At 46.1% G+C, this 71313-nt stretch overlaps 4 protein-coding genes across 5 annotated transcripts; all 4 read right to left on the bottom strand.

Moving 5' to 3' along the window:
* Nucleotides 1–18931: 18931 nt before the first annotated feature.
* LOC123151566 (very-long-chain 3-oxoacyl-CoA reductase 1) lies at nt 18932–26045 on the bottom strand. The gene is made up of 4 exons (XM_044571251.1): nt 25607–26045; nt 25194–25482; nt 19557–19626; nt 18932–19433 (listed from the first exon to the last, which is right to left on the bottom strand). Exons 1-4 carry the CDS (start codon nt 25956–25958, stop codon nt 19128–19130), a joined length of 1017 nt encoding a protein of 338 aa, XP_044427186.1. The 5' UTR covers nt 25959–26045; the 3' UTR covers nt 18932–19127.
* Nucleotides 26046–29101: 3056 nt separating this feature from the next.
* Nucleotides 29102–33400, bottom strand: LOC123150452 (uncharacterized). Its single transcript, XM_044570302.1, has 4 exons — nt 32919–33400; nt 32505–32772; nt 29749–29853; nt 29102–29498 (listed from the first exon to the last, which is right to left on the bottom strand). Exons 1-4 carry the CDS (start codon nt 33386–33388, stop codon nt 29388–29390), a joined length of 954 nt encoding a protein of 317 aa, XP_044426237.1. The 5' UTR covers nt 33389–33400; the 3' UTR covers nt 29102–29387.
* Nucleotides 33401–48772: 15372 nt separating this feature from the next.
* On the bottom strand, nt 48773–53858 carry LOC123150441 (uncharacterized membrane protein At3g27390). Its single transcript, XM_044570293.1, has 10 exons — nt 53546–53858; nt 53302–53410; nt 51529–51721; nt 51097–51233; nt 50693–50981; nt 50495–50601; nt 50163–50337; nt 49870–50065; nt 49541–49781; nt 48773–49441 (listed from the first exon to the last, which is right to left on the bottom strand). Exons 1-10 carry the CDS (start codon nt 53637–53639, stop codon nt 49210–49212), a joined length of 1773 nt encoding a protein of 590 aa, XP_044426228.1. The 5' UTR covers nt 53640–53858; the 3' UTR covers nt 48773–49209.
* Nucleotides 53859–54146: 288 nt separating this feature from the next.
* LOC123150442 (39S ribosomal protein L46, mitochondrial) lies at nt 54147–60183 on the bottom strand. 2 transcript variants are annotated; one of them, XM_044570294.1, is made up of 6 exons: nt 59893–60183; nt 59722–59787; nt 58727–58801; nt 55005–55134; nt 54723–54845; nt 54147–54572 (listed from the first exon to the last, which is right to left on the bottom strand). In XM_044570294.1, exons 1-6 carry the CDS (start codon nt 60084–60086, stop codon nt 54420–54422), a joined length of 741 nt encoding a protein of 246 aa, XP_044426229.1. In that variant the 5' UTR covers nt 60087–60183; the 3' UTR covers nt 54147–54419. The 2 variants fall into 2 exon arrangements, with proteins under 2 accessions (XP_044426229.1, XP_044426230.1); XM_044570295.1 differs by having other exon boundaries at nt 54147–54569; nt 59893–60182.
* Between the last annotated feature and the right edge of the window lie 11130 nt (nt 60184–71313).

Raw genomic sequence — 71313 nt, 5'->3', positions numbered from 1 at the left:
ATAATGGGACAAAAGTTATCTTGTGGGGAACCAAGAACAAGAAAATAAGCAAGATATTTAACTTTCCCACACAAGACTTCAACATCTCCAACAATCCCAACTGGTGAAATAGTGTCTCTATTGGCAAGTTTAATAGTAACATCAATTTCCTCTATCTCAGCAGGTGCAATATCATGAATAATTTCTTTGTATAAGGAATGAGGTATTGCACTTGCACTAGCACCCATATCACATAATCCATGATAGCAATGATCTCCTATTTTAACAGAAATAACAGGCATGCCTACAAGGGGTCTATGTTTATTTTAGTATCGGGTCTAGCAATTCTAGCAGCTTCATCACAGAAGTAAATAACATGCCCATCAATATTATCAGCCAAGAGATCTTTAACCATATCAACACTAGGTTCAACTTTAATTTGCTCAGAGGGAGTAGGTGTTCTAGTATTACTCTGAAGCTTTAGCATGATCCTTTATTCTAACAGGGAAAGGTGGTTTCTCAATATAAGCAGTGGGAACAACAGGATCATTATAAGTGATAGTCTTTTCTTCAACTTTAATAGGTGCAACTACTTTTACTTCAATGGGAGGATTATATTTAAACCACTTCTCCTTAGGAAGATCAACATGAGTAGCAAAGGATTCATAGAAAGAAGCTACTATCTCAGAGTTGAGTCCATAGTTAGTGCTAAATTCACGGAAAGCATCGGTATCCATAAAAGATTTAACACAATCAAACTTAGGTGTTATACCTGACTCCTTACCTTCATCGAGGTCCCAATCTTCAGAGTTGCGTTTAATTCCTTCCAATAAATCCCATTTGAATTCAATAGTCTTCATCATAAAAGATCTGGTACAAGAAGTATCGAGCATGGAGCGATTACTGAGAGAAAGCCGAGCATAAATTTTTTGAATAATAATTTCTTTTGAGAGCTCATGATTGGGGCATGAATATAACATTGACTTAATCCTCCCCCAAGCTTGAGCGATGCTTTCTCCTTCACGAGGCCAAAAATTGTATATATAATTACGATCACGATGAACAAGATGCATAGGATAAAACTTCTGATGAAATTCCAATTTCAATCGGTTGTAGTGCCATGATCCCATATCATCACATAGACTAAACCATGTCAATGCCTCTCCCTTCAAAGATAAAGGGAAGACCTTCTTCTTGATAACATCATCGGGCATACCTCCAGGCTTAAATAATCCACAAACTTCATCCACATAGATTAGGTGCAAATCGGGATGTAATGTTCCATCACCTGTGAAAGGATTAGCTAGCAGTTTCTCTATCATACCCGAAGGAATTTCAAAGTAAACATTTTCAGTAGGTTCAGTAGGTTAAGGAGCAACTCTTTGCTCTACTGGTCGGGGTGAAGATACCCCGAACAAGCCCCTCAAAGGATTATGTTCCATAGTAACAAGTGACAGTAAATTTCGGCACACCATATAAATTTTTCCTTACCAAATTCCACCTACCAAAGGCGCTTCACTCCCCGGCAACGGTGCCAGAAAAGAGTCTTGATGACCCACAAGGGTAGGGGGTCTATCGTAGCCTTTTCGATAAGTAAGAGTGTCGAACCCAACGAGGAGCAGAAGGAAATCATAAGCGGTTTTCAGCAAGGTATTTTCCGCAAGCACTCAAATTATCGGTAACAGATAGTTTTGTGATAAGGTAATTGGTAATAGGTAACAAGTGATAAAAGTAAATAAGGTGCAGCAAGATGGCCCAATCCTTTTTGTAGCAAAGGACAAGCCTGGACAAACTCTTATATAAAGGAAAGCGCTCCCGAGGACACATGGGAATTATCGTCAAGCTAGTTTTCATCACGTTCATATGATTCACGTTCAGTACTTTGATAATTTGATATGTGGGTGGACCGGTGCTTGGGTACTGTCCTTCCTTGGACAAGCATCCCTCTTATGATTAACCCCTATTGCAAGCATCCGCAACTACAACAAAAGTATTAAGGTAAACCTAACCATAGCATGAAACATATGGATCCAAATCAGCCCCTTACGAAGCAACGCATAAACTAGGGTTTAAGCTTCTGTCACTCTAGCAACCCATCATCTCTTATTACTTCCCAATGCCCTCCTCTAGGCCCAAACAATGGTGAAGTGTCATGTAGTCGACGTTCACATGACACCACTAGAGGAGAGACAACATACATCTCATCAAAATATCGAACGAATACCAAATTCACATGACTACTTATAGCAAGACTTCTCCCATGTCCTCAGGAACAAACGTAACTACTCACAAATCATATTCATGTTCATAATCAGAGAGGTATTAATATGCATAATGGATCTGAACATATGATCTTCTACCAAGTAAACCAACTAGCATCAACTACAAGGAGTAATCAACACTACTAGCAACCCATAGGTACCAATATGAGGCTTTGGGACAAAGATTGGATACAAGAGATGAACTAGGGTTTGAGATGAGATGGTGTTGGTGAAGATGTTGATGGAGATTGACCCCCTCCCGATGGGAGGATCGATGGTGATGACGATGGTGATGATTTCCCCCTCCCCGGAGGGAAGTTTCCCCGGCAGAACAGCTCCGCCGGAGCCCTAGATTGGTTCCGCCAAGGTTCCGCCTCGTGACGGTGGAGTTTCATCATGAAAGCTTGCTTATGATTTTTTTTTCTTCACGAAAGACCTCATATAGCAGAAGATGGGCATCAGAGGGCTGCCAGGGGGCCCACGAGGTAGGGGCGCGCCCAGGGGGGTAGGGCGCGCCCCCCACCCTCGTGGACGGTGGGTGGTCCCCCTCTGGTACTTCTTTCGCGCAATATTTTTTATATATTCTGAAACATGATGCCGTGAAGTTTGAGGACTTTTGGAGTTGTGCAAAATAGGTCTCTAATATTTGCTCCTTTTCCAGCCCAGAATTCCAGCTGCCGGCATTCCACTCTTCATGTAAATCTTGTAAAATAAGAGATAATAGGCATAAGTATTGTGACATAATGTGTAATAACATATAAAAGCATGATGCAAAATGGACGTATCAATTCCTAATTGGGGCATAAGGCGCTAAATAGTACTTAATTGGTACATAACACATACCCTCGGAGTGCTAGTTCCCTGAGTGGACCTTGCCCAAGCAGATTTTTTCACCTTTTGGGAACCTTCTATGAGGTTTTCTCCAATTTTCTGTTTTTTCGTTCCATGCTTTTTTGCCATTTTTTCATTCGGTTTTATTCTTTTTTATTTCTACATTTTTTCGTCTACAGAAAATGATGAGTATTTTTCTAAAATTAATGAATATTGTTTCATTTTTTGAACATTTTTGCAAACTGTTGATATTTATTTTTTCAAGATATTGTTTTCCAAATTTTTTCTTAATTCTCAAATAGTTTTCGAACTCATGAATGTTTTAAAAAGAGCACACTTTTCTAAAATAACCTTTGTGTACTTTTCAAATTCCATTTTTTTGAAATCCTTTTAAAAACTAGTAGAATGCCCGTGTGTTGCTACGGGCTACGATGCATGAAGAAATCAAACAAATGGTTAAGGTCGTCTTGAAGGTCAAAACTCATTTTCCCTCATACGTACATTTCTCGCTCAGGCGTCCGGACGTGTTCGAACGTCCGGACATCAAATGGGTGCGCGTCGTGGTGATTGCCTTCTCGCCGTTGGTGCCGACCGCTCGAGGTCGCCACCACCACTCACCACTCACCACTCGTAGTCTCCGCCAGCTCCCCATCGCCTCTTGCGCAACGTGCGTGCGCTGGTTGGCGACTTCCCCTCCCGCTCACTGTCCTTGGACTGGTCAAATAAGGCGTGCCTGAAGCTAATGGCAAAGTGCAGTTATGCAGGAGATCCTTATACAATAGCTAATTATTCAAAGCTTCAATCAGGCATTTGATCTTTCAACAATTTTTGTGCTCTAATCTCTAGTTATGGATATGCTTTGTTGCTACGATGAAAGCAGGATCCATGTATATCAGTGAGAACTTGTTGTAGTTCCATATGAACGAATGAAATGTTGTGATTTGGAATCATTTTCTTCTATCATTCGGTACAAATCAGCTGGTTAATCTTAGAAAAAGATCAACCGCATGTATAGTCGTCCGATACAGCCGTTCGTGACCCTTTGATTATCTCCATCTTCCCATCCTACTCACGCAACAGGCAACACCCCGTACCCTTCCTCTCACATCACACACTCTTCCACTTGGCCCGCACAAGCAAGCGTCCAGCACGTCTGCCACCATTCTAGCACAAAAATACGCCTTCAAACAAGCCTTCACAGAACAGCGGACGGGCACCTGCCATCGAAGCATGCATCATCAACTGTCGTCGAAGCACACCTTGTTGTCGTGGCCAGTCGAAGCATCACCGTGAAAGCATGCCTCACAGCATCGCGGTTGTTGTCAACGATGTCATTGTCATAACACGTCTCATCGTCGTGTTCGTTGAAGCACATGCCACAGCATTGCAGTGTCCATCAATGCCATCAAAGCACGCCTTGTCATCATGGCCATCAAAGCATCGATGCGGCCGTTGAAGCATGCAACGCAACATTGCCACACACGTCAATGTTGTTGAATCATGTGGAGGTGAGATGAGTACCTGCGCGGCGGAGCGTCCCGTCGATTCTCTAAGACATGGATGCGCACGTCTCCGCTCCCCGTCACAGCCTCGGCTTCGCCGCTGCGGAAGCTTACAGCCGCGAAGATTGTCGCGTCAGGCTGTGCCGCCAGATCTAGGAAGTTGTAGGATTTTTTACTCGCGAGAGAAATGTGTGATGTAACCGAGCGTCTAGGTGAGACCTTTTTGCCAGCAAGGAGGACGGTGGCGCGAGACAAACCAAGCGCCGCACGATCACGACCGATCGGACGGCTCGTGAGGCAGATGACGCAAAAAAATAAACGAAGCATGCTTCCATGAGTGAATCATAATAAACAAGATATATCATGTTCTTTCAAAGGAAACCAATATGAGCATGGGTTCATGGTCAAGTCTCGGATTCCAATAGACCAAACAATAGTAAAGTACAGACTATTTATCTTGGTTACCAAATCATTTTTCCCTGCTAGAATCTCAAACTTTGGAACTCTAAATTCATTTGAAATCACCTCAATTTTAGTGGTGAAACAGCAAGGAAGTAATCTTCAATACTACTATTGTAAAGCAAAAGAAGCCAATTCCAGTTATTGTTACTAATACAGAGTAAGAATTGCTCGAGGGCACACACCTTGTGGTGGGTTGGCTGCCTACAACAAGGGATACATTCATGTGAAACTGATAAAACTGGAAAACTGCTGATCTATTTATTTTGAACTGGTCATTTAGCAGCATCAGTAAATGTTATCTTGTTTTGGACATTTTGAACTCTAACAATAGTGACACAAGAAACAATTGTGGAAGATAAAACAATTGCGGATAGGACATACTTGATATGCATCATGCATACCTTCTTTAGTAGCAAGTTCAGCGTAAGGTTTGAGAGAATGATAGTAAATTTTTGTTCTATTTTCACTGATTTTGAGCATGCTTTCAGATTGCATGGGACAAACACCAGCATCTTCCTCCTGCTTCCCCATCTATATTTGCCACCTTGCACATGATTAGTTTTATTTTTCCCAGGTGCACACTTAACCATGGCAAGCTGAAAAACATATTTAATATCAAACTGGTTTCGCTTTATTTCGAGCAGAAGGGAAATAATGGACACAATGTTCTAAAGTATTGGTGCTGGTCATTACTATACAACATCTATACAAATGTTCCAAAATAATACTTTTGCTTGCAGCAATTGATTTTTCTTCTGCACTTTACAATCACAACTAATAATGGATATATTAACAATGCAAACTTGATAAATAAGTACAATAGGTTTATAGGGAGGGTAACTAACAAAAACAATTGTACTGTACACTACAAAAATATTTGTTCTCGTGCAGAAATATGTCGATTGCGTTAATTATCAAATGAGGAAAATAGTTCATTCATACATCAGAAACAATGCAACTGAAATTGGAGCACAAAGCACTACCAAACACTCATAGGAGGCAATTACTTTGCAAATAACTGTCAGTGCTCCCAGTTCAGTTAAAAGAGCATAAGATCATACTCAAAAAACTTTTTGATTCAGAAGCTCATAGACTATTTGTTGTTCTACATTTACTGTAGAGAATTAATTAGCTAATGATAATGATGCAAATAAAAGAGCTAGCCTATTACCTGGATGCTCCTTGGAGAACATGCCCGCACAGCTCGGACATCCTTAGAGCATGGTTAATAGTATAGCCAGCTGTTGGCTATAAGCCAGTGCCATGTCATTTATAGCTCATTTTATAGTCAACATGTACAATAGTAGATAAAAAAGTGTACTACTGTTTTATTATGTGGCCCACCTTTCATTCTCACAAAGTGCCTAGGAACACGTGCTTGAGCTAGCTCTTCACGAAGAGCCCGCTTACCTTCTCTCACCTCTTCTCTTTCCTCCAACTAAGCAGAAATATACTAGTTTATTCCTTATAGCCTGCTGACTCAGCTCTATTGTACTTGCTCTTATATGCTCCTCACATATGGGTTGGATACGGGGATTTGTGGACTGACTGGACATGCCCAGACAAAGTAAGGATTGTGATTGGGTGGCCTTTTTTCTTCTCTTTTCTGTCCAGGACAATGACCGGACTCTCAAATGGGATGTTTGAGGGGTCCGATTGTAGATGCTCTTAATTTCCAAAATAGAAAACAAATATAAGTTTCAGTGGCAAATGAATATTTTTCTACAGTTGGTATATATATAACTATACTATTGTGTATAAAGAGAACGGCCAGGTAACATGCCATATATTATTAGTCTAATGTGTGATGGCTGCTCAATCTATTTTTTGGTATCCAACATTGCAAATCATTTGGAGATCCAAAGGAGACAGATTCAACATCATATGTATTCAAAGTAACAATCAAAGATTATATGTGGTATTTAGGATATGGGTCAAGAACTTTACGTGCAACCTGAGATCAAAACTTATCAACAGAGATTAAAAAAAACACCAATATAGATTGCCATTTTTGGGAGGTTAGTTCCATCAAGCTTAATGCGACATCATGCAGAATTTTGCAAAAGCTTTCTATTATTATAACAACATGTTTTTTTTTGCGAAGTAAAGGGAGTTTTATTCAAATGTCATAGTGTTACAGTCGAGAGGCCACAAATCCTCAATACAAGGTGGAACCGAAAGCAGCCACACTGCTGTAGTCCGTTCGGAATGACTATACTTGGCCAAATGATCGGCAACTCTATTCTGAGACCGACAAATTTTCAGAGGTACAAACTCCCTATTACTCATCAACTCCTTAATCTCTAGAACCAAATGACCGTAGACGGAGCGAGATAAAGCATCGCTTGAGAGACTCGCCAAGGCTTCATAGGAGTCCGACTGAACGACGACCGGAAGAACCGAGTGTTGGATGGCCAAGGCCATACCCTGCATGAGCGCGTGAAGTTCAGCCTCCATAGCGTCGTTGCAGTGGAACAGGACACGGTACGCTACAAAGATGATCTGTCCTTGATGGTCGCGCAACACCATTCCGGCCGCCGCCGAACTATCTGTTCCTTGGAAAGAACCGTCAACAGTTAGGGCAACATAACCCGGATCCGGCGCCGGCCAAGGTAGTGGTATGTTTTCCTTCTCCTGATGAGCTATAGGAACCGCCAAAGATGGCATTTTTCCTTTCAGAATTTCCTCCACCGAATAACAACCAGCAAGCTTGATGGATCTGTAGTAACTTTCTAGGAAGTCCACCGTAGCTGGGACAGGCGGAGCCTCCTTGCCATGGGTCTGGTCATTCCTTAGCTGCCAAATGCGTCAAACTAGCATGATGATCATGTCCCGTACATCATTAGATACTCTACACAATAGGTGCATAAGCCATTCCCTGCCGTTATCAATAAGAAACTCGTCCGGTGGGAGAGGCCATCTGTCTCGCATCTGTAACCAGATTCCTCTCGCATGAACGCATGCAACCAAGGCATGGAAGGTGCTTTCCTCCTCAAGTCCACACAGCCGACAAGTGGATGTTGTGGGTATGTGCCGTAACACCTTGCACTTCTGCATAGGTAAAGCCTCCGTTATAACTTGCCAAGTAGTGATCTTCATCTTTTGCGGGACCGATGATTGCCATACGCAGTGCCATAGGGAACGGGCTCCACTCACCGACGCACTTGTTCCCCCTTCAGAAAATGTCGTGTTGTGATCACATGTAGCTAATTTATAAGCACTTCTAACTGAGAAAACACCACTCTTCTCTGGATACCATGAGATGAAGTCAGAACGCTGCCTTGGAGAAGTTTGAATTTTGAGAGTATGCTGAACATCCATCTCCCAAAAGTATTCACGGAGTCGCTCTGCCCTCCAAGCCCCATTAGCATCCAGAAACGCTGAAACACGATTGAGACGTCAGGAGCCTTTGGGGGTGATCGGCCGGAAAGAAGAAGGCCGTGGGATCCAAGGATCTCGCCACGTCCGGATATGCTCCCCGTTTCCCACCCGCCATATAACACCTTTTTTGAGCAGTTCCAAACCATGCAAAATACCCTTCCACACTGCTGAACCAGAGATTGGAAAAACTGTGTCTAGCAACTGGCCTTGCGGGTAATACTTTGCCTTCATGAGTCTCGCACATAGGCTGTCAGGGGAGTCGAGGAGCCTCCAAGCTTGCTTAGCCAGCAGCGCTTGGTTGAATGCTCTCATATCCCTGAAGCCCATGCCCCCCATAGCTTTGGGGAGCATCATTTTGTCCCAACTCCTCCATGCCATTTTCTTCTTCCCGTTCTCCACTCCCCACCAATATTGGCGCATCATACGGGTCAGCTCATCACAAACCGAGGCTGGAAGCTTGAACACACTCATGACATAAACAGGAATAGCTTGAGCCACGGATTTAATTAAGATTTCTTTGTTACCTGATGACATGCCCAGACAAAGTAAGGATTGTGATTGGGTGGCCTTTTTTCTTCTCTTTTCTGTCCAGGACAATGACCGGACTCTCAAATGGGATGTTTGAGGGGTCCGATTGTAGATGCTCTTAATTTCCGAAATAGAAAACAAATATAAGTTTCAGTGGCAAATGAATATTTTTCTACAGTTGGTATATATATAACTATACTATTGTGTATAAAGAGAACGGCCAGGTAACATGCCATATATTATTAGTCTAATGTGTGATGGCTGCTCAATCTATTTTTTGGTATCCAACATTGCAAATCATTTGGAGATCCAAAGGAGACAGATTCAACATCATATGTATTCAAAGTAACAATCAAAGATTATATGTGGTATTTAGGATATGGGTCAAGAACTTTACGTGCAACCTGAGATCAAAACTTATCAACAGAGATAAAAAAAACACCAATATAGATTGCCATTTTTGGGAGGTTAGTTCCATCAAGCTTAATACGACATCATGCAGAATTTTGCAAAAGCTTTCTATTATTATAACAACATGTTAATCGAACATAATTTGGCAAAACCAATTCTGTGTATGAACATCAATAATAGACCATACCCGTGCTGAGTATGCATTAACCAAAGCATAGGCATATAAGTTCTATGAGACTGACCTACAATCAAGAAGAGAAAATAGATATGAGACCATCCCCACCACATCGATCAGACTTATGGCCATGTACTGATTGCCCACCACATCGATCAGACTTATGGCCGTGTACTGATTGCCCAGGAGAGCTATGAATCCAGTATCCATGTATCAAAAACGAAAGCAAACAAGCTGCAAAAGCCTCCCTATCACCACCACTTGTATCAGCGATCATTATATCTCCAGGCTCATTGGTCGCTTGTAATTCAGCATACATAAACAAGAGTTGTACAACTAAAGAAAATAGTTTTTTTTATTCCCAATATACATTCATACCGCTCTCAGCTAATGTGTAATTTACCCGATAATATATCATTTCTGTCTGCATCACAGTGGAAACAGGCAACAAAAGTTCAGGATAACAAATCAATTTTTGGCACAAAAAATAGCAATTCTACTTGTGTGCAAGCACTTGAATCAAGTTGTATCACCGTGTGACTGCATTGATACGTAGAACAGCGAGCAGCAAAAATAAATAATTGAGATGCAAGCCGGCAGGAGAGGGAGAGCTTTTTTACTCTTGAGCATCTCCAATAGCTTGTCTATATGAATGTCTATACTCGTTTTCCACGACGTGAGCCCAAAACAGGCATCCAACAGTTTGTCTATATGATCATCCAAATATACACATCCTCTAAATCGGCCTCGACAATGTCCATGCCTGGACAATGTGAAGGCGTTGTCTAAACTCAGCTGCAGTCATGATTTCTTCCTCTCCCCAGCGACGGCCCATCTGTCATGGTCCTTGTATATAGAATTTCTGATGCAAAACTGAATGTGTATATGAGGGAATCTTTTTAGATCATTGTCTATATGAATATATAGACATCCAAATATACACATGCTACTGGAGATGCTCTACTGAGCTCCGTGGAGAGTTCATCAGCTGATTGTACTATGTGCCGACGGCTTCAATGTCTCTCCTGGTCCATCCATCATTGGGGCTGGTACTACCGGCCGATGCCGCTCGCCATCACTGCAGCAATAAGAGCTGTTGAGCTTGTAATCCTTTGCTTGTTAGGATAGTTTGTTTTTCAGTTAGCTCAATAACCGGCTCTGTCTCGTGTGCATGTACACGCAGAAGCTGTCTTTGTTTTCAGTTAGTAGCTAGCTAGATTAGTGCGGCCGTTGTGAGCGCATGGGATGGCATGCAGCGTAGGACTCGTCCCGCACTCACCTCGCGCATGACGGGCGACGTGGGATGGCACGTCCGGTAGGCTCGGCAGCGTGGAGGTTTTTCTGTTCCTTAGTTGATGTACAAATAATCCGGAGATTAATGAGAAAAGCTGCAGACTGTGCGCAGCACAAAAACTCCCGTGTCTTCGTCTACCTCTGGTTCTCCTCGCGATAGTGATCTAGGCCTCGTCGGTGCTCTAGGTTCCAACAAGTGGTATCAGAGCCGCGTTGTTCCTCGATGACCATGGCCGGCTCGACCTCTCCGACGAACTCGGCAGCGGCGCGCACTGCAGCCCACCAGGGCGACGGCAGCGGCAGCGGTGGCGCGCGCTCGCCGACCCCCGACTGCGGTCGTAGCCGCGGTCGCAGTCGCACCCGCCGGTACGGCAAGGAGGTCGTCGTCCACGAGTGCACGGTCCAGGAGCGCCTCGTCCCGAGCGGCACCACGGTGTGGCCGATGCTCACGCCGACAAACTACCTCGAGTGGTCTATGCTGATACAGATCAACATGGAGGCAAACTAGATGTGGGACGGGGTGGAAGGAAACCCGTCGAGCGTCCCCAACGACAAGTTGGCGCTGGCGGCCATCCTGCGATTCATTCCGCCGGAGATGGTGGGCACGATCGTGGTGAAGAAGACCGCGAAGGAGACATGGGATACGATCAAAACCGTGCGGATGGGAGTCGCGCGCGTGCGAGAGGCCACGGCGCAACGGCTGCGCTCCGAGTTCGAGGGGATCACGTTCCGCGACGGCGAGACGCTCGATGCGTTCGGCATGCGGATCACCTCGCTCGTCAACAATCTGCGCTCGCTCGGCGACACCATGGACGAGGTGAGAGTGGTACAGAAGTTCCTACATGTCGTCCCGCCTCGCTACATGCAGATCGCCCTCGCCATCGAGACGATGCTCGACCTCAACACGCTCTCAGTTGAGGAGCTCGTCGGCCGTCTGCGCTCCGTGGAGGAGCGCTATCTCACCAACGATCAAGGTGGAGGCAGCGGGCCCCAGCTCCTGATGACAGAGGCGCAGTGGAACGCGCGCAAGAACCAACGCGTCCAAGGCCAGGGCGGCAGCCAGAGTGGCGGCCATGGTGGCTCCGGCGGGCCAGGCGGGTCCGGTGGACAAGGCGGCGGCTCGAATCGTCGTCGCGGCAAGCCTCGTCGGGGCGGCAGTCAGGACGGCGGCGGAAACGGCAGTCGCGACGGCGCGCCAAACGGGGAACGCGACATGTCTCAGGTGAAGTGCTACAACTGCAACAAACCTGGGCATTTCTCGAAGCACTGCACCGAGCCGCGTCGTGAACGCAAGGATCAGGCGAACCTTGTGGTCGCGGGCAACCAGGACGACGAGGCGGCACTTCTGCTCGCCACGGTCACCGCGCTCACTGTCACCACCGAGCGCCCAGTTGAGCGGGTTCTTCTCAACGAAGAACGCTCCCAGGCACGCACTGCACAGGAAGGCGGCAACTGCGACACCTCCTGGTATTTGGACACCGGGGCAAGCAACCACATATCCGGACGCCGCGATATCTTCTCCGAGCTCGACGTGGGAGCGCGGGGGACTGTGAAGCTCGATGACGGGTCCAGTGTGCAGATCGAGGGGAGAGGAACGATCCTCTTCGAGTGTCGCAGCGGTGAACATCTGACGCTCTCCGAGGTATATTACATACCACGTCTGTGCAGCAATATTTTGAGCATTGGTCAGATGGATGAGCTCGGCTGCGAGACGGTGATCCATGACGGGGTCCTTCGCCTCCAGAATCTGGACGGGCGGCTCCTCGCTCGCGTGGTGCGCAACGCCGAGCGGCTCTACGTCCTCTCGCTGGCACTGACGAAGCCGGTGTGCCTGCTGGCGAGCGGCGACGATACGGCGTGGCTGTGGCACTCGTGCTATGGCCATCTGAACTTCAGGGCGCTGCGCGATCTCGCGCGCCTGGAGATGGTAAACGGCGTCCCCCTCGTCGACCGCGTCGACTAGTACTGCGATGGATGCGCACTGGGGAAGCAGCACCAGCTCATGTTCCCGCAGGCCTCGGCGTACCGCGCGGAGCACGCGCTCGAGCTCGTCCACACGGACCTCTGCGGTCTGATCAAGTCGGCGACGACCGGAGGTAATCGGTATTTCCTGCTGGTTGTTGATGATCACTCACGTTACATGTGGCTGGAGGTGATCAAATCCAAAGACGAGGCATTTCAACGTTTCAAGAAGATCAAGGCCCTTGCAGAGGCTGAATCTGGACGCCGGCTCATGGCTTTCCGCTCTAATCGGGGCGGCGAGTTCAACTCCACTGAATTTCGTCTGTACTGCGAGGATGGAGGGATCAAGCACTGCACCACCGCGCCATACACGCCGCAGCAAAACGGCATGGTCGAGAAGCGCAACCAGACCGTGGTGGAGATGGCGCGGTGTCTGCTCAAGAGCATGGCCGTGCCCGCCATGTTCTGGGGCGACGCGGTCAAGACCGCGGTGTACCTGCTCAATCGATCCCCCACGCGCAGCGTCGACGGGCAGACGCCGTATGAAGCATGGCACAAGAAGAAGTCGGCGCTTCATCACCTGCGCACCTTCGGGTGCACCGCACATGTCAAGCGGATCGGCTCCGGCATCGATAAACTGGTCGATCGCTCGACGCCGATGATTTTCATCGGGTACGCTGAAGGAGCCAAGGCGTATAGGGTGTTTGATCCAGCCACGAACAAGGTGCACGTCACGCGCGATGTCGTTTTTGAAGAACGGAGGAAGTGGGACTGGACGCCGGCCCCAGGTGCTGCAGCGACACCCATGGACGAACACTTTGTGGTCGTCTACAGCGACGAACAGAGCGTCGATGTGCAGTCTGCCTTGTCGAGCTCAGACGGGTCATCCACGGCATCCTCTTCATCGAGATCTTCCGCACCGAGGGGCTGTCCGCCTACACCAACAACGCCAGCGCGTTCTCCAGTCCCAGATGACGACGGCTGGGCTACGCCGCCCAGTGACGACTGAGAACGGCACAACCTCGACCATACGCCAACGCGCTACCGCAAGATGACACATGTACTGGCCGAGGTGGAAGCAGCGAGAGAAGACCAAGTTGGTCTCTGTCTCATTGCTGCTGAAGAGCCAGCTGGGGTGGATGAAGCGTTGGAGGAGGCGTGTTCGATGCGCGCCATGGACGCCGAGCTGGTCGTGATCCACGAGAACAAGACCTGGGAGCTCGCCGCGCTCTCGCCCGGGCACCGTGCGATAGGGCTCAAATGGGTCTTCAAGGTCAAGAGGGATGCCACCGGCAAGATTGTGAAGCACAAGGCGCGCTTGGTGGCAAAGGGCTACTCGCAGCGGCAGGGCGTGGACTACGATGAAGTGTTCGCGCCGGTGCCGCGCATGGAAACAGTACGGCTGCTGCTGGCTTTGGCGGTGTGGCAAGGGTGGCAAGTCCATCACATGGACGTCAAGTCGGCGTTCTTGAACGGTGACCTGATCGAGGAGGTCTACGTGCACCAGCCGCCGGGTTTCGTCATCGCCGGCAAGGAGGGAAAGGTACTGCGTCTTCGGAAGGCCCTGTACGGCCTGAAACAGGCGCCCCGAGCGTGGTACGCCAAGCTTGACGCGTCGCTCGCGTCGCTCGATTTCGAGCGCAGCCCCCTCGAGCATGCGGTGTACAGGAGGAGCACCGGCGCGGGGACACTGCTGGTCGGCGTGTACGTGGACGATCTGATCATCACCGGCGGCAGCATCGACGACATCAAGGCGTTCAAGGAGAAGATGCGCAGTGTGTTCGACATGAGCGATCTCAGACTCCTGAGCTATTATCTTGGAATCGAGGTACGTCAGAAAGACGGAGAGATCACTCTCTGTCAGAGCGCCTACGCCATGAAGATCCTCGAAGCTGCTGGGATGAGGGGGTGCAACGCTAGCGGCACTCCGATGCAGAATCGTCTCCAGCTGTCCAAGACTGGCGCCGGCGACGCCGTGGATGCCACACGGTTCAGAAGCGTGGTCGGCAGCCTTCGATACCTCTGCAACACTCGACCCGACATCACCTACGCCGTCGGCATCGTCAGCAGGTATCTGGAGGCGCCTGCAGAAACGCATTGGAATGCGGTGAAGCAGATTCTCCGTTATGTTAGCGGGACCTTGGAGTACGGTTGCTGCTACAAGCGGGGAAGTAATTCAGCGCCGGAGGTGATCGGCTACAGCGACAGTGATCACGCCGGCAATGTTGATGATCGTCGGAGCATGACTGGTGTGGTATTCTTCCTCGACTCCAGCGCGATCACGTGGATATCTCAGAAGCAAAAGGTCGTCGCCATCTCGTCTTGCGAAGCTGAGTACATGGCGGCGGCATCCGCAGCATGCCAGGGTGTGTGGCTGTGCAGGCTCCTTGGTAAGCTCACCGGCGATGCGCCAACGACGGCGAAGCTGCGCGTCGACAACAAGTCGGCGATCGAGCTCAGCAAGAACCCAGTGCATCACGAAAGAAGTAAGCACATTGACATAGGATATCATTTCATTCGTGAATGCATTGAAGATGGCAAGGTGGATGTCGACCATGTTGGCACTGACGGACAGCTTGCCGATGTTCTCACCAAGGCGCTGGGTAGAATCAAGTTCATTGAGCTGAGACAGAAGCTCGGCGTCGTTAAGGTGGTCTCTGGGCATAAGGATTAGGGGGTGAATTGTTGAGCTTGTAATCCTTTGCTCTTTAGGATAGTTTGTTTTTCAGTTAGCTCAATAACCGGCTATGTCTCTTGTGCATGTACACGCAGAAGCTGTCTTTGTTTTCAGTTAGTAGCTAGCTAGATTAGTGCGGCTGTTGTGAGCGCATGGGATGGCATGCAGCGTAGGACTCGGCCCGCACTCACCTCGCACATGACGAGCGACATGGGATGGCACGTCCGGTAGGCTCGGCAGCGTGGAGGTTTTTCTGTTCCTTAGTTGATGTACAAATAATCTGGAGATTAATGAGAAAAGCTGCAGACTGTGCGCAGCACAAAAACTCCCGTGTCTTCGTCTACCTCTGGTTCTCCTCGCGATAGTGATCTAGGCCTCGTCGGTGCTCTAGGTTCCAACAAGAGCAACTCCAATGGGGCGACCCATTTTGTCCGCCCGCGTCTGTTTGGGTCGGCGCGGACAAGTGGCGGCCCAACGCGTCGACCCAAACTCAAATTGTGTCTGTCCTGCGTCCGCGCCGACCCATTTCCGGCCCAAAATTGCACCTGAAATGCGTCAGCGCGGACGCGCGGCGCGTCTCCTCGCCGTCCGCCGTGTCCCCACCTGGCGGCCACCCAACCGCCACCGTTCGTCTTATTTATGACGACCACCGACAGCGAGCCTATGCGTCAGCCAGTGCGCGCGTCCTTTTTTAACCACGCGTGTGGCGGGGTCGGCCTCATCCACTTCTCCCGTCCACATCTGGCCCCCCACCACTTCCTTTGCTTCCTCGCCGGCGACCGCAAACCCTAGCGCGCTCCATGGGCCTCTTCGGCAAAAGCAATGGCAAGGGGAAGGGCACCCCCGGCGCCTCGTCATCCCGTGCTCCCCCTTCCCCTCCCCCTCCACCGTCGGCGTGTTTCCGCCCTGGACGCCGGCGCCTGCACATCCCGGTGCACCAAGCGTGGTGGCACTGGGAGTACAGGCAGCCCCTCCCCTACCCCGACGTGACGCTGCCGCACCATTGGCATTTGGATCCAAACCGGATCCCGGTGCCGGCGGTTCCGCGGACCCAGCGGGCGCACGATGATGAGGTGCGCTGGTGCCGCGCGCTGCTCACACCGGAGCAACATGGGCTGCCCGAGTACGCCGCCGACTCTCCTAACTGGGAGGTTTGGTTCGCCCTCGAACACGAGGAGCAACGGTGCTCGGGTGTCGACGTCGTCCCACCGCCGTTCCCATGCCGCCCCCGAAGGTAGAGCCGGAGGACATGAAGGCGGAGGCGGAGTACCAAGCCGCCCTCGAGGAGGCCCTGCAGCACGCGCTGGAGGCTAGCCGCATCGAGGAGGACGCGCACTGGGATGGGCTGGAGCAAGCCCTTGCCCTGTCGGCGGCGGGGGACTCCGTCCACACCCCGCTCTTCGTGTCGCCGCCTCCGTCGTCACCGCCCGTACAGCCCAAGCCGGAGCCGGAGCCGGAGCCGTCGCGTAAGCGCTCCCCACCTCCACCCACTTGGCCGGAGGAGGCCTACTCATGGACGGGCCAGTACCACGAGTGGGTGAGCGCGCCTCCCGTCTACTTCGCCGCGACGCCGGAGGAAGAGGCGTCCCACCTCGAGCGATGGAAGGAGCACTGGCTCCGCCAGGAGCAGGGCGACGGCGAGGAGCAGATGCGCTACGAGGCCATGCTCCAACGCGACGCGGAGGCGCTCCGGCTCGAGGAGGAGGAGGAGGAGGAGGAGCGCGCGCGGCTTGCCGCAGTACCGCCGCCCCAGCAGACGCCGGAGGAAGCTATCCTGGCAGCGTACCAGGCGGCGATCGGGTGGGCTGGCCCTGCTTCGGTCTTCATCGACCTCACCGACGACGGCGACGTCGAGGGCAAGGGCAAGGGCAAGGCCGACGACGTCTAGGGCAGCGTGCGGGGCGGCAGCAGGCGGGCACAGACTTTTTTAATGTTTTTATTTAATGTTTATTAGATGTAGGTGGACTTTGGCCGGCGTTTGACCGGCCACTTTTATGTTTAATTATGTTTATTCCGTGCAACTTGTTTTTTTCACGCTGCCACATTTGGGTCGGCCTCCCCGTTGGGCGGTCAAGCCGACCCATTTTAAAATGCGGACGCCGGCGTCCGCCTGGCCGACCCAAACGGACAAAAAGCGGACAAAGCGCGCGTCTGTTTGGGTCGCCCCGTTGGAGTTGCTCTAATATCCTGGTGGAAGAGGCATGCAGTAGCACCAGTCCTCCCGTCGTGGTGGAGACTACAGCCACAACGCGCTGCTCCTACGAGTGGCCCTCGGCCCGGCTCTCCGCAGCACAGCCGCATCACGCGGCGGAGGAGGCCCCTAGCACCTGCCGCTATCGTTGACTTCAACGACGTCGATGCGGCTCGACGCCCGGCCTGCACGCGTAAGCGGCAGCCTCCGCACGCTCACCGTCCACGACGACGGCGACCCGTGACGCCCGCACCCGCACATTGCCTCCGACGAGACGGCGACCTTGGATGGACCGGCCCACTGGAGGCACGGCTAGCGCATAGTGCGCGCGGTGGCCCCCGGCCCCGATACCTTTGCTCCCGGCTGAGACGTGCCCGACGCACGCGGCGGCCAGCGGTATGCGTCGCGAGGTGTCGCTCCCCGGCACACGGGCGCAAGGGAGCGAGGCGGCCAGGTCCGACTGGCAGAGCCCCCTCGTGTGTGGCATGGCGGCGATGGGCAGCGGCGCCATGGTTGTGTGTGAAAGGGGTTGAAGCTGCTGGGAATTTCCTATTCGTGGAACTGGAGCCACGAGAAGCGATGTAGGAGTATTATAGGAAAGTTCTGATTCCATCATGATGCAGGAGTATTAGTAAATTGATTTATTTTTCTTAAAGTCGGTTATTTGTTTTCTTAAAATTTGTTATTTGTTTCCTCTAGAAAATTGCATTGATGATATGGATCACTTGATTTGGATAAGTTAGGAAAGTTAGGACCTGTCTCTTTTTGTACAATAGGAAAGTGTTTGTTTATAAGAAAATAGTGGAGAAAAAGTAAACCGGTCGGATGGTGAGAAGGGAGATGAAAAAAAACCGACGAAAAAAACCAGTCAAAAGTGGAGGGACTATTCAACCAACTCGTCCATTAGGAATAGAGATTAATTTTAGAACTGTATGTATTTTTTAAACCATAAGAAATAATTTTTTTCTGAACCATTAGTTTTTTTAGGGGTATTCTGAACCATTAGTTGTTGGCGAGTGAGTGAGGTGTCAACGGCAGAGGGAGCGAACCAGCTAATGGGCTGCAGCCCGCTTAGAGTCTGTATCAGTTACTGAGCGCTAGCGCGGTGATTTGGCGCCTGAAGCGCCAAATAGGGCCTCCCATATTCGGGCGTTATAGAAGTTGCCACAATTGTTTTCTAACAAATCTATTTGTCATTTTCTTTTCTCATTTTGAGCTTCTTTTTTTTTTGAATGCACTCCGCTCTACGGCATTTTATTCAACTGGCGAAGGCATATCTGACTGCACAATGCATTTTATTTTGAGCTTGTCTTTGACGAAGATATACAGGTAGCACCCGTGGACGCATATGCATCGACGGCAGAGATTTAAACCAAACCGCGGTTCAGAGATACAGTACAGATAATACATAGTACTATATCATATCATAGCTGGTTCTTTCGGCCACGCCGTATGCACGCGCTCAGGGCCAAGCCTAGCTCTGCTTGCCGCCGTTGGCGTGCGACGGCGCCCTCGGCGACCTGAACCGCTGGAAGACGGCCCTCTGCCGCAGGTTCTCGCGCAGGCGGAGCGCGTCGAGGAACCGGTCCGGCGCGACGCGGCAGAGGTACCACTGGAGCCGGTGGCCCAGGTTGGGCATGCACAGCGGGCCGTGCCCGATCCAGCGCGCCGCCGGTCGCGCGTACGCGTCCGACGTCGGCATGACCAGCCGCGACAACGGGCCTTGCTTGCCGCGTTTCCCGGCTCTCCACGTCATCTTCGTCTCCACGAAAAGCGGGGCCTGTTGGTTGTAAAATTAATAAAATGATATGGTATGAAATGTAGGAACAAGAAAGTTGGTCTCCACGCATTTTTCTTTCAGCGTGATGGTCTTGGGCGAAATGCTGGACGTTTGCACACTCACCTGGCATTGCACGTCGATCCCTTTGCTTCTGTACTCAACGTAAAGGCTCCTGGAGAACTGAGCAACATACCTGAAATTTAAATCCTGTGTGATGTACTAGTATATATTTATCTCAGAAAATCGAGAGAGATGTAGGAATTTGTGTCTTGTAATATTTTATATGTCCACTACATTGTTATATTCCCGGAATAAAAAACCTCGGTGTGGAAGTGTTCATGGAAATAACTGGTAATACTTGATGTGGAATTGTACTTAAGAAAATATACTTAAGGAAGCCGGTACGGTTATACTGGAACACAGTGTATATGAATACACAGAAATTATACCCGGGAACAGTATAGAGCGGAATGCCAGGTTGTCCGTAGAATTGGCTCTATGGATTGTTAAAGCCTGTGAGTTTGATTTTGATTTCAAACTCGGCGCATGACTCACACATGCGTGTATGGGACCTTATTGATTAACAGTTTTTGGACTTGGTAACTGGCTGTTAATTATTGTGGTTGGTTTGACAAGTCACGAGTCCTAACTAGAAACAAATCGAAATATCTGGAACTTGGAGTCTATATAAGGTCTCACCCTCTAGCCTCAATATGCATTGTGAGCGGCACCACCGATAAGGCAAAGGAATAGAGGGTAGTCTGTTTAGCTCCAAAAACCTAATTTTTCTAACATTGGCATCCGAGCCGGTTAGGGTTAACGTCATCGTCGGCAACTCGATCGATCCATGATCAATTCCGCTGCGTACTCTGCCGACTCACACCTGTTCACCTTGGGAATTAAGATCGATCTGTTGTGTGCTTCGTGATACAACTCGCTACAAATCGATTCATATGGCCCCACACACAAGTCGCTCCAGATCGATTTGATCTGCACCTTCGCCGCCGGACTAGCTCGCCCTCTCGCTCATCGATCTGGCCGTCCTCGTGGAGAACCGGCGCCTACTACCATGTCCTGGCGATCTCATGGAAACGGACGTCCTCCCGCTGCACCATGTTCTTCCACGACCTCGCTCGCCGCCCCTGCCGCAGCTTCCAGGAATCCTCACTCCGACAGACGAGCTCGCCCATCCCGCTGCATCTGCCGATGCCCCATGTTGCGATGTGTTGAGCCCCATGCGAGCACGCATCAAGTTGCCCAAGGCTTCACCGGATCTGAAAACTGGTTCTGCTAGTTATTAATTCAGTTTTTTGAAGAACATGCATCGGAAGACTAGCAGTATTCGTAGCACTAGTCCTTATTCTGGATCGGTTGTCTCTGTGTCTCTATCTGAGGTGTTCTAGTAGTATACTAATTCATGTTGATCACGGAGGAAGAGTAGTAGATTACTTTTCGCTGGCTAAGTAATTTTGTTGCCAAACATCAAGCACTTGGATCTTGGAAGGACCGGAGAAATTTTCTTGATGTCCTGAATTTGTTACGCGCACGTGATCCACCACTCAAATTGAGGAAGGAGAGTGCAGGAAATCTCTCGCCACTGCGGAACAAGTCGGAAGCGTATCTGTTGCTGTTGCAGGTACAGTACTACTTGGATGTTCAGACGAATTGACTAATTGAGTCAGCTATAGGCGCCTTGCTCCTACTTCTAGTACTACTTGCATGAGGAATTGGGATTTCTTTGCCGATATCTACGGATTGAGAAAACTAACCGGAAAAGACCAAAATTTAAATGCCATTATTGTGGATATAAAATGGCTACTTATGTCATGATCATCGTATGGTTCTTTCGTTCCTGAATATGAGAGGACACAGACTATGTGGAAAATTACGTGCAATTTGGAATATATTTTTAGACAATACTCTCGTAAAGTGATCAATAATATTTATGGATTCTATTCTTGTTGAAAAACATAGTGTACAAATTGCATGGATAATTAGTGCAATTTGGAATAGGCATCTGCTGGGAATACATTTTGCTGGATATATATTGGTTAACTCTATGCAGAATTTATTGAAAGAATTGAATTTTCAATTTAACTTCATTGCGATATGGGACATTATTTGCTCTATGGAGGAAGATAGAAACTCTCCGAGGGAAGGATTTTCCTAAATATTATTGGTTACACCTTGAAGAGGAAGATATAGTATTTTTTTCCAATGCAATTAGGCAAAGTGGAAGGTATGTCTATAATCTGTATGCACTGGTTTTTTCATATATCATATACTTTCATGCAAACAATTCCAAGGAAATTCCAAAGTCAATAAACTTGGAATTGGAAATTATGACCTCAAACTCCGTTTTGTGGAGGAAAATTATTATTGATGGATACACTATTATACTAATCTTGCATGAGCAGGAATTCAAACAGTGTCTATTATGACAATCACTTATTTATGATGGAAGATGGGAACCACTCCGTGGAAAATTAAGGAAGTTTGCTCTCACTTAACGGTATGCACATTGCTAATATTTGCATTAAATATGAATTTGCCGCTGCTTTTTCAAATAGTTGGATTGTGAATTTAAGCTTCTATGTATTACATTGCTGGAATACAATAGCAATTTTATTGACTTGCTAACAATACCAAAGGAAATTATATACATTGTGTGGTTTGTCAATGCTGCTAAATCTTATACACTTTGGAATTGGAAATTTTACCATGGAACTCCTTGGTGGAGGAAGAATATTATTGTTATAGGAAACACTATATGCAACTTCAATGTGAAGGGATTTAATTTATGGTTCTATCTTGGAACCCATTGTTTAAAAGGAAATACTATTTGGAAAAGTAAGAGTGGAAATATTGCTCAATGATAAAATTAGTGCATTACCGAATTTCACATGATGGTCTATTCTTTCTTGATGGTCCATTGGAAGTTAGCAACCCAAATTGTTATTCGGGGAAGATAACTCCATAGAGAGGAATGTTGATAATGGGAACACATGCTTGGAATTTATTATTTTTGTTATGGACGACTTGGTCACATATAATGGAACGGAATTGAGTGGCTTACTAATTCCGGAGTTCAAAGTTTTAGTGGGAGGAATTTGGTTTCGGAAGCACCTATATAATGGGTATTTGACTTGCACGCCTTTTCTTAAGGTGGAAAGAGATAAAGAAACTTCACATCGTTTATATATATACTTATGGTATTTTTTTTGGTCACTCCCACTAGGCCTGATTGTTTATTTCATTTTACTCATCGATGATTGCACTTTATATGGTTACATGTTTGCCTTTTCATTATACAAGTCAGAAGGTTTTGTTGTGCTGTTCACATGTTGTACTGAAGTGGAAAATCAGTTAATTAAAGTATATCAAAGTCTTAACAACTGATTGGTGGGGGAAGTACACTTCAGGAATATATCAATTTAATATGTAAAGAGCATGGAACTACATTCCCCATTGTCATATAATGTATACTTCACAATTGAGTGGAGGAATTGAAATCTTTGACTGGAAGGAAGTATTTAATTTTGGAAGAAAATTATCAATTACTGCAAAGCACACACCAGGAAATTGTTAATTGTTATTCTAGTGGATCAAGGGTTTTTTTTTTGCTCTGGAAAAGGAAAACTGGTGGAAAGTGGGAGTTGATATTTTTATGGATAATGGTGGAACTATTGGCAATCATACTAGAATATAATTTTGACCCCAAAGGAAACTACAAGTGAAACTCCTGACACTAACATGCTTAGGATAAGTGGGAGGAAATAACTGGAATATCGAGTCTGGATAATTATCGTATGTTATTTGGGGAAGTGACTCTGAATTTTTAGAGGAATAATTAAAGTCTTTTTAAAAGGCTTAAATTTTCCATCAATGCAAGCTACGGGTGGAAGCATTGTCGGAAGGAATAAACTCAATGAGGAAGAATACAAGTTTGGGAACTTGTTACTTTACCAAACAACCACAAGCCTATCGGTAGTAAATGGATTTATTTACTGGAAGTTTAAAGCAACATGCTCAATGGAAATTACAATTCTAGTCTTGATATTAAAAATCCTTTACACAAAGAAATGATTATACTTTGTGGAAAGTCATTCTCCCGTGGGAGTTGTAGCTTCTCTGGAATTTAGAGAAAGTGGGAATGAGGACAAGGTTTGATAACTGAATATATATTAATTCAGGATCTTGTTACAAGCATCACATCAATGGTATATCAGGTCATATGGTTTTCTTAATATGGAAGATAATCATATACAAAGATTAGCGTGAAGTGTTTTGTGTTACTACTATATGTGCTAACTATGTTTTTTTTGTTTATAAATATCACATTGATGGAAGTGAAAACTTGGTTATCCTCAAACTTTCTTATGAAAGGTATGTCTGATGCTTCCTTTTTTTGGAAGTGGAAATCATAGAGAATGTTTTTCTATGGAAAAGTGCAAACCTGTCTGAAACCTTTGATAATGGGAATTATACTCTGTGAGGAATTATGTTTGAACTCAAGAGGAAAAAGAAAGAATAATGACCTGACCTTAGCCATGCCACTGAAACTATTGCTATTTTGATTAGCATGATAACTCACACTTGCTGGGATTATTAGCAAGTGCAAGGTGAATCCTGGAAAGATTGTTGGAATCATAGGAAATGCCTATGGGGTAATGTCAAGGAATCATGGATTATCTATTGTACTTTGATGGTCACAATCTTCAGCTGCATGTATGGATATATTGATGTTGTTTGTTCGCAAGAGGATCTCCATTAAAGGTAATCAATTTGTTATGTTATGTTTTAATATTTTATTTTGTAGGTGTTCATAATGTATAAAGGAAACAGGGTTTGAATGTTCTTTCTGTATGAAAGATGAATACTTTGATGCAATATAAGCATTAAAGGAATGCATGAGGTAAGGGAAATATTTTAATATAATTATGGTCATGGAAGAGCATCATAACCTGTTACTTTGTGATAATATGACTCCAAAAGTCACAAAGTTTATACATGCAACGTGAATGCATTGAGGGAAGGAATTATCTTTTGGCCATGTTAATAGCATGGGAATTCACTTTGTTGGATAAAATATTTTCAGCCAAGTGGGAGATGTAGGAATTTGTGTCTTGTAATATTTTATATGTCCACTACATTGTTATACTCCCGGAATAAAAAACCTCGGTGTGGAGGTATTCATGGAAATAACCGGTAATACTTGATGTGAAATTGTATTTAAGAAAATATACTTAAGGAAGCCGGTAAGGCTATATAGGAACACAGTGTATATGAATAAACAGGAATTATACCCGGGAACAGTATAAAGCGGAATGCTAGGTTGTCCATAGGATTGGCTTTATGGATTGTTAAAGCCTGTGAGTTTGATTTTGATTTCAAACTCGGCGCATGACTCACACATGCGTGTATGGGACCTTATTGATTAACAGTTTTTGGACTTGGTAACTGGTTGTTAATTATTGTGGTTGGTTTGACAAGTCACGAGTCCTAACTGGAAACAGATCGAAATATCTGGAACTTGGAGTCTATATAAAGTCCCACCCTCTAACCTCAATATGCATTGTGAGCGGCACCACCGATAAGGCAGAGGAATAGAGGGTAGGCTGTTTAGCTCCAAGAACCTAATTTTTCTAACAAGAGAGAGGTAAAAGGTGCATGGGCACCGCGAGAGAGAAGTGCAAATTAATAGCATGATGACCAACCACCTACACCAGAATCCCAGATATGTCTAGTGTTTTTGGATACCGTTTGGAAGCGGCGTAGACGGAGTAGAGTGGGAAGGAGGGGATGGCCTCCGACGACCCGGAGCCGATGTTGACGACGGCGCCCCTGCCCCGCTGCACCATCCCCGGCAGCACCGCCGCGGTCACCTCCGTCAGCGTCCACAAGTTCACCCGTATCATCCGCACCCACGCCTCCACGTCCATCTCGTGCAGGTACACCGCACATGGCTTGGCAACCCCGGCGTTGTTCACCAGCAGCCCCACGTCCAGCCCCTCCACGGTCTCCTGGAGCCGCCGCATCGCCTCGTCCCCTGCCAAATATAACCAGCATCAGTTCATACAAGGTGAAGTAGACGGTAACAGTCAGCTCCATTTTGTTTCACAAGGTCGCTTGCGTTCACTGCGTGTCGGTTCGTCCTAGCCAGTTTTATTTACCTTGAGGTGTGGCGACGAGCGAGAGGTCGAACACCACGGTCTTGGTCTGCACGGCGCGGGTCTTGGAGATGGTCTCGGAGATGTCCTGGAGCTTGGCGGGGTCGCGGCCGACGAGGACGAGGTTGAGGCCCCTGCGCGCGAGCTCCAGTGCCAAGGATTCGCCGATGCCGGACGTTGGACCGGTGACGACGGCCCATGCCCCGTAGCGGTGGCGGAGGTCCGTCGGCCGGCGCAGGAGGAGGGCGAGGTGTGGAAGGAGGCGGAACACCACGGCTGCTGAGTACAGAGCGCCGATAGTGGCCAGGGAGATGAACCATGGCTCCTGCCGGAGGAGAGCGTCGCCGCACATCATCTCTCTGTCTCTCCACAGTGTGTCGCGCGCGCCGTGGACGTGTCGCTGGCTCACTGCGTGTGCTAAGCGCTCGAGGTTCCCGCATTAAATAGGCAGATTTGTTATCCATAATTTTTTTTTAAACTTGTTATCCATAACCACTGAGTATCACCCGATGGATCACGCCGCGTCGACCGCCTCGGTGGCCGCCGGAACTGATTTTGATCTGAAGTCTAGGGGACGGCGTTGATTCGAGTTGTGCGTCTAACCAGTTGGTAATAGCCATATTCGAGTCTAGGGGGCAACCTCTAGCCACAAGCCAAAGATGGTCCCTTTGCAATTGCAACAAGGCTTTTATTGCAATGGTGACGTTGACAGCCCCAAGCTAAAGATGTTTCTGCATCAACAAAGGAAAGAGAAAACTTCATACATCAAACGGCCGGTCACTTTTCAAAAGATCAGCCAGTTATGCGTAGCACGTCTCATTGCTCATAATCCCCGGAGGGGGAGGGGGGGGGGGCTCTAAGTCAATAATTACCCCCATGAAAAATAACATTTAGATGTGAACAGAATTATTTTTAGCACGAAAGGTTTTCACGGATGCTCGTATGAAGTTGCCATGGGGACGTGTTGTAGATTGCCACGAATCTCCTCTCTACCTTTTGTTTGCTTCCCGGGAAAGCAAGAAACATACGAATATAGGGGCATGGATTACCATGTGTTTTTAAGTAATGTTGCCATGTGAGTTTGAGCAATGTTGTCACGCAAATTTGTAAAAAGAGTTTCCATGTGATTATCTGCGATGTGCCATGTGATTTTGAGTGATGTTGTCGGGCTCACTAGCTAACACTGACGGATAGTGTGGGAGAAAAATTGCCACGTATTAGAAAATGTTAAAGGGTACTACCAGTCTACCATGCATGGCCGGTGTCGTGTCTGTGAAAAACAAAGAAAGTCATTACAAAAGTTGCCATGGTTGCTCTATACATTTTCTAAATATATTTCGTGCCAGCCGTTTTTTTCTTAATCGGATTTGCATGTCTTCATTGGCGCCCTCAAGTCTAGAACCTACAATTTTGAAGCTAGAAGCCTCTGTATTTTGCACTTTGCTGGTTTTGGTTTCTGCCGTCGTTAGCGTGATAGGTTGACCACGTCGTCGCTCAGTATAGTTTTAGGAAGGGTAGCTGTGCCTTGGGTTTAATGGAAGCTCTAGTTTCTGGTTTCAAAGAAAAAAGAGTGTGACTAATTCTCAGTCGACTGAGACTTAACAAAGTCTTAATCAAGTGAGAGGAGAAAATTTAAAGGAAATTTTACACGGATCTTCATGTAAGTTCTAACGAATATAGTATCGACTGAGATTTTGGTAGTCTCGCTCGACTGAGATTTAACAATTCCAACAAAAATTGTATATCCCGTGCACACAAAATCCAAGGGTCAACACGCCTCACAGCACTTGACTGTTTCGGTTTCCTTGCTTACTCGCCGCTGCCTCACCTCGTCCTCCTCCTCGACGCACCCGACGGCGCTGCCTTCTCCAGCCCCGCCGACGCTGGGTGGTATCACGGTTCAAAACGAAAAGATTGTGAAAAACCGGTGCCGTCTAACGTCCAACCAGCCACTTCCTAGTGGATTTCCGATTGCATGATGAGCGCATCCCATGGATATATCGAACTCATACACAATTCGTGAGACCGGTGACGGACAGAACCTTGGGAGGGAGAGGAGCCACTTTGTTGGCTCGAGCGGCACTGCAACCATGTGAGCGGCCGCTGTAGTACCTTTTTTTGGAATTGTTTTTTTTCTTTCTGGCAGCATGCAGTACCTCATTTGTTTTTTTTTCGAGTCTGCAGTACCTCATTCAGCTGTGTTAGTGTTAGAGCATCTCTAATAAAAGATTTACATGCGAACCAACCTGTGCTTGGATGGTTAGAGGGACTGTGCTATCCCCAGCCCATCGGGGTTCAAATCCTGGTGCTTATAGATGACTTTCGGCGATGCACATGCAGTGGGATGAGACGTTCACGCGCTTACAATGACTTCGTAAATCTCAAGATGATATGCCGGCTAAGTCTTTCAGAGGTGCTCATGGAGATAGGGTGTGCGTGTGTGTTCATAGGGGTGAATGTATGTGCGTGTATATAAGTACTTGTGTCTGTACTGATATTCAAAAAAATGGAAGATGTACATGAAAAAATAACTAACTTTTGCATCTTTGACCAAAACCACCTCTTCAACAGATGGTGTAGATGCAAAAATATTTACATCTCCGTCTTTCGAAGATGTAAACTACACCTTGCGGTGCAAATTTGCATCTCCATCTACAGGAGATGTAAAAAGACAACCGCCCGCCAACCGCCTAAGTGTCGTTCCATTCTCTTCCACGCGACCAGTGTCGCCCGCCCAACTCCATCGCGGCCGAATCGCACCAAATCGCCGCCGCCGCCGCCCTCCACCCCCCCCCCCCCCCGCCGCCGTCAGCCACCACTAATTTGCGCCGTCCGATTCAGCCCCGCTGCCGCTCCTTCGTTAGCCCCCAGTCGTCGCCTCCCATCCGCCAGCCCCCGGTCGTCGCTCGAGTCGCCCCGCCCCCAGCCCAGCCCTTGGCCGCCGCTCCAATCTCGCTGCCCCTGCACCGTCCGCCTAACCTCGCCGCCCCTCTCCGCACACCGCCACTCCGACCTCACCTGACCCCGCCGCCCCCTCAAATGAAGTATTAGTTGAAATATAGTTTTTACATCTTCCATTGGAGTAGTTGTTTTGCATCGTCTGGTGAAGTTGACCCTTTTTTGAGATGCAAAAGGCAGTTTTGGAGATGTAAATTTTACATCTCAAAATTTGCATCTTCTATTGGAGATGCTCTTAGCAAGACCAAAGGTGCGTACCGTGTTCTAGCGCTTTGTTGCTAAAGTTTTTGTTTGAGGGTGCCTTCAAACTGATTGAAGTGTGGCAGTACCTGTATTCAACAAATCTCTCGCTTCCTCCCAAAATAAACTACTACCTAGCTCTGCAACACTTGAATACTAATATCAACAACTTCCGTAAACTTCACATCTGGCTTAGATGAAGTTTATTTACACTCAGAACTCTGCATAACCTTTTTTTTACAAAAGAAAAAGTCCAGACTTCTCACAAAAAAGCAGCAAAAGCAACAGCCACTTTCGTCATAAGCCTGTATAACCCTGGCCCGTAAATAGGCAGTAATATAACTTTATTTGCACAAGACACATACAGTAGCTCAACAAACCTTTTTCGATCCACGCCCAACGCATGCCTAACATCTGTAAATGGCAGTGGAAAGGAGTGAAGGAAGGGGTCACGGTATCTGATATCTCTATCATGGGTCGATCGGGACAAGATACTTTTGGTCGATCAGCAACTACATACAAAAGATACTTCAGGAATTACAAGGGCATGAGTGTGATCATCACATACATATTTGTTCTACTAGGGTTACGAGCTAAAAATTCTTGATACTGGGGACAGGAGACTTGACGAGAGAAACTTCAATCCACTAGAGCCTCCAGGGAAGTAGGATATGGTGTAGTAAGCAAGAGCAAGGACCTGGAACAAAAGCAAGAGCAAGGTCACTTCTTAAACAGTAGGCTTGAGTGCAAATGCACACTGAATTGTTTATGGGAGTTAGAAAAGCATTCTTTGATAGGGATAAGGAAATCATTATGCCTCTAAATACAGAAGGGGAGAGGGCATTTCACTAAATCATGGCCCCGATTATGAGCTTGTTATGTAGATGTAGAGAAAATGAAATGTTGCTGGAATGAAGACAAGTCAAAAGAAGAAGAAAAAGACACACCTGAAGGATTGAGAATATCACCGACAGAAAATAGCTGTGAAGCACCATAGAGACATAAATTGTGCCAACCATGCATCCGGTGAACCCCACTGTAAATGGTAGCCTCTGAAACATAGAAATATGCAAATGTTTGCATCAGAAACCCCATGCATTTGAAGATTATGTGGCATGACGATATTGCATTGCATCCTATTTACGAATCTGAGCAAGTTCAGGCGCAATTTAGTACTCCCTCCGTCCGGAAATACTTGTCATCAAGATGAATAAAAGGGGATGTATCTAGACATATTTTAGTTCTAGATACATCCCTTTTATCCATTTTGATGACAAGTATTTTCGGACGGAGGGAGTACTTGGTACCAACAACTCTTGTCCCGTGCCTATGCCTAAATGGGTGCTTTAATTTGTATTCTGGGAAAAATCCACTGAATCGATATTGAAATGTTCATTGCTGCATTTCAGAAATAAGAATCCGAAATTTCATGCATCGACAGAAACCAACTCTAGTGCACATCAGCAGTTGCACTCAAATCAAACTGTACGCATCCACGTGCCTCCCCTGACTATTGCATTGCATCCTATTTACGAATCTGAGCAAGTTCAGGCGCAATTTAGTACTTGGTACCAACAACTCTTGTCCCGTGCCTATGCCTAAATGGGTGCTTTAATTTGTATTCTGCGCAAAATCCACTGAATCGATATTGAAATGTTCATTGCTACATTTCAGAAATAAGAATCCGAAATTTCATGCATCGACAGAAACCAACTCTAGTGCACATCAGCAGTTGCACTCAAATGTACTCATCCATGTGCCTCCCCTGACTTCCACGAGACCAGGGAAAATGTTTAAGCCATAGACAGGAATCAGGACAATACAACTGATTCAACACATCAGTTGTATTACTTTCAAGTTTCAAGTATATCCAGAAAATGCAGTTTTAAACTTAAGTATCTCTTACAACGGACTAGGTTTTCTGTATGTCGTTGGCCAACATGAGGCTTCCAGACAGACACTTGATTGATTATGATTAATCAGTACTAAAAGCCTTTCTATAATCCAACAATATTGGATTAAGCTCAGAAATCATGTTAGATGGAGGATAGCGAGACCAGCATTACTGCAGAAGCTAGAAAGCGCAGAAATAGAGTGAACTTAGGTGTCCTCTCAGATTGAGCCAAATATTTTGTTTGTTCGCAGGTGGGGGAAAAAAGCAAGACTCCTTATGTTGCCCCTGGTATTAGGATTTAGGAGAATCCACATCCAAGAGGTGAGCTCACTGGAAAGATCAAAGTCCATCAATATTGCCATCACAAAGTTATCAACTTCCACTACTCTACTTCTTTTGGCATGTTCAGATCAAGATACTTCACACAAATACTTCATTTTCCTAAATGTTTTCTTATTTTTCTCTTTCTTCTGAATATCAAGTTTTGGATTCTTGCATTGATGACTTGCAGAAGACCAGATTTGATGGCATTGAAATAAATATTTTACAGAGACTTTAAAGAGCATTTTCAGGTTGTGTACAAATGATAACGATATGTAGATTCAAAGACATTTTCCCTGGGACAGTTCTCGAGTGACAAACATCCTTGAGATTTATAATTAACCTTCAAGAGCTGAACCAAAATCAATAACTTCAAGGGCTCAACAAGATAACTAGATTGGCTCCACATGAAAGGAAATTTATTTATTTTCTTAAATAAGAAATACTGAGTTTGAATAGGTTGACTGAAGGAAAGGCCTACTTGATCTGCTTGCTCAATTTTTCTAGTGTCCTTTCTGACTTGCTTATTTAAATTAAGCACAGAAATATTGCTCAGTAATTCCTATACTATTCTCGTCTCAAACATTCAATATAAACAGCAGAAGCGGAATAAAAAGGGATCCCTTGAACCCCTCTACTCGAGTGAAGAAGTAATGCATGCAAAGACCCAGGTAAGAGCTCTTGGTTCACAGGGGATGTCCATGATGTAAGATCACAGCCACAGAGCTATTGGTTCTCCTCTTAAGAAGAAAAGGTGATCAGCTAAATTCCGGACTTTGATTTGGGGAGTGATGATTACTTTTTCGGTTATCAAGCACTACAAGAGACTAGAATTGTTTTGTGATAGGACCCCTTCATATGTGTAGCATGTTTTGTACAAATAACTCATCTGTGTAGCCTTTTTTTTTCTAAGTTTACAGGGCCCTGTTTGGGGATTTGGTGAAGAATCCTCACCAAATCAACTCAGTGAGGTTACACGGAGTACCCGGTCAATCCAAGAGGATTAAGGGAAAATATCATGACTACCTTGCATCTTTCCGGTCAATCCATCCACGTTTTGTCTTGACTCATTTTTCCTGTCCCTATCCAAAGCACTAACTTTCTTTATATACAATCAAATGACAAATAGCTGGTCAGTTAGCCCTCCTCACCAACAGATATGGCCATCAGCTATGCTACAACTGATCCTCAAGGGATTTTCATTACTATGAAGGTCCAATGATATTCCGGTATACAGGACAGACTAGCAAATGACAGCCTTTAGCTGTCTGCATAGAGCACATGAGCTCACCACCAGATTAAGATTTGTAACTTGTTTCCGCATGTTCCAAAACAGGAATCATATTTGGTTAAAAATCAGGGCACCGAGTAGATGAGTTTTGACAGGGTAATCTCTACTTCGTCACTACCAAACAAGACTATTTGTAATTTCTTACGAAACTGTAAGCAAATGAACAGCAATAGCGGCAATCCGCGGCAATAGAGTACCTCTTTTGACGTCATATGGGCGAGCTGGTTGGCGGGCCCTTTGAGCGCGAAGAGCGAAGCGATGATGAGAGCGCAGCCAAGTGTGAAGCAGATAGCGAACTTCTGCGGCATGAGCACCATGACGGGGAGGAAGAGCGTGAAGGCGATGAAGACGAAGAAGATGCCGGTGGCGAGGAAGAGCCCGAAGTACGTGAGCGCCTTCCCCGAGGGGAAGCTGCTGGTGGCGCCCTGGAAGCTCCCCGGCAGCTCCCGCACGCCCTTGGACACCCTGCAGCACACGGATCAGAACGCACCGGGTCAGAGGCAGAGAGCTACCGAGCTAATCGCGCCCAGATCCCTCGGCTCGGAAGGCAGCGGAGCTTGGCGGGAGCGGATCAGATCTGAGGGGCTAGGGCTGGGGAGAAGGGGGCTTACACATTGAAGGTGCCGGAGACGGTGTCGTTGGCCGAGCGGACGGCGGCCTCGATGTCGAACGGGAGGGGGGAGGAGGAGGAGACGTCCGACCGGGTGGCTGCGTAGGAGTTCCAGTCGGCGAGCAGGGAGGGCTGCGACTCCGCGGCGGTGCTGGGGGAGGCGGAGCCGCCGGTGAACCAGGACTGCGCCGTCTTCTGCATCGCGGGGGTGCGGGTTAGCTGCCGGCGGCGAGGTGAGATTGAGGTGGGCTGGGACGCGGCTGTGCGTGTCGAGTCGCGGAGGTGGAGGAGGCGCAAGAGATCGAGGGAGAAAACGAGCAGACTCTTAATTATTGAACGTTTTTGCAAGACGATGATAACTTTCCGGCGAAGTATCCAGCGAAAACCCGAAAGCTTTACTTCAAAAAGAAGACACCAGAGTGCATTTTCTCTGCGAAATACCCGGACCAAAAGTACAAATACCTCAAACATAATAAAATTTACTGAACAACTACTACAGCTACAAGACTAAACTTGTTGATGACAGCTGAAAAATCTTCATACATGTGCCTTTAAAGACCAAAGCTCTGAAGTTGTAGTCGCCGTCATTGAACCCTTAAATCTGAAGCACCTAATATCAGATCGTGCCTGTCACAAACTTGTGCAAACTCTTAGCGCCAGCAAGCATGTTTTTTAGGCAACATCTAGCATGCTTGATCCCATAAACTATCTTATATACTCGCTGACATTTCTGATTTATTTATGATAAGTGTAACACACTCCGGCCAAACCTATCGGTTCAACCATCAGTTTTTGCATGTTGCGTACACATATGATGAGAAACTCTAACCTCGTCGGAGCTTGTTGACTCCCTCTTAATGGACGAATTCGGGGACAATCGAAGCCCAGAGGATCAACTTAAGGATGAAGCGCCGCCATTCGTCCAAGTACCGCCCGCGTGGGAACTTAACAAATCCTAACCAAAATTTAGACGGAGTCGAGGCACCGGGATTCTCCTCCCCTCCACCAGCCACTAACAAAGGGGAGGAGGATCCATGGGCTAGCTGGTGGAGCTTGGAGGGGAGGAGAACTTTGCCCTAGTCGCCTTAGGGTGAGAGAAAGGAAAAAAGAATACCCAAAGTGCATCCTATATTTCATAAATATCAACAAAAACAATATCCAATACCATGAAAGGAACAATTCAACACATACACGAAAAAATAAAGATCAACAACAAATAAAACTACATTATAAACCAGCAACAAGGAGAAAGTCGCCTGACACAAGCCCGCTCTCCAAGATGTTATTTGTGTTGGTCATTAACACCATCAACAAGTTGTTGGCCAAGGCCATGGAGTTCGGGTTGCTTCGCCTCCTAGCACCTCGAGACCTAATGATCGGCATCTCGGTGTATGTTGATGATGTCATCATCTTCTGCCTTCCAGGCGGAGAGGAGTTGTTTGATGTTCGATGCTTACTTGCGCTCTTTGGGCATGCTTCATGGCTACACACCAACTTCATGAAATGCTCGGTGTCCCCTATTGGTTGTTATGAGGTGGAGGCCGAGAGGTGGCGTCGGTAATGGGGTGTTGGTTGGCACACTTCCCAAAAAAGTATCCCGAGATCCTGTTGGTGAGAGGATTGTATCGTCTTATGCAACGCGGGGGTAGTCTAGTTAGCTGCCCATCGGCGAGATGAGGTGGGCTGGAACGCGGCTCTGCATGTCGAGTCATAAAGGCAGAGAGAACAAAAGAAAACAAGGAAGAAAACAAGCAAACATTGGTTATTGAAGGTTTTCCTCTGACGTTGCTATATATACTTCCTTTTTCTTTGGCGGAATGTGATACATACTTTTCTGTAGATCGATTTCTCAAAAAATATCCATAGTGCTTTTCTTTTGGGTCAGACTTTGATGCAATTATTAAAATTATTAAAGGAGAATATATAGAGAAAGTTGTAGAAGTAACATTCTTTTGCGGTGAATAGAGGTACCTTTAAAACCGTTCACTTTGTTGTATGCATCGATTGATGCAAAGGGCGGGGTTAATCCTCCTTTTCGAAGACAAAAACCAGTTCACTTTGAATCTTTCACCTTAGGTGAAGTATTTGACAAAAAAACTACCACATTTGGGGTCATCGTCCCACTAAACTACAATTTTCAAAAAAATTACGAAAAAACTACCACTTTTTTTCTATTTTTGTTGCAAAAAACTACCCAAAATGATTGATGACTGTTTCAGACGGTTTAAACATGTTTATGACAAACGGGACCCACCCGTCAGGACTAACATGGTAGGAAAGTCAACGTTGTTTATTTTGTTGTTAAGTTGACCGTTATTATAGATGAGGCCCACACGTCATCATCAACCTTCTTCCTCCTCCTCCTCTTTCTCTCTCTGGCATTTCAACATACAAAGCCGCTGCCCTGGCTTCCGATCCGCAGACCCCATAGGGCTATGATTCGTCGACTCCGGAGATAGCTCCGTCGGCCACGTGCCTCCTACGACGAACCTCTGTTCAAGATCCCATGATCTATCGCTCCCATGCACCGCTGCATGGAGCCACTTCCTGGCAGTCATCCCCGACAGAGGGGCTCCACCCCCGCCGTGTCCGAAGCAGCTGCTCCGAGGTCCTTGCGTCGAAGACCGGACGTACCTCCTGTTGAGACAGCCACCCCCGTGATGCTGTTGGAACGCTGCCAGGAGGAACAGACACATGAGGAGGATCTTGCGCCGCCATGCACTAGTGCCCCTCTAGGCAGCCGCGCCACAACCACCAGACGCCCTGTCGTCCCCTTCACCGGCGGCGCATGGGCTTTCCTGGCGGCCGCCTCTGGGGACGACGAGGGAAGAGGGGAGGGAGAAGGGGATGGCAGCGAGGGACTAGCGTTTGCTCCCCCAGAGTCGCGCATACAGTTAGGGGGTTGCTTAGTTTTTAGGCTGTTCGTCGCCTTTTCTTCGGCGATGGCGATGGCAGCGCTGAATAAAATTTCTTCAGATCCTACTCTGATGACGCGATTGGTCATATGGTTTGGGATGGATTTGGAATCCGGTATGTTCAAGCAAGGATGGTGTGACGACGGCGACATCCTCGTGATGGACCTGTGTCCTCGAGCTCCACCATTGCGACGACGTTTTCTCCAGCACCGGCGCGAAGCTTGGGAGGTAGTTTATGAGCGGTTGCAAATGGTCTGCATCAGCGGCATCTGAAAGATGGTGATCGTGTGTTGGGTTCGTGATACGTGGATGGCAGGGATGGTTTCTGTGACGCCCGGACATTCAGGCTACAGTAATTCCACGCTAATGATGCCACGTCACCTCGGTTGTTGTTGTTAATCTCGCGATGGTTCAAAAACGATTCAAATTCAAATTTAAAATCAAGTCAAACAATTAAAGTTTTCATAACTCAAATCTAAATTGTTCTTAATGTGACAAATAAATCATGGATATTATTGATGGAGTAACAACATCTTTATAAGATATTTAAATACCCTAAAGTGATTAAAACAACATCAAAACAATTATTTATACTCCTAATATATTTTACCAAATACTAAACTATTTTTATTCTGAGGTAAAACTTCTTAGAACAGTGGATTATTTTGACACACTATTTTTGGGGCTATTTTTATATTTTGCTAAACCAAAAATAAAGTGCAACTAAAATAAAACAGAAAAGAGAAATGATAAAAAAAAGGAAAAGACAAATCTAACTAAAAATTAAAAAAAAAGGCAGAACCCCCCCCCCCACTGGGCCATCTGTGGCCCAGCTGGCCGGGCCCAACCAGCCCACCTGGCCCTAACCGGCCCACCCCGCCGCCATATCCCCCCCACTACCCAAACCCTAACCCCACTCCCCCCCACTCGCGCCCCCACTCTCCCTCTCCCCGATCCAATCGGGATCGGGCTTGAACGCCCGCCGCCCCGGCGCGACCCCCCCTCCGCCCTCGCCTCTTCCCCCCGACGGCAGCTGACGCCCCCGTCGCCGCGTCGCAGCTCGCCGTCGTCCGCGCCCCGCCGACCGCCACCACCTCGACCCCGCGCGCCCTCTCCTTCCACGCGGCGCTGCCCGACCCGAAGCCGCTCGGCGCCCCGTCCCCATCGCCAACCACCGCCATCGCCCGACGTCGCCCGAAGCTACCTCGCCGTCGCCGGATCTCGCTTCCCCGACTCCTCCCCGAGCCCACTGCCTAGTCCCCACGATCGCCGGTGAGGCCCCCGGCCTCTTCTCTTTCTCTGTCGCCGGCGTCGTCCTTCCCCCCCCTGCAGCGCCCGCGTACCGGAGCTCACGCTCCGGGCCGCCCTCGCCGCGCCGGCCACGCCCGACGCGCGCGCCCGCGCTCACCGCCGCCCATCCTCCGCCGCCCCACTCTGGCCACTGGCGGCCAACTCCACCCGCTCATGCCCTGCCTCCCCCTGCGTCCCGTGCACCCTCCACCGCGCTGCCTAGCCCCGGTGATGCCCCGATGTGGCCTCGCCGGTGCCATCTCCGGCGCCCGGCGCCCCTCTGTGGCCGCTGGCCCTCGCCCGGGTCGGGCACCTCGAGCGCCCCATCGCCCGACCCGCATAGGCCCCTGGGCCAATGACATGGGGGCCCCACCCCCAGAACGCAAAAAAATAAATAAAATAAAATAAAAAAATAATAAATAAATAATAAATAATAAAATAAATAAAAAAACAATAAATATAATTAATGAAATTAAAATGATTTAATAAAATTATTAATTAATTAACTAATTAATTAAGTTAATTAATCCGGGTTAATTAAATTAATTAACTAGTTAAGTTTAATTAAACTGTAATTAGATTAACCTAAACCCTAATTAATTTAAATAGAGAATGATAGGTGGGTCCCACTGGACCCACATGTCAGGGTTGACCAAGTCAACTCTGTTGACTGCTGACGTCAGCATGACATCATGCTGATGTCATAAATCCATTTTTCGAATTAATTAAATAATTAATTAAATTCCAGAAATTAATATAATCTTTAGAAAATCATATCTTTTAATCCGTGACTCGGATTAAATTATTTTCAACATGAAAGTTGCTCAGAACGACGAGACGATTCCGGATACGCAGTCCGTTCGTCCACCACACCCCTCTAACCTATCGAACCCGCAACTTTCCCCCTCCGGCTCCTCTGCCCGAAAACACGAAACACCGGGAATACTTTCCCGGATGTTTTCCCCCCTTCATCGGTATCACCTACTACCGCGTTAGGGCACACCGAACACCGCGTATTGCCTTGTTATATTTTGTGATGCTTTGTTTGCTCTGTATTCATTATTTCTTCCCCCTCTTCTCTCCTGTAGACTACGAGACCGACGCTGATGCCACCGAGTTCGACTACAGAGTTGACGACCCCTCTCTCTTGCCAGAGCAACCAGGCAAGCCCCCCCCTTGATCACCAGATATCGCCTATTCTTTTCTATACTGCTTGCATTAGAGTAGTGTAGCATGTTACTGCTTTCCGTTAACCCTATTCTGATGCATAGCCTGACATTGTCGCTACATCTGTTGATACCTTACCTGCAATCCTATATGCTTAGTATAGGATGCTAGTTTATCATCATTGGCCCTACATTCTTGTCAGTCTGCCATGCTATACTACTGGGCTGTGATCACTTCGGGAGGTGATCACGGGCATATACTATGTACTTTACACTGTTACATTACCTGTGATACTATTCGGAGTTGGGGGCTGAAGGGGCAGGTGGCTCCATCCAGGTAGTGGTGGGCCTGGGTTCCCGACGGCCCCCGACTGTTACTTTGTGGCGGAGCGGCAGGGCAGGTTGAGACCACCTAGGAGACAGGTGGGCCTGGCCCTGTTCGGCGTTCGCGGATACTTAACACGCTTAACGAGATCTTGGTATTTGATCTGAGTCTGGCTACGAGCCTATACGCACTAACCATCTACGTGGGAGTAGTTATGGGTATCCCGACGTCGTGGTATCAGCCGAAGCACTTCAGACGTCAGCGACGGAGCGGCGCGCGCCGGGTTGGACTGCGTTAACGCAACTTCCTTTGTAATGGAGGTTGCTAGGTCTGCTCACCGGCCGCGTACGCAACGTGCAGGTGTGCTCAGGGCGATGGGCCCAGACCCCTGCGCGCTTAGGTTTAGACCGGCGTGCTGGCCTCTCTGTTGAGCCTAGGTGGGGCTGCGACGTGTTGATCTTCCGAGGCCAGGCATGACCCAGGAAAGTGTGTCCGGCCAAATGGGATCGAGCGTGTTGGGCTATGTGGTGCACCCCTGCAGGGAAGTTAATCTATTCGAATAGCCGTGATCTTCGGTAACAGGACGACTTGGAGTTGTACCTTGACCTTATGACAACTAGAACCGGATACTTAATAAAACACACCCTTCCAAGTGCCAGATACAACCCGGTGATCGCTTTTCCGCAGGGCGACGAGGAGAGGATCGCCGGGTAGGATTATGCTACTCGAGATGTTACTTGGAGATGCTACTTGGAGGACTTCCATCTACTCTCTTCTACATGCTGCAAGACGGAGGCTGCCAGAAGCGTAGTCTTCGATAAGACTAGCTATCCCCCTCTTATTCTGGCATGCTGCAGTTCAGTCCACTGATATGGCCCTTTACACATATACCCATGCATATGTAGTGTAGTTCCTTGCTTGCGAGTACTTTGGATGAGTACTCACGGTTGCTTTCTCCCCCCTTTTTCCCCTTTCCTTTCTTTCTGGTTGTCGCAACCAGATGCTGGAGTCCAGGAGCCAGACGCCACCGTCGACGACGACCCCTACTACACCGGAGGTGCCTACTACTACGTGCTGCCCGCTGACGACGACCTGGAGTAGTTTAGGAGGATCCCAGGCAGGAGGCCTGCGCCTCTTTCGATCTGTATCTCAGTTTGTGCTAGCCATCTTATGGCAACTTGTTTAACTTATGTCTGTACTCAGATATTGTTGCTTCCGCTGACTCGTCTATGATCGAGCACTTGTATTCGAGCCCTCGAGGCCCCTGGCTTGTATTATGATGCTTGTATGACTTATTTTATTTGTAGAGTTGTGTTGTGATATCTTCCCGTGAGTCCCTGATCTTGATCGTACACATTTGCGTGCATGATTAGTGTACGATTGAATCGGGGGCGTCACAAGTTGGTATCAGAGCCGACTGCCTGTAGGAATCCCCCTTTCCAACTCCTTGGCCGAAGTTGAGTCTAGTCATTGCAAAACTTTTACTAACTTGGCTGTGTGCCTTACGGGCCCACGTCGCCATTGGGTGGTAGTAGGATCTTTTATTCCTCGACCTATGCTCTGGGACTCTGACATCTCTTCTATTCGGGTTAAACGATTTTTACTAAAATCTGACTTTAGGTTCTCGAAAATACTTTCTCCCGGAGAGCCCCTTCAGTCCAGGTGATCGCCGGCTACACCAGAAGATTTCGAAGTTACTCGCCGAAACTCTTTTGAGACTTTGTGCCCGTTGCCTTTGCAATTCCCTACCATCGAATTATCCCTATGGATAAATACATACACTTGACGTTCTTACTTTTATTCTCAGTTGATCTTGTTATTACAAGATACCCCGAAATTCTCTCTATTGATCCGAGAATATCTTGTGCCTACTGTCTTGCAATTCCTTGTCACCTGAATACCCCTATGGATAATTCTCGCACTTGTCGAGTAACCGCTTATCCCCAGTTGTTCATGTGTTTCACGAAAGTCTTCAAAATAATATTCGATCTTCCGAAAATCCTCTGGAGCCTTTGGCTCTTGAAATTCTTGCTTGCTTGCATTATGGTTAATCCCATAAGTCTCGTAGTCTTAATGACATTCCTTGTCATTACCATTTTGAGTCTGTTGACTCAATATTCTGCGAATACACGCAATCATCATTGATCCTTATAAATTACCTTTCCGACTGAGCTTCCATTCTTTTAACTGGAATTGGTTCTCGACCAATCCAATTGTCATTGATTGTACCCTAAGGCTATTCAACTTATCCATCCCTACTCAGAGCATTGCTTCTGATCCCTTGATTTGGAAATCATAATTCCTTTGCATTTGACAATTGAGTTAGTCAGTTGTTTCTATAATCTGATCTCCTTGCAATCTTCTTCCTCTAGTTGAGTACCGATGCTCACGTCAGATCCCTTGTGGACCACCAGATCCTTTGTTGGATTTATCTGACAACGCCCTTCATATTCAATAACCTTGTGAGCCTTTCCTCGGATACATAATGCCTTTGGTAAATTGTATCCTCTGCTTTTCTCAACCATGCTTTGCTTTCGAGCTTGTGTATTTACTTTTGAAACTTGTGGTATATGTTCTAAGATGTCCCGATGGGTTGAACCTATGCCTTCCTTAATATGTGTGAACTCGAAAGTTTTCACGAGTCATACTCTTCTGGTATTTTGCCAGATAAAATTTCAACACTACAGCTTCATCGAACGTGAGAAGTGAATGAAAGATTATACATTGGAGAAGTGGGAGTCGACCTTGAACCTTGTGTTCATGCCCATGGACACGATGTAGATCTTATCATTAAAAGCTTCTCTTAAATTAATTATTCCCTTGGTATAAGTTCAACTTATATCTGGGATCTGGCCTTTTGCAATCGTGGTTCCGGCCATGTTCTCCTTTTAAATACCATTTCTTGGACAAGTTGAAGTACCTGTCTTCTGCAGTTCATTGCACCTGTCCAACCTTTACTTTGCTCTACCATTGAGTATTAAACTCTGGTATCTCAAGATTATCACGGAACTGCATAACTTCTTATGAGTTCTTCATCAAGTGCTACATTCTCATTGATTCCAATTTTTCACGGGCTCAGAGTTATTAAACACTCAAAGACACCGATAACCGAACCGAGTCTGCATTACGGTTCAACGACGCTTGATAATCTTCTTTAAGTACGAGTTTGTAACCGATCACGCCATTTCTAGCCTGTTTGGCTATATCCTTGTCGTGCAGATTTTAACTGTGCTACCTGGTCCTTTTCCGGAGCACAAATTTCGACGATGAGCTAATCTTGCATCGATCTTCCTCGTCATATCGTTTCACCTTGAACATCAAACTTGATTACGAGTTTGTGTCGTACCCTTGGTTCCAATAACCTTTCGCTTCACCATTCATTTGACTTGGTGTCGTCGCTGATTGATTACGTCTTCCTGAAATCTCTCGACAAATGTGCCGTGATCATCATCAACCTTTATGAGCTCTTCCAGGATATCAATCGAATTCATGATGAGAAATACCATCCTTGCCCACGATGATTTGTCTTATCATCGGTCACTTTATTGCCTTACCTCCAACACAAACATGATCGTGCTTTGTATTATACCTTGAGTTCCTTGCTACCCAGCATTTGATCTTCCTTACCTCGGAAGTATTACCATCTCTTTTTGTCAAGAATGTGGTGGGAATTTCACCACCTCTTAAGGATTCTTGATATCAAAATGCTTCTTGCCATCTTCGTTCATTTCTTGGTCCCTGTGTTAATTCCAACAAGTGAACGGTGTCGTTTGGATTCTTTCCTTCTAGCAACCCTATTTCTTTGAAGTTAATGGTCGAAAGTTCATTCTTAGGCTATTGATTATTGAATCACCATTCTGACATTGGTCGTGCAACCCAATCCACATTTCGGGCGCACCCTTCAACCAATGTTTAATTGTGTATGTTTTCCTTGAGTATACCTCATTATATTATCTGATTTGACAAATGTTATTTCTTTGTTCACATAATTGTGGAAATCCATCTTTTGGGAATCTCGGTGAATTGCCGTTGAGTTCACCAGACACCTCCTTGTCCTCTCCTTGGGTTAATGATGAACTCTTGATAACGGAAATCACTTCATAGTTCATTTCCCGAGAATCTTACAATGTCATTTCGTTGATATGTGCCGCAGCTTTTCTTCTCGGACATCCTGAGTCTGAGGTATCATGACACCAATCGGATCTGAATCTTGGTCGGATATGATGGTTGGGACAACTTTCCAAGAGTTATGATGTTGATCCTTTGATGACCCGGTAACATGATGTCATGCCTAGCACCCCCCCCCCCCGACTGGAGGACCTATCATTATAGATTCCTTTTCAGCAAGGTTATCCATTCACCCATGAGGAAATTGTAAGACTTATTTTATAAGTTCTTCCTGATGGACCCTTTTTGTTTCCAAAGCCTTAACTTGCTTGAAGACCATGTAATGCTATCTCGAAGCATGTTTGTGGTACTTCGATTTTCAACAGGAACATTTGAAGCACGATGCTATATTTTAATTATCAATTATTCTAACACCGTTGTATGAGTAATATCATGAGATTCCTTCCCCCTTACCTAAATGGTTTTCTACTTTATATCCTGTCATGGATATCTTGCTATGCTTGTCCTTGGGAAGGATATACCCTCGAAATATGTGTTTAAACATATTTTCCTTTCCATTGTTCTGTTTAATCTGATGATCATATTTCCTTCCATTGGTTTGTTTAAACCTTTTCTATGATCTATATGATATAAGCAGTAATAATCCACTGCTTGCGCAAACACCTCGATGTACAACTCTGTCAGTAAGACCTTGTTACTATTGTTGATGACATTCCGGTAACCACCGATGGACGGGAACCTTGCCTATTGGTCCGCCTCGTTCAACGAGCAGGAAAATGGTTCTCTTCGTCCCTCGCCCTTGGTATCGATGTTGTTGCCGACATATCTGACAGGCTACCCTTTGACACTCCTTGCTATCATGACCGTGCAAAATGTCGGCCCCCTTCCTACTTTCAACCACATGGTGGGCCCATAACCCACAGTTCCACAGGATCGAAACCTGACTCTCCTGTACACCCCTGTTGCCCAAGTTATCCCTCGTGCTTGACTTTCTATGTAATTCACGGGCCACCCGCCTGTTGATCTATTCTGTATCGGACACAATACTTATTCCTGTTGCCCTGAACCCCATTCACACTTTGTTCCAGGCAATGAACGATTGCCTATCCGCTTGAAAATTCTTATTGCACCGTCTTACTTTGCTCTCGATGTGTTTCGTTTGTTCAGCTCGAGAGATACTCATATGTTCATACTTGGGAAACCCCCAGAAGATTTTCCCTTATAAAATCCTATCGTTGTAGAAGCTGCACCTTACCTATTCATAAGTACGTTGGAGTTCCCAAAGAAAAGGATGCCGACTTCACCATGATGACCTGAAGCAAAGAAATGAAGACATCAACGAAAGGGATCAACCTCTTCGAAAGGGAAGCCAAGACCGAGCAGACTCGTTAGGTTTTTCGCTACCAACACCTTTCCCCCCTTACTCCACCGCTTAAATCTCGGGACGAGATTTCTTGTAGTGGAGGAGAATTGTGACGCCCGGACATTCAGGCTACAGTAATTCCACGCTAATGATGCCACGTCACCTCGGTTGTTGTTGTTAATCTCGCGATGGTTCAAAAACGATTCAAATTCAAATTTAAAATCAAGTCAAACAATTAAAGTTTTCATAACTCAAATCTAAATTGTTCTTAATGTGACAAATAAATCATGGATATTATTGATGGAGTAACAACATCTTTATAAGATATTTAAATACCCTAAAGTGATTAAAACAACATCAAAACAATTATTTATACTCCTAATATATTTTACCAAATACTAAACTATTTTTATTCTGAGGTAAAACTTCTTAGAACAGTGGATTATTTTGACACACTATTTTTGGGGCTATTTTTATATTTTGCTAAACCAAAAATAAAGTGCAACTAAAATAAAACAGAAAAGGAAAAGACAAATCTAACTAAAAATTAAAAAAAAAAGGCAGACCCCCCCCCCCCACTGGGCCATCTGTGGCCCAGCTGGCCGGGCCCAACCAGCCCACCTGGCCCTAACCGGCCCACCCCGCCGCCATATCCCCCCCACTACCCAAACCCTAACCCCACTCCCCCCCCACTCGCGCCCCCACTCTCCCTCTCCCCGATCCAATCGGGATCGGGCTTGAACGCCCGCCGCCCCGGCGCGACCCCCCCTCCGCCCTCGCCTCTTCCCCCCGACGGCAGCTGACGCCCCCGTCGCCGCGTCGCAGCTCGTCGTCGTCCGCGCCCCGCCGACCGCCACCACCTCGACCCCGCGCGCCCTCTCCTTCCACGCGGCGCTGCCCGACCCGAAGCCGCTCGGCGCCCCGTCCCCATCGCCAACCACCGCCATCGCCCGACGCCGCCCGAAGCTACCTCGCCGTCGCCGGATCTCGCTTCCCCGACTCCTCCCCGAGCCCACTGCCTAGTCCCCACGATCGCCGGTGAGGCCCCCGGCCTCTTCTCTTTCTCTGTCGCCGGCGTCGTCCTTCCCCCCCCCTGCAGCGCCCGCGTACCGGAGCTCACGCTCCGGGCCGCCCTCGCCGCGCCGGCCACGCCCGACGCGCGCGCCCGCGCTCACCGCCGCCCATCCTCCTCCGCCCCACTCTGGCCACTGGCGGCCAACTCCACCCGCTCATGCCCTGCCTCCCCCTGCGTCCCGTGCACCCTCCACCGCGCTGCCTAGCCCCGGTGATGCCCCGATGTGGCCTCGCCGGTGCCATCTCCGGCGCCCGGCGCCCCTCTGTGGCCGCTGGCCCTCGCCCGGGTCGGGCACCTCGAGCGCCCCATCGCCCGACCCGCATAGGCCCCTGGGCCAATGACATGGGGGCCCCACCCCCAGAACGCAAAAAAAATAAAATAAATAAAAATAAAAAAAATAATAAATAAATAATAAAAAAAAATATAATTAATGAAATTAAAATGATTTAATAAAATTATTAATTAATTAATTAATTAATTAAGTTAATTAATCCGGGTTAATTAAATTAATTAACTAGTTAAGTTTAATTAAACTGTAATTAGATTAACCTAAACCCTAATTAATTTAAATAGAGAATGATAGGTGGGTCCCACTGGACCCACATGTCAGGGTTGACCAAGTCAACTCTGTTGACTGCTGACGTCAGCATGACATCATGCTGATGTCATAAATCCATTTTTCGAATTAATTAAATAATTAATTAAATTCCAGAAATTAATATAATCTTTAGAAAATCATATCTTTTAATCCGTGACTCGGATTAAAATTATTTTCAACATGAAAGTTGCTCAGAACGACGAGACGATTCCGGATACGCAGTCCGTTCGTCCACCACACCCCCCTAACCTATCGAACCCGCAACTTTCCCCCTCCGGCTCCTCTGCCCGAAAACACGAAACACCGGGAATACTTTCCCGGATGTTTTCCCCCCTTCATCGGTATCACCTACTACCGCGTTAGGGCACACCGAACACCGCGTATTGCCTTGTTATATTTTGTGATGCTTTGTTTGCTCTGTATTCATTATTTCTTCCCCCTCTTCTCTCCGGTAGACTACGAGACCGACGCTGATGCCACCGAGTTCGACTACAGAGTTGACGACCCCTCTCTCTTGCCAGAGCAACCAGGCAAGCCCCCCCCCTTGATCACCAGATATCGCCTATTCTTTCTATACTGCTTGCATTAGAGTAGTGTAGCATGTTACTGCTTTCCGTTAACCCTATTCTGATGCATAGCCTGACATTGTCGCTACATCTGTTGATACCTTACCTGCAATCCTATATGCTTAGTATAGGATGCTAGTTTATCATCATTGGCCCTACATTCTTGTCAGTCTGCCATGCTATACTACTGGGCTGTGATCACTTCGGGAGGTGATCACGGGCATATACTATGTACTTTACACTGTTACATTACCTGTGATACTATTCGGAGTTGGGGGCTGAAGGGGCAGGTGGCTCCATCCAGGTAGTGGTGGGCCTGGGTTCCCGACGGCCCCCGACTGTTACTTTGTGGCGGAGCGGCAGGGCAGGTTGAGACCACCTAGGAGACAGGTGGGCCTGGCCCTGTTCGGCGTTCGCGGATACTTAACACGCTTAACGAGATCTTGGTATTTGATCTGAGTCTGGCTACGAGCCTATACGCACTAACCATCTACGTGGGAGTAGTTATGGGTATCCCGACGTCGTGGTATCAGCCGAAGCACTTCAGACGTCAGCGACGGAGCGGCGCGCGCCGGGTTGGACTGCGTTAACGCAACTTCCTTTGTAATGGAGGTTGCTAGGTCTGCTCACCGGCCGCGTACGCAACGTGCAGGTGTGCTCAGGGCGATGGGCCCAGACCCCTGCGCGCTTAGGTTTAGACCGGCGTGCTGGCCTCTCTGTTGAGCCTAGGTGGGGCTGCGACGTGTTGATCTTCCGAGGCCGGGCATGACCCAGGAAAGTGTGTCCGGCCAAATGGGATCGAGCGTGTTGGGCTATGTGGTGCACCCCTGCAGGGAAGTTAATCTATTCGAATAGCCGTGATCTTCGGTAACAGGACGACTTGGAGTTGTACCTTGACCTTATGACAACTAGAACCGGATACTTAATAAAACACACCCTTCCAAGTGCCAGATACAACCCGGTGATCGCTTTTCCGCAGGGCGACGAGGAGAGGATCGCCGGGTAGGATTATGCTACTCGAGATGTTACTTGGAGATGCTACTTGGAGGACTTCCATCTACTCTCTTCTACATGCTGCAAGACGGAGGCTGCCAGAAGCGTAGTCTTCGATAAGACTAGCTATCCCCCTCTTATTCTGGCATGCTGCAGTTCAGTCCACTGATATGGCCCTTTACACATATACCCATGCATATGTAGTGTAGTTCCTTGCTTGCGAGTACTTTGGATGAGTACTCACGGTTGCTTTCTCCCCCTTTTCTCCCCTTTTCCTTTCTTTCTGGTTGTCGCAACCAGATGCTGGAGTCCAGGAGCCAGACGCCACCGTCGACGACGACCCCTACTACACCGGAGGTGCCTACTACTACGTGCTGCCCGCTGACGACGACCTGGAGTAGTTTAGGAGGATCCCAGGCAGGAGGCCTGCGCCTCTTTCGATCTGTATCTCAGTTTGTGCTAGCCATCTTATGGCAACTTGTTTAACTTATGTCTGTACTCAGATATTGTTGCTTCCGCTGACTCGTCTATGATCGAGCACTTGTATTCGAGCCCTCGAGGCCCCTGGCTTGTATTATGATGCTTGTATGACTTATTTTATTTGTAGAGTTGTGTTGTGATATCTTCCCGTGAGTCCCTGATCTTGATCGTACACATTTGCGTGCATGATTAGTGTACGATTGAATCGGGGGCGTCACAGTTTCCTCCTCCGACGTCTTACTCATATGGGGGTGCTAGATCTGAAGTTCGATAGCGTGTCTGGGGTGTTGTCCCGGTCTGATTCATTCAACAGTAATGGTTTCGCCTTTGGTGAGTCATCTTTAAGGTTCGCAAAGCAGCATATCAGTGATGAAGCCGTGTCGAGCTTGGATATGGAGGTGATCCGTCATTTTTTCCTTCTGTGGCTTCTGTGGTGGTGCCAGAGGCAGGTGACGGACGTTGGAATCAAGTTCCAAGGTTTTTTTTTGGTCTTGTTTGTAATTTTACTTCTTGGCCGTTGTTTCTTTGTGCAAAGGATAGTGTTCTACTCCCTCCGTTTCTTTTTAGTCTGCATATTAGATTTGGTCAAAGTCAAACTTTATAAAGTTTGACTAATTTTGTAGGAAAAAATATCAACATCTACAATACTAAATCTATATGATATGAAAATTAATTTCATGATGCATCTAACAATATTGATTTCATATTGTGAATTTTGATATTTTTTCTATAAACTTAGTCAAAGTTCAAAAAGTTTGACTTTGATCAAATCTTATATGCAGACAAAAAGAAACGGTCTTGTATTATACTCTCTCTGTTCCAGAATATAAGGTGTATTGGTTTTCATGCAAGTCAATCATTTTAAAGTTTGACCAATGTTATAGAATAAAATAACAACATCTGCAATACCTAGTAGATAAAATATGTAACTACTTTTCCTAATGGATCAAATAATCTAAATTTCGTATTGTGGATATTGATATATTTTTCTAAAAACTTGATCGAACATGTACTCGTTTGACTTTTAAATATACAAATACACCTTATATAAAAGAATGGAGGGAGTAATTCTTATGATATAAATGAGATACATATTACCATAAAAAACGTATACTAAAAAAAACAGACATAGGGAGCCCATATCAAAATGAAACAAACCTCGCTTGGTTACCCAACGGCGAAGGCACATTCACTCGCTCTCAGCTTTCACCATTTCTACCCCGAACCCGCAGACAAAATAAAAAGAAACAGGGCAATCTGAGCCCAGCAGGCACAGCCATCCATCGTGTTCACGCGTTGCGTGATCCGTGTACCAACGTCTAATAAAACAACTAATGCACATCGCAGCAGGTAGAGAGTTCTGCAAAAAATATGTTTGCACAGCACAACATCATCAGACCATGTCAACGTCCACAGACGTCCCATTCGATGAACCCTTCGTATCTCCGACATCTCTGCTCTGAAGTTCCTCGGAGGCGATGTCAGCCTTAACCTTGCGCTCCACCTTCCGCGACCCGTCGATGGTGCCCGCGTCGATCGCCTCCAGGTACAGTGCCCTGGCCAGGCTCATGAACCGTCTCCTGAAGCTCGGTATCCGGGACATATTGGCCACGATCCCTTGCAACCTGTTGATTGATGAATATGTTACTGATTCTGTAGCTGTTTCAAATTTATATTTGGGAGTTGACTGTGGCAAAGTTGGAAGGGTGTATAGAAAAAGACACCTTCTGATGATCGCCTGTAGCTGAGCTCTCTTCACGCCGTCGCTTGACGGGAAACCGCAGTCCTCCCAATCCGACGGTTTTTCGTTCGCGTTCGTCATGATGAGCTTCTGCAAGCACAGCTCCTCGTCTTCGGTGAGCTCCAGTTTCTTCATCTGCTCCTTCAGAACCAGCAGCGGTCCAAGCATCCAGTCGAACACCTTGTCCTTTGGCCAATTGAAGTTGGTCACCTCAACGTCATCAGCTGCAACCAACAAGGAAATGGTAACCATGAACCATGAAGTTTTAAATTGCTTAATGTTATGCTAAGGCTGCCAGGGGATCATGCATACATATGAGCAAACCATGCGTGTCGTGTTTCGCGGATCGTATCAGACAGTGAAGGATGCACCAGGCAGGTAGTTTTATGCTCAGCTTCTTTCCCTTTCCTTTGGCTATAAATTCCTCTATATCTTCAGAACTTATCAGTCCCTCGCTCAGTAATATCCTCCCATTTATCTCGCAAGATCGGAAGAGCCAATCCCATATCTGTGCAAGTTCAGTCGTCGAGAGAATGGTTAATCTTAGCTGTTAGAGCAGAGATATAATCGTATAGATCATTGAAGACGACAAAATGTTCATGTACTTGAATGGGTCTTAGTCGTTGGATAGTTTCCATGAATGTCTTTGACCGGTGTAGAACCCTCCTATGCTTACGCTGGCCTTGATGTTGCTTCTCTGCAGATGCAGCTGTAACGTTGTGCTCATCTTTGTCGCGGCCGGTCTCATACTTCGCAGAACCCGCTTTCCGGTACTTGGGCCTGTCTATTGGAACTAGTTTACTGCCAAGTAAAATAATTGCTATGCATGATCTTCTAAAAATATTGCTATGCATAGAAAAAGGTCATGCAAATAAGTACTAACAGACTTCTAGCATATGAAGCCATAATCGCAGTAAAAATAACTGCTAAATCACACCTTGGCAAACAAGAACCTTCTCTCAAATAAAGAAGATCATTTGTGTATTCATCATACAATGCTACTGCAGAGATCATGTATGATAGCCCCATTTGAAATGAAGCCTCCTGCACACGATTACAGACATGTATAAGTAGTGGTTCAAGTGAGTCGAAAGAGACTCACCATTATTTTCTATTGGAAGAAACAATAAACGACCTGATAAGCAACCAATCCAGCATGGAGGCCAAAGAAGAAGCTGCTAAGGAATGATGCAATCACTCCTGCAACGACAGCAAGCGGCCACAATATAATGGCCAAACCAGCGAAAGGGACACAAACAGTCTCTAGAAAAGGCCCTTCCCTCCCAACTAGATCCTCGCAGAGTCTTTGCCATCCTTTCAACAACATGCAGGGGCTTTTCCACAATGCCACCCCAGTAATCATCAATACATCCAGAGGAACGGCAACCAGCGCAACGAGGAAGCTCCGCGGTAGATAAGACAACCTTCAATCGTAGAAACAAGCATAATGTATTAGTACTAGAGGTTGTTTCAAGGTGAGTGCATAATTAGGGTCTGATTCTCCATTTTGACGACATGAATATGTAACATGTTATATACTTGATGTCAATAGGTGCTTCGTCATCCCCCATTTTCTCGGAAAGCTCGTCCATGAAGGAGAAGTATGAGTGGAAGCAGAAGTCGGTAACATCACGCACCACCATACAAGCTCCCCTTATTGTGCTAGCAGTACCATCCTGTGACATAGCATTACTCCGTTAATTGGACGCATTATTTTGATTTGTAGTACCCCCTCAGACTCCAAAAAGAAGGCACACACACTTTTCAAAATTCAAAATTTGGCCATGAATTTAACCAATAAAATGTGGGTTTGTGCTACAAAAATTATACCATCAAATTTGTGTCCACTGGTATAACGTTGATGGTCAAAATTAAATCTCGAAAAACGTGTGTCCTCTTTTTGGAGTCGGGGGAGTACATCCAGAAAACTTAACCAAATACGCACTCCAAGTTTCAGCAGCATGTACGTACCAAAAAGCAATGAGAGAGCTTGTCCGCGACGCCCTCGCCAACAGCCTCAAAAGTCGCCATGAGGGGAGTGAAAACTCCATAACCGATACCAACCAGAAGGCTCCCTACAATGCCAAGCACCGGCAATAGGAGCAATGGCAGTGGCAGGAATACCACGGCAAGGATCTTCAGAACCGGCCCAATTCGCTTCGTGCTGCAAACCAGAGTTTGCAGAATAGTTTGATCACATACGACCAACACAACGTTTCACTCAAACTTATCCAGAAAATTTTAACTCGTTTAGGAATTTAAATTTGTTTAGGCGTGCAGGCATTAAAGAGAAAAATGTGTGTGTGTGTGGTGGTGGTGGGGGGGGTGGCATGATGACAAAAACTGAAGATGTAGTGGCAAAGTGTGGCATAGCAGCATGTAACGGTTTTCTCTAGAAAACATAGACCGCCTGGGTGCCCATATGCGATGAACAATACAAAACGGTTTCAGCCTAATCCAGGCCATTAATTCCTGAACCGAGCACATCGGGTTGTGGCACGTGTATAAAATGCCCGGTCTGGACCAAGCGCTGCAGCCACACACCAAAACAGCGCAGCGAGGCCTGGGGCCGGAAGGGGAAGGGATAGTGTGGGAGCAAGGTATGTGCTACTCATGTGTTCATCCTCTTCTTCTCCTCCTAAGATTTAGTTTCCTCAAGTGCTCATCGATTTCCCTTCCCCTTCAATGCTTGTACAGGACATCCGTGGAGATGGGCCGTGGGCGATCAAAGGCATACTCGCCAGTACCTGCTCGCAATGGAGCTCCTTCTTCCATGAAGAGGACACCAGTTGTGAACACGGCGTTACTTCAACTCCATCATGCTGCACTTGCGGGGTACTGGAATCCTCTTTGTCATCAAAGGTGCGTTTGTTGGTACCGGCATGGAGGATCTGTTCAAGTTAAAAGTGATAGGGAACAACAACCGCATTTTCTGCATGGTTCCCATTTTTAGGATAGATCCAAGAACCATGATGATGGACATGGGGGGTGCCCTATAGCTTCGGCTACTTTCCTAGAATTGCGGCTGTTGGTTGGATCTATCCTAATGAGAGCCATGGGGAAAATGCGGTTGTTGTTCCTAACACTTTTAACTTTTAACTTGCACAGATCCTCCTTGCCGATACAAGCGAGCACACCTTTGATGAGAGGATTCCAGCACCTCGCAAGGAATTGCAGCATGATGGAGTTGAGCGCCGTGCTCACAATCGGTGTCCTCTTCGTGGCCGCGGTCGACTAAGAAGGAGCTCCATTGGGAACAGGTACTGATGAGTACGCCTTCGATCTCCCGCTGCCCGTCTCCACGGATATCCTGTACAAGCATTGAAGGGGAAGGACAAAAACGATGAGCACTTAAGGAGACATAAATCTTAGGAGGGCAGAGGAGGATGAAGACACACTCGAAGCACATGCACCACACCCCCACCCATGTGCTCCAGGAACTAATGGCCTGGATTAATTAGGCGGTCCACGTTGTCTAGAGAAAAACGAAACGTTGCATGCTGCTACACCACAGCTTGCCACTGCATCATCTTCAGGCCCAGATTGTAAAAAAATATGGGTACAAGATTCTAGGAAAAGCTGGATGAAGGGTCGATTCTCAAGACTCTGGGAGAATCGGCCAAAAGAACTGGGCCTCAGTTTATTTCACTACCTTACACATGGTTCATCATGATGCAGGGAGGTAACCGAACTGCAAAAAATAAAAACCCGAATGAAAAATGTGGGGAAAGTAAGTCGGCATACGCTAGCACGCAGCAGTAGGTCCAGACGAAGTGTGCAGGCCACAGGCCGACGATGACGGCTGAATCGCCGAGGAAAACGATGGCCGCGGCGACCGGGCCGATCAGAAGAGCTGCAAAAAGGCAACACGCACACTTTCTCAGCCATCATGAAGCTGGGTACCATGAACACAAAATACTCCATGCTTTGGGCAGCAATAGCGGTCTCCGGCATTGGGGTCGAGGGAGAGGCGGGGATGGCAGGTTACCTTTGGCGGAGCCGAGCAGCAGGAGGAGGACGAAGAATGGCAGGAATGATGCGAGGCTCCAGAGCTTGGCGAGGAAGCCCACCGGGACGTTCATGGATCAGCGGCGGCCAACCTGTTGCTTCCTCCTGCCCTGAGCCTGACGAGAACGAAACAGAGAGCTTGAAACCCAGACAAAGGGAAGGAGAAGGAAAAGGAAGACGCCGGAGGGTCCCTGTCGGCAGGTGAGAGTCCCGAGCGGCGTGCTGTAGAGCTGCCGTGGCGCGACACGTGCTGCTCTGCATGGGGCGCTCTCCAGCGCACGCACAATTTTTTACTCGAAGGGCCATGGCGACCACACCTGTTTCCCTGCAGCAGATCTCAAGAGTTTCAACGCACAACGGAAAATTCCTACGACTTGTGCCACTTTGGAGCCACACGCATCAACAAGATTGTCTTCCTTTGTCTCTTCTTGGTCCATGTTGTGAAGATAGAAATGAAGATAGGTCAAAGTCAAACAATACACGTTCAATTCTGGGGTTTCAGAACTGCGGAAATTTGAAAATAGACATTACACTTCAATTCAAGCGCCTTTGCGTTGGGTAAGTTGGCCGGCCACAAAACGTCAGGAAATAGGGACAGCAGACAGGCACCCCATCAATTATTTCCCCACAAAAAAATAACAGGTATAGCATGTGACGGGGGAAGAGCCTGTAGTAAAGCTTAAGCTAGCGTGCATTTTTTTAGTCTAAAAATGCCAACAACAAATTCTGGGGTTTCGTTCTTTCGACAAACGCTGGCGGCCCAGATGGTGGCTGGAAACCGGTACACAGGTCAAGCAGCGCTCCATGTTCAGATGGCCTCGGCTTCGTCGCCGCCCTCGACAGATTAGAGCTATCTATCTTACGTGAATGATCATCTTATTCAAGAGATCCTTGTGCTCCGGAAAATATTCCAGCAACTCAGCTTTGGTCACCCACGCGTGGTCTTCGCACCTCCTGATGTCCAAATGCGTGGTGCCGATCACTTGCGACTTGAAGAAGAACCGCTGCTAGATGCATATAACAGGATTAAGAGACCATCGGGTGACACTGCGTCAAAACTAATATGTCGATTGCTTGACAAAATGCAAACAAGTCTTCTTTTAAGTCCTATGCGTATTCTAGTACTAGAAGAAAAAAAATGGTGAACCAAGAAATACCTTGAATGGTGAAACACTGGAATCCTCTTTTTGTTCAGTTACCATGTGAGCCATTGGAGCGTTGCCAACAAAATATGTATTGTCAAGTCCGCCGAGAACAGATTTTAGGGCTGACTCGGCACACTGAAATCAAACACACAAAATATGAATGAACATGGTACTATGAAACTACAATTTTAAACTACCAGAAACCTGTCAAATAATATAAGCAAATAAACTGGAAGTGAACTACAGCACGGATCATCTAATAAAAATTTGAAGCCTTTTTCCGGAAGTGCATACCAAACGCAAAGAGTCTTCATTTTCGTACACTTTTTCTGGGAAATGCCAAACAGGTTTGCCATCAGGAGCCCCAAAAGTTTTGCCATACAGGAGAAGATATATCTTATTATCCAGAGCTCGTTGTAGTGACCTACAGAAAACATTGGATAGCATAAGTTTACAGTGTTATACTCACAGAGCAGCATTATCATGAAAGTTAGTTCACAATATCAAATAAGAGTTTCAGGACATGACGAGTGTTTTGCAGGTAACACACAATATCAAATAAGATACTGCTGTATGAGGTATATCTACCATCTTCGGGCTAGGAATGAGTAGAACACCAAAGAGTTGTCCAGGAATACTAAAGATAAAATTATGACGACCGTGCATATCTTTGTAACTGCTGGTGATATGGACAGGATAGTATCGGTTTGCACAGCAGAAAGAACAGCAATGGGTGGAGTTGAGCCCATTGAAAGGTCACAGTTTGCTGACATCTTAGACATAAGTACTCTGATTCCAGTCTGAACATGTGGCCCAAGTTCCACTTCAATCAAGGAGAGATATTAGTGATACTCTACACACTCTTAACTGCATGGGTGTGGAGGCCTGAGCTTGTGTGGACACACAACAGTCTCATATCCCACATATTCACCTATGTAACAAATACATACGCGTAATCCTCAATGCATGAATGCATATATCAGATTAATGGGGAAAATGTGTGTTGTGTTCAGCTTTGGCTTTCATGGGATCAGAGTAGATTCCAGCTTTCCTGTTTTCTCAACTATGGGCAAAGGCCGACTATACCACTCCCACTCCATCACCAGCTTTTCTTAGTTACGCTTGGTAAACATGCTTCAAGCCTCATGCCAAAGACACTTGCCCATCTTACCCAAATCCAAATGGCAACAATATGACCAAATAATCCTTTCTTGGCTACCTTGGTCTCCGTTGAGATCTCGGATATAATACGAATATTGATGTGTCTGCCAAAACAATTAAGGAGAACTACTCTCACAGCAACAAGGATGAGTTACATTGGCACACTCACATCCAAGGACACATTGCCACAAGTAAAATGGTGCTAGCCAAGCAGCCGGCATTGCCAACCTTCATCAAGGTGCTTTACTCAAGGAACATGTCACATGAAAGTGAGTACAACTCGATGAAGCTTGGGAAGGCCGACAGCCTGTGGCATTGGCAGAAACAAAATCTGTGGGGTCACCCCTGAAACTTCCAGCCTTCTAAGAAGGGAAGACTAGCTAAGTGTGTAGGAAGAATTGTCAGACTAATCACCGAGTTATTCATAAGCATATATAGTGATGGTGAACAGTGCATCAAAGCTGATTTGGCCTGACAATGCTGTATCACCATGATTTACTATCCCATACTCCTACTGACATATATTAAAGGCCAACAAACCAAAGCACACTTTACATAATAAGAAAATGAGAGGGGAGGGGGGGGGGGGTGAAATCCCAAAGCTTTAGGCCTAGGCTATAGAGGAAACAATAGCAACAATCCTCTAGGCCAGGTTTAACCCTATGTGCCAGCAGAGAAAACACCTCTTTGAATCTGGACACCCAAGAAGGATAGGATGGTGGCACTCTTTAAAAAAAGCTTATTTTTCCTGTCTTTTAATATGCCTTCATCCCATCATAGGTGTAGAACTGTAGACACACCTAGATTGACCAGGACATTTGGCTAAAATCAAAGGGAATCTGGTACACAGGTGTATCTAAGCCTATGATGATCAAAGTACTTGTAATATTCAAAACAGTTCACAGTAGTAGTCGTATAAATGTAAAGAACATGCAAAAAATTGTACAAACTGACTTGTACAGTGCTGTAAAAAGGAAAAAAAAGATTTCACTGTAGCAGCAATTTTTGTCTTCTTTGTACAAAACAATGTACAGGTCAATTTGCATAGTTTTGCATGTACTCTTACATATACATCTACTAATGCCTGTGAAGCGTTTGAATATTTTCTGAATTGCACAAGTACCTTAATCCATCATAGGCGTAGATACAGCTAGGCTGACCAGGACATTTAGCTACAATGAACTGGTGGGTTATATAGTAAGCTTACAAGCAAAGCTCAACTAGATCTATCCTAATTCACAAAGGTTGTGGAGGTGAGTCACAGCGTGCATGTGACACAGACAACCCATGAACAGTAGATGGCCATGTTCATACACTACATACGTAACATGCGTGTTGGATGACTTGGCTTGCTGCACTTCCCTCCATGTCATGCATTAGGATAGGTCTACGTGCTACCTTCACTTGTGTGTCTAGGCACGGACATGTTCATACGTAGCATGTATCACAGGCATGCTAGGTGACATGGCTTGCTGCACTCCCCTTCACAATTGTCATGCATTAGAATAGGTTTAGTTGTTAGCTTCATTTGTAAGTTTTGTATACCCCTGTACTTGTACATATATATAGTTAATACAATAGTGATTCGCGTTGCAGATCTTCCACACTCCCTATCTTATCACTCAGCCTCAAGATTTATAGTGTACCTCTTATTGCTGTCTTGAAAAATATAATGTTATGCACATTTTCTTGGCTAATGGACTAATGGCTATCATATCAAGCTTTACATTACGTGAAAGATATAGGCAGAGATCGAGCCAAGTGGCCAACAAAGGACGATGCAATTATTATACTTTTGCCATTTAATATATTGGCGAAGGGCGGGCCTGGCGCAGTGGTACAGCATCTCCACTTGTGACCTGGAGGTCCTGGATTCGAACCAGCCTTCTTGCAGAATTATCATGCAAGGGTAAGGCTGTCTAGAAATTCCCTTCCCCAGACCCCACATTGTATGAGAGCTTTCAGCACTGGGCACGCCCAATTGATATTGGCAAAAGTGCAAAAGTGCCTAGGACATTATCCCTGGGAGCATATTTGCAGCGCAACTAAGAAAACTAGCACCAGTAAAATTAGTTGGAAGCTCAGAGATCACAGGAGATGGGTACATGTGTTTTGATGCTAGCAACATTGATAGCATAAATAGAATGGGATGGGGAGAGAAAGAAGGGTGGTGAAGAGAATGACAATTAAGCTGAAATCAGCTCTGATAGCATGCAAGTCAAAATGAATGTCCATTCATGCAACTGAGGAGAGTAAGAGATCATAACCGGGCACGCGTTATTTGTGTTACTTTAGGAGTTACAGATACATGAATGCGCATTCATGCAACTGAGGAGAGTAAGAAATGGAGAGAAATAGGGTCATGTGGATGTATTTGTACCCCAGGAAAGTACATGCAATGGTAGCCGATACAGGGTCACATAGGCTCAAGCATCCATGCAGGTAAGGCGTGGAACACTATCAGTAGCCAAAAAAGAAAATGATGATAAGAGAATATCACTAACATGATACTGTAGTTTCGGCCTTTAGAACAAATAGTTCATTAGGCTTAAGGTGAGAAACAAAAGAAATAAGCAAAGAGAACCTGGTAAGGGTATAGAAGGTGCAGAGAATGAGAATCTGGAGCTACAACCTTAGAATACAGTGCATGCTCGAAGGGCAAAACAGACTAAGCATTAATGATATGTACTAAATCACATACATATCTATGATTAGAAACGTTCAGTACAGTGTGCAATATAGCACATGCTTGCATAACAAGAATGTAACTGACATTGACAATAACCACAAGAAAGTTGCACCCAAGCAAGCTAAGTTATGAAATGAAGTGACAGGAATGGAAGTTGGAAACTTACTTCCTGTCATTTGCTTTGTCGGCTTCTGTGATTCTTGGAGCAGGCACATAGTCTATCTGATAATCACCCTTGCCCCTGCACACATAAACAATTTCATGTACTACATAATGGCAACTGAAAAGAAAAGAATTGAATCAAAGCCTGTCTGCACATATTCCACTGCCGCATTGAAGTCGTTGTATATTCACAAAAGCCTATTGTGTTTGTGTCATGCATAATCTATGTTATGGAGCAGATAACTTTGACAGTAGGTACAATTTCTGATCATGGGGATTCTGCCAAAATCATGCTTCATTAGCATGGAATGGGACCCAAATCCTTTACTGTTGCTACTTTTAAGAACCATCACAGATCTATGTGAACAGACAGAGTGTTCCATTTGTGTGCAAAGTTCTATTTCATGGCTCTAACTTGACCATTGGCAGGCTGCTAACTGATTCAAGGCATATAATCCTAGGTTAACACGTGGGATTCTATCTACTTCATCCGCCCCATTGTAATTGACGCTCAAACGGATGCATCCAGACGTATTTCAGTGCTAGATACATCCGTTTGAGCGTCAATTAATATGAGACAGAGGGAGTGTTTTTTTGCCAGTTTTGGGTCAAGCATTGTTAACTCATTAAGAAATCACAACTATTGGCATTGCTTGTACAAACTACTCCACTTATCAACTTCCAATTGCTCCCCATGTTCACCTTGTAGTTGTAAATACTAATTGTAAAAGACGCATAACCCGTGTTGTTCCTTTTGCACACGAAACAAGAATAATTATTCCCCTCTCCTTGAAATTTCCAATGATACAAGACTCTTGTACCAGGATACACAAATCGTAAACTGTCCACAGCCACAGGCACATCAAATAAAATATGCTACTCATACCCAATAATGCATTTAACCCATTATATCTACACTTCAAATCCATAAGCGAGAAATGGCCGACGCAACAATAAACACGCACAAAGAAATCGCAAAGCGCAAGGGCGAAATGTCACCTCGCGTCCGCCTTGCCTAGGACATCGTCGGGGTACTGCCGCCTGTACTGTTGCCTCCACCGGAACCTAGCAAGGGGAAAAAACCAAATCCCGCACGGAGGACGACATCAGCCCAACGAGAAAACAGAAGACGCTGCAAAACTAGAGGAGGGACTGGCGGATCTGGAGTACGAGAATTCTTGGAAGGCGTAGACGACGGGGTGGATCTTGGGGATGACGACGGGTAGGCGCTCGAACACCACCGACGCCACGATCTTCCCGTCGGCCCCTTCCTTCGCGGCCGCCGCTGGGACCGAGGAGGAGCTGAAGCCTCGCGGCCACCGGAGCGACCTGAGGTGGAGGCTCGCCGGCGATCGCGGCAGCATCGTGTGGGATGGGAGGTGGGGGCGTTGGGGTCGGGGTTCGGGTCGCGCCGCAAGAAGGGGTGGGAGGAAGGAGCCAGTGAAGAACCCTGCTTAAACCCGGCTCGTGGGCCGGCCTTGTGCTCTCCTCCACGGGCCGCATCATTTCGCATTTGATTTGGTACACGCCTGATTAATTCCATCCAAGGGGCACAACTCTTCAAATCCGCTATAGTGAAGCTATATTATTACACTGAATTTTTTTTTGCGGGATATATTATTACACTGATTTTATTTAGCGATACATCACTCAGAATGTTAGAGTATGGTTTTTTTCTTTGACATGGCTAGAGCATATGCTATTGGCGGCGTTATTTAAATCAGTACTAAATCCTCTTCCCTAAAAATAAATTTAAATTTCGGACCCCAAGATTAAAAAAATCCCCTATAAACTGTCTAAGTATCCATGATGTATATTGAAAGATTAAATTACTTTAAAAAAATAGTTGGCATATAGACATTGTAAGCATATTGCCACATCCTCCTTTTCTTCTGTATGTGGCATGGGGGTCTCTAGTAGTAGTGTTTATCCTTGCCTCCAACTAGAAAATGTCATCAACAACAACAAACATGAAAAGAAAGAGAAATAGTCACTCAAATAAGCCCATTAGATGAGAGTGGATTAAATAAATAATTGTACACTGTATTTACTAGATTTTTTAGGGATGGTATTTACTAGATTTTTTTAGGGATTTCGTATGAAAGTATATTCATTTTCTGGGATTTAGGTATTTAGGGCACTTCAAATTGTCGCAAAAAAAGTGTTGTACTAAAATATAGTGTACTCCATTTTGTTCCTTCTTTTTTACCCACCATTGCTACAGTGAATTCAGAAAGTTGGATGTTAATGATGCTATGCTTGCTAACTATGATTATATTTCAGTGCTCTATCTTTGTTGTTTGTCTATTGAAGCTTATTTTAGCCTCCTTAAATAGCAAACCTATTCAACATTTGTCATTGTGGAAAATGTTAGGTTCATCGAGTTTATTTTTTGGGTCTACTTTGACTTTGTTACTCACCACACGTTGGATCCAAGCATGACTATGACTCGGCATCATTGTTGTCTTTACATGATTATCTAAACCACGACTTTAGGGTAATGGATAAAGATCGTTATTTCTATCCAAGACATATATTTCTACTGATAGATCTGGTGAAATGGATAATTTTTATATATTTCAATCTTGTAAGATCATTATTTGTTTCATTACATTCTCACTATTTATTATCTCTTAGCACCTATTGTGTGGATATAATTTTCATTGTTATATATACGGGGTGCATCCATTTATTTGCACATCTTTTTTACAAACATTTTCTATTTGAAAATGACTAAATATCCCGTGTATAAGCACCTAAAATTTCTTAATATTTCTCATTTCCTTTATGTTTTCTAAGTGGTCCATGGTTTCCGATTTGTGAAACTGTAGTTAGTTTGATCAACCTGCAACCTGGTGTTGTTTTGAGTGAGGTAAAAACCACATAATAACCAAGGTTGATGAGTAATTTTATTAGAATTGATTGCTTCGGTTTTAATGTTTGATTAAATTGTTATGCATATCGTTCATTTTTTGAAGCATGTATATGGGCATCTGGTACACTTTTGTTACCGTTCAAATATGCAAATCACTTGTACTTTGCATTGAGTCATTCATATGGTTTTTTGTTTTACCATTTGATCTCTCTCCTTAAATATGAGGGCGAGCCATGTGAGTTGTCAAAAGGTGTTACCTATTCCAGTATAATCATGATCATGATGCTACTTAAGCTGATTAGTTAAACCTTTTGTGTATTTCGAGTTTAGTGCATGCGGTTTTTCATTTCATTGTGGGTCAAACCGACAGAGTAATCGGTGGATAACTCGGACAACATCCTGAGAGGTTGGAACGGGCGGCTTGTGTTCAACGTGGAGATGGGCACCAACGACACACACATCTAGTTCTGCAATCCACAGAAGTGGCCATGGAAAGAGAGGATGTGGTGTTAAAACAAAGAATGTGGAGGTCGAGTGGGAGGGGTCGTCAATGCTTATTGTTTAATGAGCCTGTGATTTATTTATTTTTCTCCCGTTGCAATCTCTGCTGGAAAAGGCAGTGCAAGCAAGGAATTACCTACCCAAGCAAGAAATCATGCCACATACTGCACTGATATGTCAAACATGTTATATTCTAATGACACTAGTACAATGCCCGTGCATTGCTAGGGGCTTTTGAAATATTTTTCTTGAGTTATGTGAACATCATTAAACTTACTCATCGGAATACCAGTTGGAAATAAATGTTGCCATAAACATTTATCGTAATTCTAGCCGGTTTGCTTTATTTTGAGTGCACCTCTTTTGGTTGTGTAAAACTCGTTGAATTCTTAGCCCCCTCCATCATCGTTACATCAGGGTCTTTGTCAGTCGACATCTCCGAAGCACAATCAAATCCATCAGTTTTTATGACCTACAAAGGTATTCTAATATAAACAAAGATTAGAATATATTTTTTATGATGGTGGTTTGGAAAATATATATTCATTGGACAAATCTAAGAAATGAGTAGTTTCTAGTAAATTGAGTGGCATCCCAATTTTAGTAATTTTAGGCTCACCTCTAAATCACATGTTGATGGTTATTCTCACGAATATCTACTATTTAGGGTAATGTGGTATATTGCCCATAAAAAACTATGTTACATTTTTCCACGAGCAAAGAACGGATTCCCCCTTTATGTAATGATAGTCGGTCATCCGTAATTTCTTCGATATTTTTAAGTAATTTATTGAGAAAACATTTTATGTTATTCTAAATATATATAGTGTACAGGTATAAATAAAGCTTTATTTTTATGATATTCCCATTATACCCCTTCTATACGACTTGTTGTCCTCTCCCGAACAACCGCACTCTATTCACTCCCTCTTCGCACCACTCAGTCTCTTGTTCCCCTCCCTCTCTAGATCCATAGACTTCACCAGCGTCGCTCACTCTCCTCTCTCCACCCTCGCCCCCACAACCAACAGAATCGGCGACCTCATCTCCCACCCCTCCACCCTTTCATCCCTCCTCTCTTCTCACCAAAATTAGTGAAGGGGGGATCGAGAGACCAGACGGTTGCACTACAAAAAAATACACTTCCGTGATGATACGTTTTTGTCATAGTAGGTCGCTTTTTTTGTCATGCATGTACATCCATGACAAATTTATGACAGAATCAAGATAGTCATACTTGTGCTGTCGTAGAAGTGTTCCATGACATTACCAAAATTATCATCACGGAAGTGTCCACTTCCATGACGATAAATCACGTGTCACAGAAGTGCTTTCGTCAAGGGTGACCGACATGTGGCATCCACCGTAACGGAACGCCGTTAAGCTATCGGGTCGGGTTTTGGATCCGATAACCCGTTAACAGCACCGACCAATGGGGATTTTCCACGTGTAAAATCATCATTGGCTAGAGGAAACACGTGTCGGCTCATTGTTGGGACAGATGTCATCCACTCATTGGACATGAGGCGCCTATGATAGGTCGACACGTGGCACGGCCCAACAGTGGCCCATTCCGGTGAAAAAGGCCGGCCCAGTAAAAATTAGCAGGTCGGCCCATATAAGGCCTACTTGTGTTAGGTCCATTTAAGCCCACGGCCCATATGAGATGTGCCAATTCGGCCCGTTAAAGATTTGACACCATTGCAGCCCATCGTCAGTTCGAGCCCGTTAACAGCCCGCTATATATTTGGGCTCAATATCGGCCCGATGAGATTTGGGCCTGTTAACGGCCCATTTAATGGATGGGCCAATTTTCAGGATGTACATCTTTCGGCCTTTTAGCGACCCATTTAAATGTTGGGCTAATTTCCGGCCCGGTGTGTCTTTTAGCCTGTTGACGGCCCATAAATCTGATGGGCCATTTGTAGTCGGACCTGAGTTTCGGCCTTTTAGCGGCTCATTTAAGTGTTGGGCCAATTTCTGGCCCGGTGTCACTTTCAGCCTGTTGACGACCCATAAATCAGTTGGGCCCATTGTAGTCGGACTTGAGTTTTGGCTTTTTAGCGACCCATTTAAGTGTTGGGCCAATTCCCGGCCCTGTGTTCCTTTCGGCATGTTAACGGACAATAAATGAGTTGGGCCATTTGTAGTCGGACCTTAGTTTTGGCCTCTTAACGGCGCATGCCCTTCATGGTCCAATACCAGCCCGGTTTCTCTTTCGGCCTGCTAAAGGCCCACAACACAGTTGGGCCGTTTACAATATGACCTGACTTTCGGCCTCTTAGCGGCCCATGCTCTTCATGGTCCAATACAAGCTCGATGTCTCTTTCGGCCTGCTAAAGGCCTACAGTATAGTTGGGCTATATGTAGCCCAAACTTAGTAACGACATGTTAACGGCCCATGAAATAAATTGGGGCCACCTGTTGCCCGCTTCGATGTCGGCATGTTAACGACCTGGGAGGTAAGAGGGCCGACCATTAACTTTCGGCCTAGTAACGGCCCATTAACTTAATGGGCCCACTAAAGTTTGTTCATGTCTTTAGGCCAAATTAGATAATTTGAGCCCATTATGACGAGCAAAGGTACGACATACAGGGAATAACGTTGCACATCCAGAATATATCATAGGAAATTACATCCACTGGGCAATCAAAGATTGATGCCAGTGCAAATAAATGAGCAGAACCTAACCATCTACAACGTCACAATCTGCAACCTTAGCACAGATGACGCCCATAAGCATGTGGGCAAGTTCTTGCTGCTTTGCCACACTGTCTCTGAAAACATTGATCAGTTGTTGTGTCGCACGACTCTGCACCTCTGATTCATCCACCATTTCCATCATTGCTCCAACCATTAATTGGTTCACAAACATACATTTATTCCGTCACATTCGAGATAGAGGATACTGAACAGATTCAGATGGCGATTGACAGGCTTGTCTTATTGATAGTGGAGAGTGTCTTGACCACTGCATCATAACATAAATTAGGACGGGAACCAAACAGATTAATCATGAGTTATTGCCATATTACCTGGCCTAGATTTACTGGAAAGAAACAATGGGGTTGCCTTGCTGTTTTCAGAGTTTGTCTTCTTATCTTCAGCAGCCTGCACAAAATTAACACACTAGCATTGCTATCATTGACCAAGTCAGATAATAGGAAAGCAACATTGACACAACGAACGTTTGGGCAACTAGCCTACACCAAATTAACACAATATGGCACAGCTATCATCAGCCAGGTAAGGTAATACAAAAGCAACATTGACACAATGAATGAATGGGCAACCAAAGAAGCACTACAATTCAGTAATTTGGGTGATATGAGATAGCACATTCATGCAGCTCGGTACGCAAAACTACCAGGCAGTTTTCCTTACAAAAATCAACATTGGCACCTTTAACATTTTGCTACAACTAATTTTAGATCAGATAAAGGTTAGATTCAGGCTGATTAACAAAATACATGCTGATGTAAAAATATAGTGATATACAACAGGTACTTACATCAGCACTGGAGCACAGAGAATTCTCGCAAGATATTTTCCTCGAATACAATCCCAATGGAGGAAGTCTTGTATCGTTTAACCTTATTTTCTAAAAGAGAGACGGGTAAGAAACATGTAGAAAATATGATCAGAATGCTATAAAATTTCATGATGCAAGGATATGCACACGCTTCTTAGAATGGAGTTGACATTCTTTTGCTGGACTGGAGCGGACTAGTTCTTTGGCCACTGGAATCTGCTTATTATCAGTGGGAGTTGGGTTTCTCTGTGCTGGAGCAGTATCTATGAAAAATGGAGTTGGTTTATTATCTCCCGGCGTTTGGATCTTTTGCAAAGACCTGGTTTGTAACCGTTCAGATTCTAACATAGCCATCTTCCCCTTGCATGCCTTATATAGAAGAATGGTGATTCAGTTATAAAACATGCTACAACAGAGATGGAATAGGTACTGAAGAATAGAAAGGCATGGCATATTGACATGTATTCACTCCATCCGGAAATAAATGGATGGGTCTAGGCGTATTTCAGTTCTAGATACATCCAGTTTTATCCATTTCTGCGACATTTAATCCGCACGGAGGGAGTATGATGTAAGAGCCAGGGATACGACAGGACAACACAGTAAAAAACACTGAAAAACCCACTGCAGAACCAAAGTATTCAAACCCACTGATATGAGATAGTACACTCATGCAGCTCAGGATGCAAAACTACCAGGCAGTTTTCCTTGCAAAAATCAACATTGTGGCATTTAATCATACATTTTTCTACAACTAAATTTAGATCAGATAAAACTGGAGTTGCAAAACTACCACTCGGGGTAGCACCCCGCACGCTAGTAAATTGAGGGCGCATTTGGATTCACGCTGATTAACAAAATACATGCTGATATAAAAATATAGTGATATACAACATGTACTTACATCTACATTGGAGCACAGAGAATTCCTGCAAGAATCTTTCCTCATAAACGATACCATTGCAGAAAATCTTCTATCTGTTAAGCTTATTTTCTAAAAGAGAGATGGGTAAGAAACATGTAGAAAATATGATCAGCATGCTATAAAATTTCATGATGCAAGGATATGCACACGCTTCTTAGAATTGAGTTGACATATTTGTGCTGGACTGGAGCGGACTAGTTCTTTGGCCACTGGAATCTGCTTACTATCAGTAGGAGTTGGGTTTCTCTGTGCTGGAGCAGTATCATTAAAAACTGGAGTTGGTTTATTATCTCCTGGCGTTTGGATCTTTTGCAAAGGCCTTGTTTGTAACCCTTCAGATTCTAACATAGTCGTCTTCCCCTTGCATGCCTTGTATAGAAGAATGGTGCTTTAATTATAAAACATGCGGCAGCAGAGAGATGGAATAGGTACTGAAGAATAGAAAGGCATGACATATTGACATGTATTCCCTCCATCCGGAAAAAATGGATGGGTCTAGGCGTATTTCAGTTCTAGATACATCCTTTTTATCCATTTCGGCAATATGTAATCCGGACGGAGGGAGTATGGTGTAAGAGCTAGGGATACGACAAGACAACACAGCAAAAAAAACACTAGTTGAATGTAAAACTGTATGCTAGCGGAATACATACAGAAATAGCTAAGGCAACATACACGTGTATGATTGAGAAAATAAGATGGCATTGCAACAGAGCACTAGAACATCACTTCAATGTAAAAAAACATGGTATGGTAGACAGATGAAGTACATACTGATGAATAACAATGCATAAGATATTCAGAAGCATGACGTCCAAATTAAGTAGATGGCATTGCGATAGAGTAGAATGACAGTACTTAAATTTGAAAACATGTTATCATGAATGGAATAGGTACTAAAAAACAGGAAGGCATGATATATTTACATGCATGATCAGCATGCTAAGCACATGTCATTGCAACAGAGTAGATACACTCCAGGACATTATATGCATGTTGTACCCATATCACAGGCCAAGTTAGAGCAAGGACCTTGTGTGGTGAAGAGGATTCATCATCTTTCTGTAAGTCTTCTGAAGAACTGCCTTTACATGTTCCATCATATTGGGTATCATTGACATCAAGTTTATTGGCCTTTACATTGCTCCGTGAGGTTCTTGTGGATATATCAGTGTGTGCAATTATATCTGACATGCATGGAAGACAACTAGTAGTTAGATTTATGTAATGAGTGCCTGTAGGAGATGACATAAATAGTAGGACTAGGGTTAACTAGCAGCAACAGGTCTCATAAACTAAAGGGAGAACACAGATGAAAGCTACAGAATATGTATCGTTTGTACTCGAGATTAACTAGATGGCACACAAAAGTATTAAAGAACAACATAGGAAATACTAGAAGTGGTATAATACTATAATCACCAGCCTGTGGGATAGCATTGGCTGATGGATGATAACTATGGAACAGTGTTACCTAAAGAACAAGTATCTTAGCTGAACTATGGAACAACGTTAACTCCTGAACAAGACCCGTAAAAGATCAGCATGAATATACAGTGAAATGTGATGATCTATTTTCCATGCTTAGATGAATAACAAAGCCATAAATGTTGCACACAAGTAAGATGATGGTACAACCTATCTGGCTGCCATCCATAGGAGTGAGCATCATGTACTAACTTGTCGATGGCCCTGCAGTTGTTGTGGCTGTGCATGTCGGGCACGCGCATTCGATGCGGGGAATTGTTGAGTGGGGACTATAGCTCCCTTCTGGTGTATGCTTCCCTTGTTGGAGCAGCTGTGGTGAGTCAGAAGACGGTGTGTCTGAAGATGCAGATAACGCATAATGTTAAGGATGACATATCTCTTTGATCTGAAGAGATACACTAAGAGATCAACAGCAAGGTACGAGAGTGGTCACATGTCTGTTGACTGAAGACTAAATTGGGGTCACATGATTTTATTTTATTTTGGTACTGTTCGATCTACGCCGGATGGCTGGCCGTCTTGTGCCTCTTGGCTGACACTGTTTGGAATCTTCCCCGAAGAGCCAGCGACCAACGTCAGAGCAGCCTGCCTCCGCCGTCTGTGGCCCCGGCCAAAACCCCGCTCCCCGCCCCACCGCACTGTCGTGGTTGCACCGCCCCCGGGCCAATCCACACAGACTCCCCGTCATCCAGATCCGGCGGCGGAAGTACCTTCAACCCACGCAACTCTAAAAGATAGCCATCTAAGCGCTGCTTCCGCGGCGAACTTTGCGGCCCCGCACCCTTACGTTAGACACCAGCCAACCGACAGCCTAGGAGCTCCGCCGCCTCGAGGGGTGCTGCTTCCCATTGCAAATCGATTGGACCAGAATAAAAATTCAGACAGCTGACGCCTAAATAAAGTGATTTGAGATGAGGGTGCGACCTATCTGGCGGCATGGTGAAGTAGGCAGGTCCAGCTGCCGAGTCGGTGAGGCCGGCGCGGTTGCGGCGGCGACCGGCGGTAGGGAAAGAGCGATGTCGCGATGGTCGACGGCTACGCCGAAGCAGCGCCAGGACTCTGGACGGATCCAAAGTTGGAGCCGCTCCGGCGCCGTGAACAACGGCGGGGGTGAATTAGCTCCGGTACGGTTCACGCGGCCGTCGTCGAGGTAGCACCAGCGGCACGGAGTAAGAGGCACACGACCTAGTGCACGACGGCAAATGGACAGCGTCTCCGGCATTAGGGAGGAGGGCGGCTGTGAAATTGGTGCAGTGGGGGGCGCCATGGAGGTGGGGCTGAGGTTTCACGGCTCAGGAGAAGGGAGCTTCCCGGGGAGAAGGTGATTTGGCGCCCACGAGGTATGAATGGGGGCGGGCAGGGGAAATTGGGAGGGGAGTGGAACCATGTCTTACGGACGCATTTGTCTGAAATGTGAGGGGGAGTTACAGTTCTACCCTTGCCTATAGGCTTCTCGGCTTGGGTCTGTGTACTGAGGGTCGGGGATAGTAGAGTAACTTTGCTTCTCTGGGCGGGAGTGATTTCGGGCGAGGAGGGCGTGTTTTGAACTATAGTGGGCGCGAGCGATTTCGGGCGAGGAGAGCGTGTTTTGAAATAGTGGGCGCGAGCTATTTTGGGCGAGGAGAGCGTGTTTTACCGACCATGGTTTATGAATTATTCGGCACATGTCATTTCGGCCGAGGAGAAGGCGCGCTTGGATGAAGTTACGAACCTACCCTCAATGTACAACGGGCCAATTGATGCGTGTCCCACATAGGACGGTAATTTCGCATCTCCCATTTATTTGCTCGAGCGAATTCCACCGAGCAGAGAGGATGTTTAACGGTTCGTTCAAATTTTGGGAGAACGAGCATCCACGTCTACCTTACCAAGTCGATTCGGATCAAATTTTGAAATATTAGCTTGCCACTTCTTTTTTAGATGGAGAGATGATGCTCAGGAGTAATGTGTTTTTACATGCTCGTTGCTAGCGATTTACTATATGACAAATAGTTGACCCACTCAAAAACGCGAATCAAACCCAAAATGAAATATCTCAATTCAATGAAATAGCTCGTTCAGTATGTCAAAATAGTGAACTAAATCCAAAATTGAACACCTCAAACGAGTAGCATGTTGTACAGTATTATGGTACTCCATGAACATGTTGAAAGTCAAATTAATGAACTTGTTTGATATACGCATATATCCATTCATGTGTGGATTGCAGACAACATGTTCTCCAATTTAAATATTTGAATGCAAGTTTATATCGAAATATGGTTTATATCAGTCTTTGATGCATAAAACGTGACCTCCCCCTCTCCCGGACTCCTGTTCTCTCCCTCTCTCTCTTCGACAATCTTCAATTCTGTCGCATGCATCCGACACAAAAACCTTGTTCGCCCCTCTCCCTTTCTCTCCATCTCTCTCTCTCTGTGTGTGTGTGTGTGGGGGGGGGGGTCTTTCTAGTTCGCATGCATATATACACCATCTATAGGTCTCTCTCGCACACTATGTATGATACTCTAGCTAGTCCAAGCTAGATATCTTGGGTGCACTCATCGTACGCACACAGATTCCTTGGCTCTTTGCCTGTAACTCTCTCACGCACCACTATGTCGTCTCGGAGCTCTTCCCCCCTCTCTCAAACTCTCCATCCACTTGGGTCACACATACACATGCATATCTCACTCGCACTCGATAGGCCCATCTAAAACTCTATCTCTCCCCCTTGTTCTCTCTCCATCTTACACGCGCACACACACAATCTCACGCCCTGCTAGCCAAGTATGATGGTCTCTCACTCAATTGTAGGCACACACAGTCCCCCCTATATGTATATGACTAGCTAATCTTAGTCTCCATCACAAACATGTGCATGGTCTATCTCGATTTCTCTCGGGGCATCTTTCTATCGCGCACGCACTCCCTCGATCTCCCACCCATATAGTCCCCTCACGATCTCGATGGGATCTCTCTATCACAAACACACCCTCTCTCCCTCCTCATGCGTCCATGCCATCCATGTGTCCCTCTCGACCTTTGTTCCTTGTTGGCCACACCTCTATTGGACATGTGCTATAGGGGTGTCTCTCTCCGTTGCAAACAATCACACACTAGCTATCTTCATGTATCTCCTCGCCTCGCTTTTCCATCTCGGAGATGCATGCGTGGTATGTTCGCATAAGAAATGAAAACACACAAACTCTCTCTAATTTATCGTTTGTTGTCACTTTCTATTTCACACACATACTCTTTTTGCACACTTACTCATTCTCCTTCACACG

Source organism: Triticum aestivum, chromosome 7A (assembly GCF_018294505.1).
Source record: "Triticum aestivum cultivar Chinese Spring chromosome 7A, IWGSC CS RefSeq v2.1, whole genome shotgun sequence".
NCBI classification, from domain to species: Eukaryota; Viridiplantae; Streptophyta; class Magnoliopsida; order Poales; family Poaceae; genus Triticum; species Triticum aestivum.
Note: the sequence above shows the minus strand (reverse complement) of the source record. Positions and strands in the feature narration are given on the sequence as shown.

Bases quoted from the DNA above. Each gene is read 5' to 3' on its own strand.
- LOC123151566 (XM_044571251.1), bottom strand. From the start codon at position 25,958: ATGATGTGCGGCGACGCTCTCCTCCGGCAGGAGCCATGGTTCATCTCC. The intron at 25,483-25,606 runs GTAAATAAAACT...TATATTTGGCAG, and splicing joins GCTCGTCGCCACACCTCAAG to GGGACGAGGCGATGCGGCGG. The intron at 19,434-19,556 runs GTGAGTGTGCAA...TACAACCAACAG, and splicing joins GGATCGACGTGCAATGCCAG to GCCCCGCTTTTCGTGGAGAC.
- LOC123150452 (XM_044570302.1), bottom strand. From the start codon at position 33,388: ATGTTTGAGGTATTTGTACTTTTGGTCCGGGTATTTCGCAGAGAAAAT. The intron at 32,773-32,918 runs GTAAGCCCCCTT...CGTGTGCTGCAG, and splicing joins GTCTCCGGCACCTTCAATGT to GGTGTCCAAGGGCGTGCGGG. The intron at 29,854-32,504 runs GTACTCTATTGC...TCTATGTTTCAG, and splicing joins CCCATATGACGTCAAAAGAG to AGGCTACCATTTACAGTGGG.
- LOC123150441 (XM_044570293.1), bottom strand. From the start codon at position 53,639: ATGAACGTCCCGGTGGGCTTCCTCGCCAAGCTCTGGAGCCTCGCATCA. The intron at 53,411-53,545 runs GTAACCTGCCAT...GCCTTTTTGCAG, and splicing joins GCTGCTCGGCTCCGCCAAAG to CTCTTCTGATCGGCCCGGTC. The intron at 51,722-53,301 runs GTATGCCGACTT...TCTGGTTTGCAG, and splicing joins ACCTACTGCTGCGTGCTAGC to CACGAAGCGAATTGGGCCGG.
- LOC123150442 (XM_044570294.1), bottom strand. From the start codon at position 60,086: ATGCTGCCGCGATCGCCGGCGAGCCTCCACCTCAGGTCGCTCCGGTGG. The intron at 59,788-59,892 runs GTACTCCAGATC...TCCCCTTGCTAG, and splicing joins TACGCCTTCCAAGAATTCTC to GTTCCGGTGGAGGCAACAGT. The intron at 54,846-55,004 runs GTATGCACTTCC...GTTTGATTTCAG, and splicing joins ATGAAGACTCTTTGCGTTTG to TGTGCCGAGTCAGCCCTAAA.